The following is a 70,773-nucleotide window of genomic DNA, read 5'->3' as shown; positions in this document are numbered from 1 at the left end:
GAATATCTAAAAATTGACTAAGATGATGTACAACAAATGTAATGTCAGGTCTGGTATGAGTCAAATACAATAATCTTCCAATAAGTCTTCTGTAAGATGAAACATCATCTACTAGTTCATCAGCATCTTTAGATAATTTTGTATAAGGATCCATGGGAAATGAGACTGGTTTAGCAGCAAGTAATCCAGCATCTGAAATTAATTCCAAGCAATATTTTCTTTGAGATAAAGATATACCTTTTTTCGACCGAACTATCTCCATTCCAAGAAAGAATTTCGCAGACCCCAAATCCTTCAACTTAAACTCAGAAGCTATTGATTTTTTAACATTCTCAAGAACAGCTAAATCACTACTAGCTAAAAGGATATCATCAACATACAATAACAAGGCAACAAAAAATCCTCCTTCCTTCTTAGTAAACAAAGAATAATCAGCTTTGGACTGAGAAAAACCCACTGAAAACAACACGGATGTGAATTTTGAACTCCATTGTCTTGAAGCTTGCTTTAAACCATATAAAGATCTTTGCAATTTACATACTCTTTTGTCCCCCTTACTAAGATAGCCTGGAGGAGGCTTCATATAAACTTCCTCATCTAATTCCCCATATAGGAATGCATTCTTAATATCTAAATGATGGAGATGCCAATCATGTATTGCAACAAGTGATAAAATACACCTCACAGTAACCATCTTTGCAACAGGTGAAAAAGTCTAAAAAAAATCCAAGCCTTCCATTTGAGTATAACCTTTAGCAACAAGTCTTGCCTTATGTCTTTCTATTAAACCATCAGAATTGTATTTGATTTTATATACCCACTTACAACCTATCGGAGTTTTATTAGATGGTAATGTTGTGAGAACCCAGGTTTTATTCATTTCAAGTGCAGACAATTCTGCAAACATAGCAGCTCTCCAAGGAGCATGCTGAACAGCTTGATGATAAAAGACAGGTTCAAAATTAGAAGAAATAGCAATGGAGAATGCTTTGTGTGATTCAGATAATCTGGAGTAAGAAAGTACTTCAGAAATGCTATGTTTATTACCTGAGATATTAACAGGATCCCTGGTAGATGATTGAGACTTAGAGGTAGCTAAGTTGCAATGATAAGCTTGTAAATAACCAGGTTGTTTGTGTTGTCGAATTGATTTTCTCAAGGGTGAAAATTGATTTATATCATGGAAAGGTAAATTATTGTTAGATGGAACAACAGAAACTGGAGTAGGAAGTGCTGATGTCAATGGTTCAGAGAAAATTATATTCTCATTAGAATTTGAAACTGGATTGGGGAAAACTGTAATAGAACTTTCTGAAGGTGTGATGGACTGAAATGAATGTTCATGTGTAGAAATCATATTGAAATCAAATGAAAAAGGAAATATGGATTCATGAAATATGACATCTCTAGAAACAAAGAAAGTTTTCTGTTCCAAATCATAAAGCTTGTAGCCCTTTATACCAAATGGATAACCTATAAACATACATTTTCTTGCTCTTGGTGAAAATTTTGATCTGTGTTGAACAGGGGTTGATGCATAGCATAAACAACCAAAGACTTTTAAATGTTTATATGCTGGAGCTGAATTATACAAAACTTCATGTGGAGACTTGTTTTGCAAAATCAATGATGGAATTCTATTGATAATATATGTTGCAGTCAGTATACATTCTCCCCAAAAAATTAAAGGAATGTTTGATTGAAATTTTAAAGCTCTTGCTACATTTAATAAATGTTGATGTTTTCTTTCAACTATAGAATTTTGTTGAGGTGTTTCTACACATGAAACTTGATGCAAAGTCCTTTTGAATTAAAAAAATTTATCATTTTAAACTCTAAACCATTGTTAGATCGTATACATTTAATCTTTGTCTCAGATTGTGTTTCAACCATATTGTAAAAAACAGTAAAAAAATTTGTAACTTTAGATTTCTGCTTCATTAAGTAGGTCCATGTAAATCTGGAGTGATCATCCACAAAGGTGAGAAAGTATCTAGAACCATTATGAGTTGGAACAGAAAATGACCCCCAGATATCAGCATGAACAAGATTAAAAGGAAAATTTTTATTATATGAATGAATTTCAAAAGGAAGCTTTTTCTGTTTTGCTAAAGGACAAACTGTACAATGATTATCTAGTTTATGTGGTACAGTTTTTGAAAGAAAATTCAAACGAGACAAGGAAGGATGCCCTAATCTGCTATGCCAGATTTTGGAGTTTATGACAGAATGTACAATGGTTGATTTTGGTGAAAAACTAACAGCATGAACAGCCGATTGTTGCAAAATATATAACCCAGCAGATTTTCTAGCAATCCCAATCATCCTCCAGGGGGTAAATTCTTGAATAAAACAAACATCAGGTAAGAAAATAAAATTGCATTTTTGAGATGAAGTAAGTTTACTAACTGAAAGTAAATTATATGAAAAAGATGGTACACAAAGTACATCTTTGAGAATTAAACTTTCAGACAATTGAACTGTACCAATATGAGTGACTGGAACAGTATATCCATTTGGAAGCATGACAGTAGTGTCTAAAGATTTTGTAATAGAGGTAAACATATCAGTTGAATGAATAATATGATCTGTAGCACCAGTGTCTACGATCCAAAGATGTTGGGATGTTGATGAGGATACTGAACAACTTGAAGGAAAACTTGAAAGTATCATACCTTGGGTATTTTGTGGAAGAATGTTAGAAACAACATTAGCTGCTTGATGATTGATGGTTTCATTAGATTGTGAGTGGATTAAAGCTAACAATTTCTGACAGTCTTCTTGAGAAAAAGGCAGTTTGTTATAAGGTTCAAAATTTGCATCAATAGGATGGCTTGTGACTTGATTAACTGATGAAGACTTTCCCTTCTGTCGAGAATTGGTGAATTTATAACCTGGAGGATACCCATGTATTTTGTAACATTTATCAACAGTATGATTATTCAATCCACAATGAGTGCAAAATAATTTTGCTCTCCTCTACTGCTGCTGCTGATTTCCAGAAAAATGATTACCAGAAGTAGGTTTGTGGCCTGAAAAATTTGATTCTGGTATTTTGCTCATAAAGGCAACTGTATCAATTACACTAGATTTGTAGATCTCTCGCTGTTTCTCTTCTTGAACCATTAAAGAAAAAACTTTGTTTATTTATGGTATAGAATCCATCATCAAAATTTGTCCTCTAATATGTGAAAAACTTTCATTTAATCCCATCAAAAACTGAATGACATGTTGCTTATTTTGATATTTCAAGAATTCCCGAATAGCATCACAAGTGCATGTTCTTAGAACACCACAAGAACAAGTAGGAAATTGATTATAAGCAGTCAATTCATCCCATAAAGATTTAAATTTCATATAGTAATCTCTTACCGACATATTTTCTTGAACTAAACCGAATAAATCCTTTTGAAGTTGAAAAATCCTTGGTCCATTTCCTTGTGTAAATCTGTTCTTGAGATCTTGCCACATATCCTTGGCAGTGTGAGAACAAATAATGCTAGCCCCAATTTCTCTTGATATTGAATTAATGATCCAAGAAGATACCATATTATTACATCTTTCCCACATAGCATTCAAAGCATCTGTTGAGGATGGTCTGGCAATTGTTCCGTTTACAAACCCAATCTTGTTCTTCGCCTTCAAAGCCATCATCATGGATCTACTCCATGTGTGATAATTTTCCCCAGTGAGGACATTCGAAACCAGCATTGTGTCTGGTGAATCACCACTCTGTAAGTGGTATGGATTACTTTCTTCATTCATATTGCTCATTGAAATGGATGAAGTAGACATTGCAGTGGACCTTCTCAATCTTTCTGCTCTGATACCATGAAACAGAGTATAGCAGTAGTTAAGCAAGAAAAGAAATCTTTCTCTCTTATTCAATGTGTATTCAACGTACAGCTGAGACCTCTGATATATATATATATATATATATATATATATATATATATATATATCCAGAGGAAGAAGAAGAAAGGAAAAACAAAAGAAGAAAAACTAGAACAGAAACTAACATAACTCAACTGAAAAATAAAAACTGAAAAACTAATATGGGTAATATCGTGAATTAAATCTTTTTCATTTGTTTGATTAGGATCAGAGAATGATTTCAAAAATTATGTTAATGATTTTCAAATGTTAAATATTATATTGTTATATAAATTCATGTTAGCCACACACTGTTTTAATATATTGTTTATTCCCTTACTGAGATGTATCTCACCCGAATATAAATGTATTTTTTTTCAAGACCTCCTTGAGATTGAGCTTAGAGAGCTTGAGGTTTTTATAGCATTATTGAGGAATAGAAAGAGAAAAGGGTATACTTTTATGTTAATTTTTGGATGTATAAATTTATGTTTGAGTTTTCTAAGATAGGAATGGTTGTGAATACTGAATAATGTTTGGAGATATGTATATATTTGAATACAGGTGGATGATTAATTGATTATGATTGGTGATAGATTTAGAAAACTCTGGTATTATATAATTGGGAGATTATATTTATGTTTTTCGCTACGTATATGTTGGCTATAGATTATCAGGGATTTTATCAGGTATAACGTGCCGGACCTGGGTTTAAGGGTTCAGGGCATTACATTGTGGTATGAGAGAAATTTCCAGTCGGAAGTGTGATTAGATTCACATCGCTTGGATATAGTAATATTAAAGTATTAAGTTATGGATGATTTACAGCAGAGTATAGGATTGAGTTGTGATAAGGATAGAGATGGGTAGATTAAGATACCGTTAGAATTCTGAACTGTGTTTCGTAAGCTTGGGGGCAGAAATCTCTTGATGGTCTTCTGTGTTTTTCTGAAGAAGTAGCTAACTTTAGAAAATCATGGTAAATCCATTGATGGTGATGTTTCCTAACAGAGAAATTTGAACTTGGAATTTAAACTCGAAGATTAGGTTGGTTGATTTAGAGAGAAAAGTTTTTGAAGGAGAATAATTTAGTTGATGTGATTAAATGGTTTGTGGTCAAGTTGGATGTTTGCTATTTAAATTGGAGGGTATGGAAATGTATGGTATGAGATTGGTTAATTGATTTTAGAGATTAAGGAAATGGTTGATTAGTTAGTAAAATTTCGAGGACGAAATTTCTTAAAGGAGGGAAGAATGTAATAACTGGGCAAAAAAAATTATTATTAAAAAAAGGTTAATTAAAAATTAATTAATTAATTCATTAAAAAATTAAAATTAAGAGTAATTATTGATTAGTTAGTTAATTAAATATTATTAAATCAAATAAATAAATAAATAAAATGAATAAAAAATTAAATTAAAATTATTTATTATTAATCAATCAATTAATTAAGTATTGTTAAATTTAATTTATTGAATAACTAATATGATATATATATATATATTTATGAATATATAAGGATAAGATATATATATATATATATATATATATATATATATATATATATATATAGGTTAAGTTAAAGTAAAAAAATAGAAAAAGAAAAAGGAAAGGGATAAAGAACTTGCAGGTTCTGCAAGTTGAGTTGCAGAGAGCTCCTGCGCTCGTTGCCTTCTTCGTTTCCCACTTTGTCTCCGTCCCTCTCTTTTCTCAATTTCTTGGTGGATGTTCGGCCAATCGAGAAGCGGAAGGTACCGTTGGGTTCCTAACTCCGCCACCGACATTTCTACTAGAGCAAATTTGTTGTAAGAGGGACATAGGTACCATTCCTGGGGTAAGGCAACTTTCTTCTAATATCTTAATTTCTCGTAAAAATCTGTTGTTAAATCGACGATCAGGCACCACCACGGGGTCCTAGTCGTGATCGTCGTCATTTTGACATGAGTAAAGTTCCAATTGGGGTTTTCTAGGCCCTACTCCAAAATAAGAGTGGGATTTGGGAAATTTGGTAATTTGGCTATATTTAAGGGTATTATTATTTATTTAGAATTTATGGCCCTAGAAAATATTAAAATAATTTTTTATTTAGAGTTGATTTAATGGAACTAGGATTTTTATTTCATGGTCCGGGTGAGCGCCGCAAATATCTTTTTGGGGTCCCTGTTGACGTAGTTCAAGAAACCAGGTAAGAGGAAAAATATATATTAAATCATAATTTTTATGAATTTAATGAAAAATAAATTGTGTTATATGTAGGTGTATATGTTTCGGTATGGGTTTAAAATGCCAACTGTTTAAATTATGTTTTTTCAAGTTTAGGGCTGTTTATTAGATACGTATATGCGAAAATGAATTGAAGAAAGTGAAAGTAATTTTCTAGATAATTATGTAAGAAAAGAAATGTATTTCCAGCATATAAATGTTAAATGTGGGTTGACCTTTTTTATAGGAATGTGTATGAATTTTTACTGTTAAATTGTGTGGCATGAGATTCTATGCAAATATATGTTAAATGTATGAGATGCAGGTTAAGTAAAGTATTAAGAATAAAATATGATATGGACAATGTTGCCTGTGTATGTTAATGCAACCATGTAAACAGCTGAAAAATGTTGGGTAAATGTATGACAGCTGAAAAATATTAGGTAAAACAATTGAAAGATGCTGGGTAAAATAGCTGAAATATGCTAGGTATGAAATGAAAAGGGAAATGAAATGAAATGAAAAGGGAAATAATGAAATGGAAATGAAATGTGAAATGAAAACAATGTAAAATGGGAAAGAGTCACTTAAAGTTAAATGAAATGGAATGTTAAACTTATGAACATGAACATATGTGAATGGTTGAGAAATGACAGAAAGAGCAATGTATTATGATAGTAGAAGTATCTATGCTTGTAGAACATGTTACATTTGGGTGAAACAAACTCTTCGTCCGAAGGCTTGCTGAGGAAGGCGAGTGCCCTGGTTGTATCAGGTGTAGCAATAGGCTGCATAACATGCTAGGGTAGAGGGAAACTACTTGTATGGGCGAATAGATTTCCCTATTCTTGGGAGCCTTCGCCAGTAAACTTTTATATGAACTGTGTGAGTACGAGATTAATTTATTACTTGAGGGCTTACTGAGTATGGTGAGTGCCCTGGTATGCTTTAGTTGTGACCTTTGGGTTACCTAATGTATCAGAGTAGAGGAGTGCTACTTGTATGGGCGGGTAATCACCCCTATCCTTGGGTAATCTCGTGGATTAAATCTTTTGCATGTGTTTGATTAGGATCAAAGAATGATTTCAAAAATTATGTTAATGATTTTCAAATGTTAAATATTATATTGTTATATAAACTCATGTTAGCCACACACTATTTTAATATATTGTTTCTTCCTTTACTGAAATATGTCTCATCTGAATATAAATGTATTTTTTTTTCAGGACCTCCTTGAGATCGAACTTAGAGAGCTCGAGGTTTTTATAGCATTATTAAGGAATAGAAAAAGAAAAGGGTATACTTTTATGTTAATTTTTAGATGTATAAATTTATGTTTGAGTTTTCTAAGATAGGAATGGTTGTGAATACTGAATAATGTTTGGAAATATGTATATTTTTTAATACAAGTGGATGATTAATTTATTATAATTGGTGATATATTTAGAAAACTCTAGTATTCTATAATTGGGAGATTATATTTATGTTTTCCGCTGCGTATATGTTGACTATGAATTATCAAGGATTTTATCAGGTATAACGTGCCGGACCCAGGTTTAAGGGTTCAAGGCGTTACATAGGAGATTACAATCAGTCACATTAATAAAAGTTCTCCCAAAACCATTTATAACCTAAAATCAAAATACATTTCTATAGTTAACTATCTTACACTGTACAAGACAATGACCAAGAATCATTATTTACTTTTACTTGTCTAACTCTTTGTCCCACTGAACAAGGAAATCAGAAATTAAAAGTTCTCCCAAAACCATTTATAACCTAAAATCAAAATATATATCTATAGTTAACTATCTTATACTGTGAAAGACAATGACCAAGAATAATTTTCTGGTTTCAAACCTGGATTCAAGTTCTGGTTCGAATCAAGAGATCCGAACCTGAGCTTGGATTTGGTGAATATCAAGGAAATCGAATCCAAAGTCAAGTTTCGGGCATGGGCTTTAGCCAACCTGAGTATAGGTATAATTGAGAACCTAGACACCGGGGAGGCTACCTACATTCAGGATTAATTTGAAATGCACAGGATTTACAGAAATGATGAATAGAGGGGGGAAGTAATTGGATTTCACCTAAGGCCCTTTCTCCCTCAGGCTTCTTCTCCCCTTCATGTGCTTGCCTGGTCTGGGTTCGGGTTATTTGCTTTGAGTGCCTTGCTTCACCTTTTGCTCCTCTGCTTTCTCCATCTTCTTGCTTCTCAGCCCTCAGCTCTCTACAATCTGGTAGAGTATTGCTATCCTCTCCTCCCTTCCTAATTTCTCTCACAATTCTCTCGAGTTTGATAGAGTATTCTTGTGTTCTCCCCTCGATGTCGAGCTACAGTGAGAGACTCCAATTTATAGGGGACCTGGGGGGTCTAATTGGCGCCAAAATGCCCCTCTAATCGAATTCCCCTCCACCTGGCAGGGAATAATTCCCTTTTCTATTATATTAATTTAATTTTTGCATTTTATTTTACTTTGTGAATTTTCTTTTAACAAACTTATCCCTACTCTTGTGCGCAGGTGGCTTGGGAAGTTCCAAGTGGCAAACCGGGAGTGGAGGGCTTTGAGAGATGCTCCCAATGGCACTTGAGGATTGGAGAGCTTGGGATTTTATTTCCTATATTCTTTTTGGCTTTTGTATTTCCCTTGTATGCTGATGTACCCTAGGGTTTTTTTCCTGCAACATGTGTTTGTACCACTAACGTTTATTTCCCTGTATTTTTTGCACTTTTCACTTTCTTTTCATATTCTTTTCAACTGTAGCTTACATATGTTGACGTACCCTTATCCCCTTTTGTAGTGCAACATACATATGTACCCTTCCTTTTTATTTCTTTGTATGCTTGCGTGTATCACTCCCGCATGCGCTCGCCCTTCCTCTACATAATGAAATGTGAGCTTTTAATTCTAACCTTGAGTCCCAATTCACAGTTGACCATCCTGGTAAAAATGACTTTAAGTTTTAAGTAGAGCACCCGGTTTCAAAACTAATTGATTAAATAAGCATTAATATTAAAGACTCGTTCCAAAGCTTTGAAAGGCTCAACTTAAGATCTAAAGATTTGACTTGACATTTTAAAGGACTCAATTTTAAAATAAAAACTTAATTTTGGATTTTAGGGGAAATCAGCTAAAATTTAATAGAATTTATTTTTTAAAAAGAGAGCATAGGACTTATTTCACCAAAATCTAGCTTAATAAAATATTGATTTTGAAATATCGGGACTAAAACTAAGATTACTGGGTTTAGAATCAAAAGGGCTCGAGATTTTTCCAAATCACATCAGGACTCAAACTTGAAATAGAAGGTCTACTTTGAAATAACTAGGACTCCAAAAACAGGACTCAAACTTTGCACAAAACTTGAACGGAAAAGTAGCCGAGACTCTAATTTTGAAAAACAAAAAATTGAAATTGTTAGAGCTCGATTAATAATGAACGGTACTAGGACATGTCTTGTTTCATGATCCTTAAGAAAGGAGATTAATTTTGCAATTAAAATTTGTTCCCAAAATTTGGTTTAACGCTAAAATAAGAAGAATTTTGGACACCATGGGTTTAACGATGAAAATCACTTTTGAAAACCAAGAAACTAACCGACTGTACTTGGTACCAATACCCAATTTTTTGAACTCCAGACTCTTGGTATCGGGGTTATTCAGGGCTTAAAGTCAAATTTTACCACGCCGCGTCTTCTCAAGATTGTCCGGTTAAAATTGGGGTGTCTATAATAAGCATGTTTTAAAGCTCTATTGTACTCCTAGAAAGCCTCTTTGCAAAGGGAGGAGCCAACAACATTGGGCATTATCAAGCTCAATTCTTCCTTGTCTTCTTGGAGAAGGTGCATAACATCACACTTGATGAGATGGTAGGATCACAAGGAGCATACCTGCCTTTAAAAAATGTATATTTCACACTTTCAATACTTGGGGCGTGTTTCTTAACAAGGTGTAGACGTGTCCTAATAGAAATAAGGAATCCTGATAGTTATGGCACTTGGTATAATGAATCTCGAGGGGATATAATAGAGTTAATATACGAGCTCTGTTCATACTAATAGATTATCTATACTCACACTTGAGATATAAGCTTTTATCGTACTCGATAGATGCCCATTCATAAACAAATGAGCTCTGCTTATGCACAATGGATATCAATAGACGGGCTCTACTTATGCTTGATATATGAGTTTTGCTTATATTAATAGACAAAGACAGATAAGCTTTACTTATACTCGACAGATGAGCTCTACTCATATATAATAAATAAGCTCTAATAATATTAGTAGATGAGCTTTGCTCATGACATTTAAAGAAGAGTTTTGCTCGTACTCTGCAAATGAGTCTGTTCATATTTGATGAAAGGGGCATTTGCTCGTATTTGATAGATAAACTCGGAAGCTCGACCACAAGGAGATAGATTTCAACTAGCTCACTAAAAGGCTCATCAAGAAGAGACTTTGGCTTGGTGGAGTCAAAAAAGGTTAGCTCAATGAAATCTATGTCGATTTGATCTTGCTAGGTTTAGATGGCTTTTATTTAACTAATAATATGTTATTCCCAAATACTCTTAAGCCTGAAAATAGTTTTAAGGCTCAAGAGTGGGGGGCGGAAATAAAATAAAATCTATAATAAATGAGACCAAGAGGCATCTTGGTATCAAAAGATGTAAAGTAAGATCTAATTATCAAAGATAAACAAAGAGGGTAATTCCTAACTAAAGGAGCATAAATGAGGGGACATAACCCTCTAAGATCACTCAGGGTCCTAAGAATTGAAGACACTTGGCATTAACTATCAAAAGGAATCTCATTTATAAAAAGGATTCCAGTGAGAGGCAAAGGATCTTCAATCCAACTTTACTGTTGTTATTTCGTTCTCGCTTCCTTCATCTCTAACTTAAGCATCAGATATATTTTCTATAGTACACTCGCAATCGTGTAAGCATTTTTGCTTTTCTATGAGTAATAGAGGTTGCTGACTAATCTTTATGGATTTTGGTGGCAACAATTTTATTTTGGTATATATATATTCTTAATATATTTTGTGTTGAATTGTTCTTCGTATGTTATTGATATACGTGCTAACCATAATTTAATTTTTGAAATGTTAGATAGTAAAATAAAAGACATTGACCTACCATGAGATTTAATAAAAGGACAAGAACCTTCCTTGCGGTTTTAAAAACCCCAAAGATCTCTACTAAAATTTTTGAAATTTTATAAACCTTTCACGAGGTTTGTCAAAAAAAGACACATATCTCCCATTATATTTATATTTGGTAAAAGGATAAATATTTTGAGAGGTATAAGTGTCATAAGAACCAAATATCAGGGAAGTTTTGAAAATTTTAAAATCTCATGAGGAAGTCTGTGAAATTTTCAAACTTTAGGAGAGATCTTTGTCTTTTTACTCAAATTCATAGGAAGTCGGTATTTTTTGTCATGGATAATATTCACATGTTGAATCAAATACTAACCAAGCAAGTTTTGTACATTCTTCATTATTTTACAATACAAACGAAATAAAAATACTTTTATGAAGTACGTTTTTCATTAATGAGAAAAGGGGCACTAACCTTTCTTAAGATATGACAAAAAGATAAGGACCATCATTGAGGTTTCAAAAATCTCACGTACCTTCACTTAAATTTAAAAAATTCCACAAATCTCCCCTCACATTTGATTTTTTAAGACATTTACTATATTGATCTGAAGAATAATGGTATTTAAATAATAAAGAGGGAGGGAAATAGAAACAGAAACAGAAGGAGGCAGCAGACTTTATCGTCGAATGCTTCGCGTTCGTCGACGATGTTGCACTTTGGGATGCAATGGCCCGAGAAAATTTATCAAGTCCTCGTCGATGAACACAGGGGATTCGTTGACGAGGGTACAAGAGGGCCTCGTCGACGAGAAGATACCGAGAGGCTATTTTTCCAAACTCTGAAATTCGTTGACAAGGAGATGGTGTTCGTCGATGAACCTTTTATGTGACCTCGTCGATGAGATGACGTGGCTCGTCGACGAAGGCCAGTGTATAAATAGTGTTAAACTCGGATTTTAAGCAGAATTTTCAGTAAAAACTTTACTTTCTCTCTCTTCTTCAGTTTCTCTCCCTTCTCTCTTCGATTCTGGCCTTGTTAGTTGCCAGATCAATGATCTGAGGCCACCACAATGCTCTTGAGGAAGTTCTCTTCAAGGCTGCAAAAACAGATCGTCGGTGGGACGGAGTTGGATTTCATCCCAGATTCAAGGTAAGGTCTTTTAAGCAAAATTTGTCTTTCTAGCAGTTGTAGGAAATGCAGTAGACATAAAAATAGTGATATTTTGTTATGGGATATATGGTTTTCAGGGTGTTGAGTGGAGAACCCCGTGGGTGTAAGACCCGTCATAATAGGGGATTTTTAGTAGGAATCAGGTAAGGGAATATGCTATGCTAGGCAATTCTAGTATGTTTTCAATATAAATTATAAGTTTTTACCAGATTATTATTCACAACAGAACTTTATACAGTTTATTAATTATGAATAATATGTTTTAAATTATTGTGTGGCTTGAGAATATAGATATAGTACAGAAACATGTTTTACAATATTTTTTAGAGTTATGTTTTACAGAATATACAAACAGTGGATATGTTATATAGTAATTACAAAATACCATGATTATACAGTTTTACTGTTCATTTCAGAAATACAGTTGATACAGATTATCACAGCATCATGGTTAATAGAGTTATTACAGAATCATGGTAAAACAGATAGTTGTATATAAAAATGCATTATATAGTATCAGACCCTGATGAACCATTACAGATACAGTTTACAGAATATGGTACCGTTGCTATATACAGAATAGAGTGCAACCACCTATTTAGATAATACATGGTAAGTAGGTTAATCGTGCCCATGTGTGGACAGACTCCCCATTAAATATGTGTAAGAACCCGAAATATGAAAAATGGGTTTAAATATTAAGAGAGGGGAAAAATTGGAAATTGCCCGGGTCAAAGGGCTATAAAAGGAAATTCTCATTTCTTCCAAACTAAGCAAACTTAGATTTTCTTTCTCTCTCTCTCTCTCTCTAAACCTCTCCTTACTCCTTCTCTCTAGAATTCTTTGCCGATCATTGACGAAATTGGAAAACGAAAGCTACCACGAGGATCGTGGAAAGATTCTCTACAACTTATACGGATCGGAATCTCGTTTTGGAGATTTTCGGGTTTCGGCGTAAAATCGAGGTAAGGCTCGGTTTTCAATTATGATTCGGTAGATTTGTAGGTAATTGTCTTGTGAACATATTCTGTACTGTGATTTGTAGGTTTTAGAACTCGATTCGCTGTTTAGGGACCTTGGAGTTCAGGATTTGCTTACGGGGTTAAGGTAAGGGGAACTATGTTTATATTGTTTATTTTTGAAATCGGACTCGGTGGAACTGTGATCCACGGTCCTGTGTGTGTTTTGGCTACTCATTTGGGGGGATCTAACAAGGAAAAATATGAGTTTTTCATTATTGCAGTTTTGGGGAAAAGGGGGCAACGGGCTGAATCCCGGGTTTTGTTGAAAACCGAGTATATGTGTGATTTATACTATGATATTGGGATAACCGTGCCTTGACTTTGTTTAAACTGTATTTTTTTGGAAAACCATGATTTAGATTACCAAATGAGTGTGGTTTGTTTAGTTATATGAGCATGCATGTGTGTGTGATATGTTGAAATGCTAGTAGGAACGTGGTTCCGAAATTGTCCTAGGTACTGAGAGTGTTCGGCTCTATATCCGAGGGCATGTTATCGCCTGCCATGTAGGCAAGAGTGTCCGGCTCTATATCCGAGGGTGTGTGCCTATTCCAACAGATCAGGCCGAAGGGTGTGGATCCACCAGTTTAGCGCCAGTACGATGCCATGGGAGTCTAGGACTAGCCATGTGCCGGTGGCGCTGTGTTCGCGAGTTGGCTACGGGCCAACGCCATATGTCGTGGGCCAGCTTCGGGCTGAAGAGTGTGATGACACTGAGGATTACTGATCATGTGTATGTATTGTGACGGGGCTGCGTATAAATGACCGCTGTATGTGTGCGTATATGTACTGTGTAAATTAGTACTGAAATTCATTTAACTGCGTATATGTTGTATCATGATAACACTCAAATGCCACACACCGATACAACCTCTGTTCTTCCTTACTGAGAGGTGTCTCACTCCTACTGCACATACATTTTTACAGGCCCTTCGGGTAACCGGAACTAGCGTCCTAGTGTAGGGAGCGTAGTGGCTGGTGTACTGCGTTAGCGCTTGGGTAAGTGCTAGGACTGTAGTTTTGTTGGGTTGCCATTTTGAGTTGTATTTGGGCACCCAGTTTGTACGTTCTGTTAGAGCCATGTTCTGCTCTTGTACAGACTTTTGTATGGTACTGCATATGTTGATATATAATGACTTTTTTCGCTGTGTATATGATTATGATTGGATGTGTTTAGGGTGTCTGGGAACCCCACGGGGTCGAACCCTCATTCTTTGTACTGTATCTGTGATGATTTATATAATACAGGGACAGGTTAGATTATATTTTCACCCTCGGGTCCCATTTCCGGGTTCGGGGCGTGACAATATGGGTTGAGGAGGGTTGATCAGACTAGTGGAGTATAGTGGTTTACCTTGATAGGTCAGCCACGATAGATCCCGCCTACGGGCCGCACAACCCTATCATGAGGGGTTAAATCATGACATACAATTATCCATCTAGGGAAGTTTTCAATTATTATTATGTATGTACAATTTCACAAAAATAGGGAATATACGTATATATATTAAAAGTATTATGTATAGAAACCTAAAATTCATATATGTTAAGCAACATGGTAAAATGTGGTGGTTTATATTACTTGTACTGTATTTGCAGATTCAGTTATACATGATTATATAGAAACAAATTTTAATAGTATTGTAACTTATTTGTCATACACTAACAATAACATATTTCGTCTTACTGAGCGTTGGCTCATCCCATTACTTTAACATTTTTCAAGTGATCTAGGTAGGCGAGCAGATCAGACTCGCAGGTAGAGGGGTTTTAGTACCGCCCTGTCAGTAGAGTGAGTATTTTTGGAAGTATTTCTGTATAGCCCCAACCCAGTTGAGGGAATTTTGGGAAACAATTATATATGTATAATTTGGGAACACTGTAGCTCTCTGGTATTGTACATATTTATATATGGGTGGTGGTAATGTGATTTTAGCTTCTTGGTGCTTAGGTGGATGACTAATTTTATATAGGATGGTATAAGAGAAATGAAATTTCACAATAATTGTTGTTAAAAAAAAAAACAGATTCAGAAAATAAATAGTAGGTCATTACAGTTTAAAACTCCTAAAAAAATTATCTTTTTGCAAAATATCAGAATATGTTTGTGTTTTTTGGTAAACTTTAAGAAAAATCTATGAAAATTTTAAAATTTTAGGAAAAGGTACTTAAAATTTTTGAAATCTTAGAAGAGGCCATTGATTTGTTTTTTTACTAAATTTTGGTCGTTCTTTTTTATTTTGAATATATATATATATATATATATATATATCATTAATTAAAATATTTTTTGATAGTATTATTCATGTCAACCAAACGCAACCAAAGGTCCTTTACCAATATACCATGGCTGAACCATTTAGGACGAACCTTTTAAAACGACGTCGTTGAGACACTCGAGGGATGCTGCCGCTTTCGCTGGTGCTAGAGTGCTAGTGTAGCAGAGTGCGAAATTCGGGTCGGCAAAGGGAAGAGATTCCTTCCCCGAAGCAAAGACTGAGAAGGAAGGGAAAGAAAAGTCTTAATTTCTGGACGGCTGAGAGCCGATTCAATCCTTAGCTTTTGACTCTCAGTTTCAATTCAATCTTCCCTTCCTGGTACCCATCCCCGAATCTTCTTCAATTTGATTTGAAGAAGATGACCGAGGTAGCCAGCTCCGTCGTGCACGAAGTGCTAGGTCGAAGAGCTCAAGACGTCGACAAGCCCATTATCGACTACGTCGTCAACGTCCTCGCCGACGAGGACTTCGACTTCGGCGTCGAGGGGGAGGGCGCCGTCGACGCTATCGGCGAAATCCTTGTCAGCGCTGGCTGCGTCTCCGACGATGCCGAATGCCGCTTGGTAAATAATAAATTTTCTGTTTTTTTTTTATGTTTTGAATTTAGAGTGTTGGTTGGATTCTTCGAATGTCACAATTTTCTCGCTTAAAAGGCGCTCCTTTTTTAGGGTTTTGATTTGATCCGTTTCGCGGTGTAGAATTGTTATGCGATTGATTTCGCATTTACCCTCTATTTGGTTGTTGAGAAAACTAAAAGGAACTTCAAAGGGGCATTTTTTTTTTCTTCTCTAGATAATAATCTTTTTGCGAACTGTTGAAGCAAATGTTGCAATGCAGAGGCAGCAACAGTTAGAATACAGCTCATCACAGCAGCATATCAGTTAGCTTACAACAACTAACTGCAAGTCATCCAGTTAGCACAACAGAAGCATTTCAGTTGTAGTTTAGTTACTGTATTGTTAATTATTCTGTTATTGACTGCTGTATATATATATATATACTCTTGTAATCTTCTCCTGATATGAAATAAGACTGAAATATTTTCATTCAGTTTTAACATGGTATCAGAGCTTTTACTCTCTGTTTTTTAATTTCTAAATTCTTGATTTCAAAATTTTCGAGTATCTCAATGGCTTCCGCTACTGGTTCATTCGAAACAACTTACTTCCAGTTCATCACAATTTGTATCCAATTCAAGCACAACAATGGCAGACGAATATGCTGACAATCCTTATTTTCTTCCTGCAAATGAAAATCCAGGTTTTGTTCTTACCTCTCAACCTCTCACAGGTCCAGAAAATTATGTGAGTTGGGCCAGATCAGTATTCTTGGCTTTGAGTTTCAGAAACAAGTTTGGATTTGTAAATGGCTCAATCACATAACTAGATTCTTCTTCTCCATTATTCAATTCTTGGAATCGATGCAATACCATGATTCTTTCTTGGTTAACCAATTCTATGAGTATGGAATTGAAAGCTAGTGTGATGTATATCAACAATGCAAAGGATTTGTGGTTTGATCATAAGGATAGGCTCGCACAGAGTAATGCATGTTTGTTTGAACTTGAGAAAGAAATCTCTCATCTTTGACAAGGTTCACTCTCGGTGACTTCCTATTTTCGGTGACTTCCTATTTTACAAAATTCAAGACTTTATGGGATGAGTTTATCAGCTATCAGCCTTTTACTGTTTGTTCTTGTGCTCATACCTATGGATCCAAGGCTTCTCAATTGGATGCTCAACACAAGGAACATGTTTTAAGGTTTCTCATGGGCTTAAATGATAGTTATAGCAATCTTATTGGTCAAATCTTGTTAATAGAACCATTTCCTTCATTGAGCAAAGTTTGTTCTTTGGTTTTGCCAGAAGAAAAGAGAAGGAACATTGGTCATGGTACCATGGGTCATAATCTTGAAGCTGCTGCAATGTTTGTTAACCACAACAAAGGCCAATTTCAAAATCACAATGGTGGCAAAGGAGGAGGGTATTCTAAGAAAGAAAGGCCAATTTGTACCTATTGTGGTCTAATAGGTCATATAGCTGATAAATGCTATAAGCTTCATAGTTATCCTCCAGGATACAAACCCAAAGGGGGAAACAAAGTTATGGCTAATCAAGTGACTGGTGGTTTTAGGAATTTTGATCCTACTACTTCTTTGACCAATTCCCAAGGCACTACGTCTCAGGTTAATGGTCATTTGCCTGGTTCTTTGCCTCATCTTGGTCCTCATTCAGAGATCATGTCTGCATCAAATGTTCTTGGTGGTTCTTTGCAGTCAAATTTCTCACAGCAGCCTTCATTGGCACAATGTCCAATTACTAAGGCTCAATGTGAGCAATTGCTTACTTTTCTGAAAAATCATTCAGCATCTGAATCAGGCTACATCTGTCACGACACCCATTGCATCTTCTCAAACTACTTTCAATGCTTGTAGCACTTCTACTCCCACTTTTTCTTCCAATTTTTCAGGTAACCCCCTTTGGTTTCAACCAAATCTATCTCATTCCATTTTTTCTGCCCAATTTCTCCATACACATGACTTTAAATCAAATGATTGGATCATTGATACTTGAGCCACTGACCATATGGTCCATTCTGTCTCTCAACTGACTTCTATCACTTCCATTGCACTGTCACACACACAGGCACAGTGCAACTTTCTTCTACTCTCACTCTTATTGATTTTCTGTGTGTCCCTACCTTTAGTTTCAATTTGATTTCAGCTAGTAAGCTTACCAAAAATCTTTCTTGTTGCCTTATAATTCTTGGTAATTGTTGTTTCATTCAGGATCTTGTTTTATGGATCATGATTGGTCTGGGTAAAGAACATAATGGGCTGTATTTGCTGCAAGATTCTACTATGCACTCTTTTATCGCTGCCAATACTGTTCATGCTGGTCATTCTTCTTCAGAGTTGTGGCACACTAGGTTGGGTCATCTTTCTTATTCCAAATTTTATTTGCTTAAAGAAGCACTTGATGTAAATACTTCTAATACACCAGATTGTTGTGATGTTTGTCATTTTTCTAAGCAAAAAAGACTACTCTTTGCTTGTAGTAGTCATGTTTCAAATAAGCCTTTTGAGCTACTACATTGTGACCTATGGGGTCCTTTTACTACTTGTACTCTTGAAGGTTTTAGATATTTTTTAATAATTGTGGATGATTTCACTAGATGTATTTGGGTTTACCTTGTTAAACAAAAATCTGATACTTAGTTTCTTCTTCCTCAATTTGTTGCTATGGTTAAAACTCAATTTAATGCCATAATTCAGACCATCAGAAGTGACAATGGCACTGAATTTTTCCTTGAGGATTTCTTCCATAATAATGGCATCTTGCATTAGTTGAGTTGTGTTGATACTCCTCAATGCTATTGTTGAGAGGAAACATCAACATATCCTAAATGTTGCAAAAGCACTGTTATTTCAATCAAAGGTGTCATTGAACTACTGGGGTGATTGCATATTGACTGCTGTTTACCTACTCAATAGGATTCATTCCAAGTCTTTAGGTAATAAGAGTCCTTTTGAACTTCTTTTCAATAAATCTCCTCCTTATTCTCATTTAAAATGTTTTGGCTGTTTATGCTTTGCTTCTACTCTCTCTCACAATAGGCACAAGTTTGCACCAAGGGCTACAAAATGTGTGTTTCTAGGCTATCCTCATGGCATTAAAGGATATAAGCTTTTGGATATTCAGACTAATTCTATTTTTATATCCAGAGATGTTCAATTCTATGAGCATATTTTTTTTTTTGGGAATTCTGTTAATCCTTCTATTTCCTATCTAGATAATTTTTTTTTTCCCTCATTGCACTTCTGGTTCTCCTCATTTCCATTTTATTCCCCCTTAGTTTTCTTCCACTTATTCACATTCTGATGCTTCACAACCAAGTCCACCTTTACCTACTTCTGCAGAACATAATTCTTCTAATCATGATTCTGAAAATCCTAGTTCTCCAGCAATTGAACTTTCTAATTTTGATTCTGTAGATGCTCTCTCCCCAGTGCCTACTGCCTCCTCTCCTTCTATTCTTCGTCTTCCTTCTTGAAGAAGATCTGCTCGATCTCATCATCCTTCTTCTTACTTATCAGACTATTTTTGTAAGCTTGTTAGTACCAAACCTGCCCCTAGTTTGCCATATGATATTTTTGATGGCCTAAGCTACTCTCATCTTGGCCCTTCTTTTCGTTCTTTTGTCATGGATGTTAATTCTGCTCCCCCAGAACCTGTTTCTTTTCATCAAGCAGTTCAATATTCTGAGTGGAGAGAAGCCATGGACAAAGAGATTGCTGCTTTGGAACTCTATGACACATGGACTCTTACTATGCTGCCTCCTGGTAAATCTCCCATTGGTTGCAAATGGGTATACTGAATCAAGTATCATCTTGATGGTTCTATTAAAAGGTACAAGGCTCGTTTGGTTGCCAAGGGTTTCACTCAAAAACTTGGCTTAGATTACTTAGACACTTTTTCACCTGTTGCGCAGTCTGTTTTAGTAAGGATAGTGCTTGCTTTAGCTGTTGTGAAAGGGTGGTATTTGCATCAACTTGATGTAAGTAATGCTTTTCTTCATGGGGAGTTAGTTGAGGATGTGTGCATGTCTCTTCCACCAGGCTTTCATGGCAAGGGGGAGCATCTTGTTTGCAAATTAAATAAAAGCCTTTATGGACTTAAGCAGGCCTCCAGGCAGTGGTTTGAAAAATTCTCTACCACGATTTTGCAGATGGGATTTGTTCAATCAAGATCTGATTATTCATTATTCACTCTCACGTCTGGTTGTTCTTTCACAGTACTACTGGTTTATGTAGATGATATCTTGCTTACTGGTAATGATCCTTCTTGTGTTGACAATTTGAAGCAAGTCCTTGATGCCAAGTTTGGTTTGAAAGATCATCACTAAGATATTTTTTAGGACTTGAAGTGGCTAGAACTGATAAAGGGATTAGTTTAAACCAGAGAAAGTATGCATTAGAGATTCTAAAAGATACAGGTTTTATTGGCAGCAAACCTGTTAGATCTCCTATGGAACAAAACTTGAGGTTATCCAAGTATGAAGGTAAACCACTTGATGATCCAGTTTAGTACAGAAGGTTAATTGGTAGATTGTTATACTTAACTCTAACCAGGCCAGACATTACCTATGCTGTGCATAGGTTAAACCAATTTGTATCACAACCTAGAGAGCCTCATCAACTTGCAGCCAATAGAATACTCCAGTATCTTAAAGGTTCACCAGGTAAAGGAATTTTCTTTCCAAGCAATTCAGAGCTGCATATTAAATCCTATTGTCATGCAGACTGGGCTAGTTGCCTAGATACAAGAAGATCATTAACTGGTTATGTTGTTTACTTGGGTTCATTGATATCTTGGAAATCAAAGAAGCAAGGAGTGGTTTCAAGGTCCTCTGCTGAAGCTGAGTACAGGGCTATGTCAAGTGCAGCTTGTGAGATCACATGGGTATTACAATTGCTTAAAGACTTAAAGATTGAACATCTTAAGCCAGCCATGCTATTCTGTGGCAATCAAGCAGCTTTATACATAGCTGCAAATCCTGTATTTTGTGAGAGGACAAAGCACATTGAAGTGGATTGTCATTTAGTGAGAGACAAGATTATGGAAGGCATGATAAAAACTCTTCATATTGCAACAAACTCTCAGGTAGCTGATATATTCACCAAGGTATTAGGTTTCTCTTCATTTTCAAAGTTATCAGAAAGGCTGGGATTAAAGGGCATTTTTATTCCAAGGCAAAGCAAGATAAATTCTTCAGTGCAAGTCATAGAGATCAAGGATTGTGACTTGAGGGGGAGTGTTGAAGCAAATGTTGCAATGCAGAGGCAGCAACAGTTAGAATACAGCTTATCACAGCAGCATATCAGTTAGCTTACAACAGCTAACTGCAAGTCATTCAGTTAGCACAACAGAAGCATTTCAGTTGTAGTTTAGTACTGTATTGTTAATTTAATTCTGTTATTAACTGCTGTATATATATATATACACTCTTGTAATCTTCTCCTGATATGAAATAAGACTGAAATATTTTCATTCAGTTTTAACACTAACTTTGATAGTACTACACTGCTTCAGCAAGCAAATTAGCCAGGTTGGATTCGAATATAAAGAGGAATTTCCTTTCAAGATTGCTCCTTTGAGGATTTTTGATTTGATTCATCTCATGGTGTGTTGTGCAATCAATTTCATAATGGGTGAAGCTGAACATTGATAATCTATTTGACAGGTGTGAAAATTAAAGAACAGGAAGCCTCGCCATGGTCGTTTGTTTCGTTTCTATTTATAGTTTAGTTCATCTGCACTATTTTTTGGTAGTGTTAGCTTGTCTGACTAAGTCCACCAAACCATGTGTGGGCATAATTGATTGGAGGTTCTAGTTTAATAGAATCTCAAACTGAGAAAAAATCTAAAATTAAAATTTTTTAAATTTATCCAGTTTTTCCTGAAGACTGGTCATTCTGATATCATCAGACAATTTTTCAATTGAATTTTACTTTTCTTGTTTTACCATTCATAATTTTTTGTTTCTAAAATTTGATGGTAGGTTTGTAGCAAGCTCTCTGATAAATTTGGAAAGCATGGCTTGGTTAAAGCCAAACCAACTGTTCGAAGCCTAGCAGCACCAGTAAGAATGTTTGATGGAATGGATGATGAGGAAGTCCCAAAGAAGAAGCTCGAGGTGATGGATGGTCCTGTGCTATCAGAGCGTGACCGGGCAAAGCTTGAAAGGAAAAAGAGGAAGGATGAACGCCAACGAGAGGTAACAACTAACAACGCATTATAAGATATAACAATTATATAAATTTGCAATTATTGAATCAGTTATACACAATCAACTTCCATTGGAAAAGGTTGATGCGCTGGTAATTCTGAGTTTTGATTATAAACTCAATTTTGATATCAAACAAGGCCTTCCTTTCCCCTTAAACCTTAAATTCCATTGTTGGACAATTTTAAGATGAGATATTAGTTACATCAAGGCTGCCCCCCACGTCCCCCATGTGGGCACCTGGTGCCTGTGGATTGCTCGGTGGGGTGGGTTCTTTTTGTATTAGTATCTACTGGGCTCACCTATTATTATTGTTTTAAGGATTTTGTTTACAATGCCCAAGGATGCCAGTTAAGATGCTATTTTATGAAATACTTTCTTATATAGGTTGACTTTTAATGTGTTGATTTCAAATGCACCGATCTTCACTAGTTCCTTTGAGGCAGTTGTTAACAGGAGTTACAGGACACCTTTTGTTCTAATATTCTGATTATACAGGCACAATATCAAATGCATTTGGCAGAAATGGAAGCAGCGAAAGCAGGAATGCCTGCTGTATGTGTAAACCATGACGGCGGTGGAGGTGGACCTGCTGTTAAGGATATTCGTATGGACAATTTCAGCGTCTCTGTGGGTGGTCGTGATCTCATTGTAGATGGTTCTGTGACACTTTCCTTTGGGAGGCACTATGGTGAGCTTGCGTTTCGTTTCTTCATTGCCCCTAATTTCCTGTTCCAAAAAAATAGATCGTTAAAATAATAAATACAATGAAGTAAAGTGAACAAATTTTATATTTAATAATGAATGGATTTAAAAAAAAAAATTATTTTACAGTATTTTAGCAATTATTAAATTTCTGCATTATCTGCAGTATTGGGAGTTTCTCTGCTATTTTGCTAGTTTGAATCGCATGTAGAAAATGATAGCTCTGTTTTTCTCATGCAAATTCCTGCATAGATCTCCAAATTTGGCACTTTCTGTTATATCTATATCTAGAGTGCTTATTGAAAGGATTACTAACCATTGACTTGCTATACTGTTTCTAACATCTTTGAGGTTGCATGGTGGTCTTTCTTCTTAATGATAGTATATCTGGTTTGTGCAGGTCTTGTTGGGAGAAATGGTACAGGAAAAACGACTTTCCTCAGGCATATGGCTTTGCATGCCATTGAGGGTATTCCTAAAAACTGCCAGATATTGCACGTGGAGCAAGAAGTGGTCGGTGATGACATGACAGCCCTGCAATGTGTTCTTAACTCTGACATTGAAAGAACTCAGCTTTTGGAAGAAGAAGCTCGTCTAGTTGCATTACAGGTTGAATTTCTTCTTATTGCGGAAGATTTCTGGTTGCTTATTTTTTGTTTCCCTGTTCTTCGGTTTTTTTTAGGTTGGATTCAGCATGTATTTGCAATTTTATCAAATCTGCTAATAATGTTGTGATGATGCTGAAGAGAGAATTGGACTTTGACGACATAACTGCAAGCAAAGGGGAGTCAAATGGAGGGGTTGACAAAGATGTTATTGCACAAAAGCTTGATGAGATATATAAGAGGCTTGTGTTTATTGATGCAGATTCTGCTGAGTCACGTGCAGCTTCCATTCTTGCGGTCAGTTCAACTTATTTATTTATTTTTTTCAGTTTCATGCTTGTTTGCAGCATGAAGTGCATGGTTCATTTGAACCTCATACCAATCCTGGGCTAGTTGTTGGCATCCAATGCATATTGGTTACTTGGGGCTGGTTTTGGATTTTCTTAGTATTGGGTTTTGCATGAAAAGGATATGGAGAGAGTTGGAGTCTTGAAAATGAGAGACAGAGAGAGATTGCCATGATAATCATCAAGACCCCGCACTTCGAAATAATTTAGTTTTATTGAGGGAACTGGATTTCACTGGCTTTGTATTTATGGTGTAATGTTAAACATCCATAATCTTCCCAAAAAAAAAAATGTGTCACCACTCACCAGGACTACCCCATATAAGTGTAATTGTTAAGGCAGTCTCCCCAAGAGAAACTTTGGCCCACCAAATATGCCTAGTTTATATGATTAGAATCTAGATATAAATTACTAATCTCTATCTAATCGTATTGTGGTCCGCCCCTTCCTTGGACCCCGCATATGCAGGAGCTTTGTGCACCTGGCTGCCTTTTTTTTATCTCATCCATTGTTATAGGTGCTTAAAATGCCATAGTTTTCTGACCATTTGTGGTTTATGTGTTGCAGTTGTCAATCTTAGCTATAAATTTTGTTTATCTGGTCTAATATCTTGATGAATTATTTTTCTTTACGTTTATCACAAAAAAATGAAAATCCTTGATTGGATGTACTCTTTCTGGCCTTGAACATTTTCAGGGTCTCAGTTTCTCTCCAGAAATGCAGAAGAAGGCAACAAAAACATTTTCTGGGGGATGGCGAATGCGTATAGCTCTTGCTCGGGCACTATTCATAGAGCCTGATTTGCTACTGCTTGATGAACCAACGGTACATTATGCATAACCTGTCCCCTTTGATCTTCAGTTTTGGTTAGTATAACTGTGAAAAAATATTTGCTTATTTCTTTGTTCATCAAATTTGGCAGAATCATCTCGATCTTCATGCTGTCCTTTGGCTTGAGTCTTATCTTGTGAAATGGCCAAAAACTTTTATTGTTGTTTCCCATGCCAGAGAATTCTTGAACACGGTACTACATTCATGCTTTTTGATATTTGAATGAAGACAAGATAATATTTTTAGTAAAATCAGAATATTCATTTTTTTGGGTTCTACTTGTCATAATGTTATATGACAGGTGTTGCTAAATTTCCCCCTCTTTTTTTTTCCCCCTAGGTAGTCACAGATATAATCTATTTACGTGGGCAAAAATTGACTACTTACAAAGGGAATTATGATACATTTGAGAGGACTCAAGAGGAACAACTTAAGAACCAACAGAAAGCATTTGAGGCTAATGAAAGGACAAGAACCCATATGCAGGTCTTCTCTGATGCACCATTACTATAATTGATGCTTCAGCATTTCTTCTGTTGCTTTATTGTTTTTCCTAACAAGATTTAGGGGCTGTTTGGTATTACTATCAAAAAGTAGAGAAATGAAAGCTAGAAACGAAAACCAAAAACCAGAAACAAAAACTATAAACTAGAAACCAACAATGTGTTTGGTTAATATTTATAGAACTAATACAAATTAAAAACTTAATTGAAAAATGCTCATTTATCTTTAAATAAAATAATATTATAGAAATATGCTTAAAATAATAAAATTACAAATAATACACATTTAAAAAATTACTATAACAAAAATAAAATTTATTATAATTATTTTATTTAATTGTTCGACTTTCAAATTTTTCTTTGCAATAAAAATTTTATTGGACGTGACAATTGAAAAATAGTGAAAGTATTTTGTAATTGGCTTTATTATTATTTTTTTGAAATTTATGAATATTTTTTAATTATATTTAAATTCATATGATCATTTAATTTTGATTTTAATTTAGAAGTGTATAAAATGAATAATTTAATCCAAAAAAAAAAATTATGGATATTAAAATTTCTGGTAACAGGTTACTAAAAAAACTTAATACTATAAAATTTGGTTTTTCAGTTTTTTGGCAACAGCTTAAAACCAACAACAAAAACAAAAAATTGACAACATAAACAAACACGTTTTTACAATTTGTTTCTTCACTGTAGAGAAACAGAAACAGAAAACAAAAAACAAAAACGATGCCAAATAGACCCTTAATTAATGCCTGATGTGTTCACTTGTTCCGTCTTTGGCTCATATTTGAATGAAGGAATTTTTGGTTAATGTACATTTGTTTCTTTTGTCTGTTGCAGTCATTTATTGATAAGTTCCGGTACAATGCAAAACGGGCAGCTCTTGTTCAGTCAAGGATCAAGGTGCTTTTTATTATTTCAGTGATATCTCAAATGGCATTAAATGCAATCCTCAAAAATCAAAAACTCTATAATCTTCTCGGAATCCAGCATTGTTCCTTTGTGTTCGGGTTTTTGAATTTGCCCTTGGTATTTCAAGAACTCAAAATGTTGTTTTGGCAACTAGGGTTGCAAACGAGTTGAGCCAAGCTGAACTTTGTTATGCTCAAGCTTGTTTGTTAAAATTTTAACTGAGCTTAGACCAAGCTTTAACTTGCTTGCTCAAGCTTGTTTATTATGCAAATGAAAAAACTCACTAGCCCTTACCAAGCCGAGCAGCCAAGTTGGTTCTTTTGGAACCTCTAACTCTGAGGGGTGAGAGGCTGTAGGGTTTTGTTACACAAAAAGGTGAAAAAGGGGTGTTTACTAATGCTGCCTTGTAGTTTTTTTTGCCCCTAGCTAAGCAGTATATTGGCCTTGGGCATTGACCCTATCACTAAATTTAGGATATGGAGTTTTAGCTAACTAAGCCCATGACCCAACAGTCCCTGCTTTTAAGTTCACTACAGTCTATAGACCTCAATTCAACCTTATTAAACTAGCCTATAAATGAGTCTAATCCAAGCCTATTAGACAAGCTCAAACTGAGCCTATAGTTGAGATTCTGACGAACTGAGCCCAGTCATGTCCAGTTTTGCTTGTTTATTAAATGAGCCGCAAAAATTGGGCTTGAGAATCGCTCATTCATATAATGAACGAGCCTAAACGAGCCCTTAGAGAACCAGGCTCCTGAGTCACTCGATAGCAGGTTGGTTCATTTGCAGCCCTATCAACAACCAAGTTTTATTTTTTTAACTCATTACTGGAAGTAATTTATGTCGATCTCGTTGATTTCTTCTTCAGGCTTTGGATCGACTGGGTCATGTGGATGAAGTTGTTAGTGACCCTGAGTATGTACTGCATCCTTCAATATTTGTGCATGTGCATGCCCACAATTTCCTTCTATATTTGATCAAAATAATAGATCACAACATGTATAATTAAATGCTACCTGACATTGCTTCTCTTTCCATCATCAGATCCCATTGACTATTTTTTGTGCTATTTTTTTTGGTTTGAAGCTACAAATTTGAATTTCCAACCCCAGATGATAGACCAGGTCCCCCAATAATAAGTTTCAGGTTTGATTTGACAGCTTTTAAATTATATTTTTAACTAAGGAGTGCTTGTACTTTGATTTATCTTTCATATCCGGTTCCTTTATGACCATTTCTTATTGACTGCCTCAATGCAATGCAAGTGATATGGGATTGGTGGTTTTTATTGCCTGCTTAACTGTGGACTTGGATTGAGTGCTTATCGTAATGTGTTGATGTTTTTTAATGTGATCACAGTGACGCTTCATTTGGTTATCCTGGGGGTCCCCTATTGTTTAAGAATTTGAATTTTGGGATAGATTTGGACAGCCGTATAGCAAGTAAGGATTGTTATCCAAAATGTTTACACTCTATATATTAGTGCCATGAGGTGGTGGATGCTTGTCTGTTTCAATATTGCATTTTGCCTCATATCATCTATGCGTCTGTTGTATAGCTTGCATTTTTTAAATAGTGTCTGGACATGTTATTTTGTGGACTTGTGGGTTTGAATCATGTCCTTGGGCAGACAAAATATGCCTTTGGCTTTGTGTATGAGGATGATATTAGAGAATGATGTATCATTTCTGTGGTTATCATTTTTTCTGTTTTTTCTTTCCTCAATCTTGGTCTCCAAATTTAATTCAATTTAATTTAATTTTATTTATTTTTGGCAGTGGTTGGGCCAAATGGCATTGGCAAGTCAACCATACTCAAATTAATTGCAGGGGAGCTTCAACCAAGCTCTGGGACAGTTTTTCGTTCAGCTAAGGTATCTCTTGTTTTCTTATTAGATTACCAGAGGTCCAGAATAATAATGTATGCTCATATTAATACTTCCTACTTGTTGTTTGGGGCAAAATGGTGCAGCTGGCTCCAGCTTTCTGCAATGATGAAAGCAAACTTTGAATGGTGGTGATTTCAGATTTAAATAAACTTGCCTGCTAAGTTGTTGTAATCAAGTCTAATGTCACAGTGTATTGTTTTTCTGGTTCTCATTTGACCGAATTCTGTCGATGCATGCCAAATGAAAGGGGTCAAGTATTTTTTAATCTCTGGAAAGGGAGGTGGGTGAGGGAATTTTTAAAACTGAAAGCTTGTAATTAGGGTTATTCACATGATGGAAGTAACGTTTCACAGATTATTTGACTTTGCTTGGAACATCTTCAATGATGTAGAACCTTATGAATTCTTGGTTATCTACAAGTTTCGCTATCACTCTCTAATTAATATATTTTATTTATTATCTGTATTTGTGTCAAAATCCTTAGCAGCAGTTTTGCTTTGTTAGGATCTCTTTTGAGTTTTTCCAACTCAAATTTGGGTTTATCCTCCCAGTGTAATCTCCCAGTGCCATACGCTCTGCCACTATGTTTTTAATTGCTGTATGGCATGTACTGTGGTTGATCTTCTAGCATGGATGACCAAGAGAATTCCACTTTATGCTTTATAGTTGCCTTGTTTCCTATGGAGTTGTTTTCCTTGGTTGTCCAATATAATTTCATCTAACAACACTTAATATGCGCTTTCCCTTAGACTGGGTTGCCATAACTGAAGAAGTATGATTGGAAAGGGTGATTGGATTGCATTATGATGAGAATGCTAGTTGGCATTTGGAAAACTTGGTTTGGTCGGCTTTGGACAAAACTCAAAACACTGAACCAAACTGATTGGTTCTTAAAACTTAAGAACCATAAGGTCCATAACAAACTGAAACCAAAGTTTTGTTTAAAAAAAGAAGTCAGTTAAACTGTTCAGTCCAGTTCATTTCAGCTTTTTGAAAGCTCTGAACTAGCACATTGCTCAGGGAGCAATGGAGGGACTTTTCCTTGTTCTATGAAATGCTGTCCTTTCCATTTCTTATATTTCACCTTGCTGAATAGTAAATATGTCAATACTTCGACCCATGCATAAATAATTCATGTGCTACTGTTCCACCCCCATTCTTTGACAATTAAAATAAGACAAAAAATTTATGGAATTGATAAAAGAACTAGAAGAAATTATAAAACAAACATAAATAAAGAACATTAATAAAATAATACAAGCCAAATTTGGTTTACATGTAAAACCCAAACCGGAAACTGATTTTTGAAAGGTGAAAACCAAACATTGAAACTGAAATGTGAAATGGTTTGATTTTGGTTTGCAGTTTTTTGGTAATATTAGTAAGCCCTTATGGCAAACCATGCGGGCGTACACATACATCAGTGATGAGTGTGTGTGTGTGTGTATTGTGTGTGTGTGTATGTGTGTGTTTATGTCTATATGCTAAAAGGCCAACCCCCAACTTTGCACAAAGCTAAAAATCCAGAACTTGTGGTTTTTTAGGTATCCACGAGGCATCCTTGTGGCACTTCATGATGGGAGCATCCCATTTAATCACTTCTAGTTAATAACAACTCTAAGAAAGTTGTTCAACTAATAGCATAAGTGATTTGAGCCTTGCATACGTTATTTAATGCCCACTAATTTGTTTTCTATACAGGTTCGCATTGCTGTGTTCAGTCAACACCATGTTGATGGGCTAGATTTATCTTCAAATCCTCTTCTTTATATGATGCGGTGCTTCCCGGTGAGTTTTGAATGCTACCAAATGACTTTCCTTTTTCTGTTTTGTTATGAGAATTTTCAAGTATTCATATGGACATAGTTCTGAAGGTCATCAGTAACCCCCTCTTCTCTGTAGGGCGTAATTTTCTTTCCTCTAGGGATTTTTAGGAGTTTGATAGGTTCAGATAGAGCTATGCAGTCTGCTGACCAGTGATTTCCTATATTTTCCATCATTTAGCTTCGGCCACATGCATCTCAGATGCATTTCTCAGGATTGGTCTGGCCTAGCCTGATTAGAAAGTTCCTTTTGGGCTCCATGAAATGGTTCCCTACTCTTTTTTCACCCTTCCAACAGTTCCCTGCCACTTGGTCAATTCTCATTCATCAATAGATTGTCAAATTTCAGGGTGGTTGGTTGCATGATGTCTAGGCTATTTTTGGGTTCTGTGTGATTTATTTTTGTTTCCCATACTTGGTTCTTATAATAATGTGGGAATTATGATAAGATTGGATGGATTATGTCTTGATGCTGTAATACCCCTTATAATTCTTCTGAAAATATTGTCATCTAAGACCCAATTGCCCCCTACATACCAAGTTTTTTTGAAACTTTACCTGTTGTTTAGAAGGCATCTACAACACAGTTCAATTAGATGACCACAATTTCCTCACTTTTTCAAAAGCATCAGCCAATTAAACTGGCAATCACTGTAAAGTTGAAGCAATGTCTCAAATCTATCAAGTGTGCTAATGATTTGAAACACTGAAGCGTTGCTTCAGCTACTGTAATATGGTCGTATCTCTTTACAGCAAATTCTTGGATTTTCTGCAAGCCTTATTTCAGATAAGGAGTGTGTTTGTTTGCATAAGAAACACTAGTCCAGTAATGTTCACATAGATTAATAGGGATATCCAGTAATTTTCTTTTGGTTTTTCTGCTTTGAGGATCTGTTGTCCCTTCCTAGGATGTAATTGGTGTAATTCTGTAATTCTCTCTTTTGTCTATCTTGTCACATTTCTGCTACCAAATAAAAAAACTCTGAAACTCTTACAAGCAGTTTACATTTTCCATTTTCAATTTCTCAAGTAATTACAAAAAAGCCACCTTGTTTTTCAGGTATTACTGTTGAAAATTATGAAAACAAAAACTAAAAACCCTGAAGCAAAAATTAAAAATTGACACCTGCAACTTGTTTGGTTAATATTTATAAAATAAAACTAATACAAATTAAAAACTTAATTGAAGAAATGCTCATTTCCGTGATTCCGTCTTGAATCAAATAACAATTAAAAAAATATATTTTAAATAATAAACATACAGAAAATAAAAAACAAAAAATATTATAATAAAAATATAAATTGTTGTAATTATTTTTTTTAATTGGCATATATTTCAAAACTCACTTTTTAGTGCTACAAGAACAATCTTATTGTACATCAAAATTGAAAAATAGTAAAAAAAAATTTTAAAATTACTTTTTTTTCTTCAAAATTTTAGAAAATTTATGGATATTTTATTTAAATTATATTTTAAATTCAGTCATTTTATTTAAATTTTAATTGCCAAGTATTTATGAAATTAATGATTTAATTTGCAATAGTTAATTCTTCATATTAAAGTATTTTGGTAATAGGTTGTTAAAATAACTGAAAACCATTTTATGATTTTCTAGTTTTTTCAAGAACAGCTAAAAACCAAGCAAGAAATTGGAAGCATAAACAAATGCGTCATAATTTGTTTGTTCACTGTATAGAAACAAAAACAGAAAATGGAGACGATACAGACCTCGGTTTTGTAACATTTGTATAGACAAGGTGGAAAACAAATTAACAATAAAAATAATTTTTCATCTTTCTGTATCAATGTTGGAAAATTGGAAAGATAAAGTCATTTTTGTTATTCTTTGGAGAACCAGAAATAGAAAATAGAGCTTTTTTCCAGAACCACTTAGCAGGCCATTTAGGATCATGAAAATCCATCCCCAGGTTTTTTTGTCAATGTTGTGATGCTTCCTGTTCTTGGTGTTCCACATTCTTTTAGGTAAAGATTGTATGAAGTAGATTAAAAAATCCCCAATGTGGATGTGTTTTTTCCCCCTAAGGGGCTTTGTACATGTGACATTTTTCATGATCAATATATGTTACGCCAGAATTGTGTTTGAAAGGTTGTTGTTCAAGGCCTCAACCTAAGCTCTATCCAGCCTGCCAGATTGAGATTGTTCCAGCAATTCCTATTTCTTGTAAACTGTTTGATTGGATTGGACCAGCTCAACTCTCTGCAGTGTTGTTGAAGTCTTTGCAGCTGATGTCATTGTTTGTTATTTCACATGCATTATATGTACTTGCAATTAGCAGTAGAATTTTTTTATGTATTTATTGTATAATTAATTAATTAATTCTTTACATTTTATTTTATCATTAAACTCTTTTTCTTTGTGTATAGCATTAATTTCTATCTCACTATAAATTATTGCAAGTTGTTAGCCAAAATAAGGTCAACAAAATAATGAAATTTTATATTGAAATTAAACATTGAAAATTAAGCACCAAAGAAAGAGTTTATTTATGATCGGTTATGAGTGAGTTATAAAATGTTTGTCTTAGTTACAAGTAATCATGCGTTAATTGTGGGATACCTAATATTTTTCTATATTTCTTTAGCTTTAATATTCAATGTATGTATTACATATGTACACGCGCGCGCGCGCGCACACATATACACACACCTGCATACATATATATATATATATATGTCTTTAGGTGGGGAAAAAAAAAGTGGACACCAAAGAGGTGGAATCCTTTTTATAGACATACAAACACATTTGGACACACATGCTTCTCTAAATAATTGTGTAACAAATTCCCTTTGGAAAACCTGTGGTCCCTTGCAGGGTGTGCCTGAACAGAAACTCCGAAGTCACCTGGGTTCATTAGGTGTCTCTGGAAATCTTGCTCTTCAGCCAATGTACACATTGTCAGGTATCTTCCTTTTCTGCAAATTATTCATGCAGTTTTGTTACTGAAGACCAGAGGGTAGAGATTTAAATGACCATCTAGAGCTTAGGTTTGGAATTTAAGATGGATCTTGCAAGAGGTTGAATGAGCTACCCCAGGGAAAGCCTCAATCAAGTTTGAGAGCTCAAGCTTGAAGGCTTGCCAAAATGGGTATGGAGTGCGGATACCGGCATATAGGCTTGTTCATTGTGCCCTGAAGATTTTCCCAAATGTTAGGTAAATATATATTTTGAAATTTTCTATTTCTGTTGTATCAGGTGGTCAGAAAAGCAGAGTTGCTTTTGCAAAGATAACTTTCAAGAAACCACACATTATACTTCTCGATGAGCCGTCAAATCATCTAGTAAGTCATCTTTTTTCTTTTGTTGGTTCCTTTTTGGCGCTGGACACTGTTTTGATTTTATTTTATTTTTTATTTTTTATATTCTTGTGCCTATGGGAGTAGAATAGTTGAGTTGTTTTCAGTTTTGAGGGAAGAAAATGCTAAACCCATGGCTAATATCTCCAGTTTCACAACTCTGAATTCTTTCATGGTTGGTTAGGTAGAAATCTTTGTTGAATTATATTGTGCAAATGTTTAATTATTTAGCATATCCAAATTACATAACAATATCATACCTCATCCAAAAGAGCATTGATAAACAAGTAAAATCTTTTCCTTGACTACATTTTCTGTTGAAAAAATGGGTGGAAATTTTTTGGGTTTAGAATTCTCATTTTGTCACAACTGACTGGAGAACTGCATTTTTTTTTGGTTCTTAATTAATTTTTTTTTTTTGGGTATCCCGATGTTGTTGAAATGCAGGATTTGGATGCTGTAGAGGCACTAATTCAAGGTCTTGTTCTGTTCCAAGGAGGCGTATTAATGGTATAATTCCCCTTGTCTGATGATCCTCGCCTTCTACAAGAATAACAACACAACTTGTGTCTATGACTCAAATAACTATCTTTTTCCTCTCTACTAGTTCAAATTTTTTAAAAAGGTAAAACTATTTGAGTGAAGGCTGCACAAGTCATTCCCATTTCCAAATGCAGCCGCCACCACCACTCTTAACATCATTCTTGGTTCCTGGAAAGGAATGGGGTAGGAATGGAATGGGATGAAAATTTAAATGGAGGGTATGACGAAATTAGTGATAAATTCGATTCCATTCTACCCTATTCCATTCCATGCCTATCTACCGAATGTGCATTAATCTCTAATGATAATCACAAGACTCTGTCAAGCCATTTTTGAGGTTAATTTTTCGTTACATTCATGCGTTTGTGTGTATACCCATTTCTCTTTCAGGTAAGTCATGATGAACATCTGATATCGGGAAGTGTCGAGGAGCTGTGGGTGGTGTCTGAAGGTAGGGTGAACCCTTTCCAAGGGACATTCCAAGACTACAAGAAGATCCTTCAGTCCTCTTAGAAGCAACTTAAGCAAGCTCCACCCTGAAAGGTTTTGAAGCTTTGCTGTTTACTCAGGGTGATTTAAGAGCCCTCTTATGTTTACATTCTGGAAATTGAAGTTGGTTTCCCTCATATGCAATAGGGCATATTCATTTTTTTTTTTATAGGGTTTTAGGGTGATCTGTTTTCTTCGTATATTTACAGTCGTCCCAATATAATTATGGTAACGTTTTGTAGCCCCTGTTTGGTTAATGAGAGTTCATGTATTCATTTTTGTCGATACTATGGGCCCTTGTGGGCATTCATGGATTCTTTGTGAGCCATTTAAAATGAGCTAATGGTAAAAACAAACTTGTCACTCAGTTTGATTCATGAAATGCCTTGATAAATTAAATCAACAGCCCTATAAGTTAATTCATTTCCTTTCAGAAACTTGCTCAAATTTTGGTTAATGAGAGTTAATGTATTCATTTTTGTCGATACAATAGGCCCTTGTGGGCATCCGTGGATTCTTTGTGAGCCATTTAGAATGAGTTAATGGTAAAAACAAACTTGTCACTCGGTTTGATTCATGAAATTGCATGATAAATTAAATCAACAGCCCTATAAGTTCAATTCAATTCCTTTCAGTAACTTGTGTGATCCATTTCTTTCAATTTTGGTTAATGTATTCATTTTTGTCGATACAATAGGCCCTTGTGGCTGTGGGCATTCATGGATTCTTTGTGAACCATTTCAAATGAGCTAATGGTTAGAAAAATGAACACTTGCGCATCCGGGGAATCGAACCCCGGTCAGTACCGTGGGAGGGTACTATGATACCACTACACCAGATGCGCTTCATGTGTGTTGGCAAACAGAAATATTTTTTAATAAAGTATTCTGGTTTGATCAATAAGCCTCCCTACATTTTCCCTCAATCTGCATAAAATTCAAAATTAATACTAGAAATCTATGATCACAAACGTAATTTTAATAAGAGTATAATTAGTTTCTTATTGGTATTAAATTATTTTTGTCAAACTATAATTTGTACTCTAATCTAAAGAGTAACTTATATTTTGTATGGGACGGGTTCTAAACACACCAAAGTGACTCAAATCTAAATGTGGATGCACATTATACAAGAAATTATTTAATTAGACTGGTTAACCATGTTACATCTTACATAATCTATCAAATCTTTCAAATTTTGATGATTTTTAAATAATGATAATCTTTTCAAGTCAAACTTTTTCAAAATTATATCAGATCCAATTATTTCATTAAATATAACATATCGTGGTTAGACAGTATAACCTAAAATTTTTTAAACTAGATATGATTAGAGTGTGGCAAAGATAGTGTGGCTCTGCTACTCCTTGGTTGGGACCTTTAACTTGGGTTTGTGTGGATTTAGGTAAAACATAGAAAAAATGATATTAAGTTTCATTCAATCCACACAAATCCAAGCCAATATTCAAAATCCAAGTTGCCAAACACAACCTAAAAATATTTGTATCCACATATATAGGTTGTTGATACTTATTATAGTTATAGTTCACTATATTTAAAAGCAGTTCCAGTTTATAGTTAACAGTTACAATTACAAATTTTACAGCTATAGTTTGATGGACATAATTTTATGTAGAAATTTATAAATATTTTACAGTTTTTCAAATGCAATGAGTCCAAATGTCGATTAGGATGTGACGAAAATGATGTGGTTTTAACATCCCCTCGAAAGTTGTAGCTTGCAAGTTCTTCTAGCATAAAAAACCATTAACTTCTGACTCCTATATCACGGGCATACATGTGTGGTCCATCTCTGTGAACATCTAAGAACATCGCCCGAGATATAGGAGTTGAAAAGCCTACTAAAGCCCTTCTCACATGAAACCAACTTGTTCATTCTCCAAGCCATTGGGCCAATAGTTATTAACGATTGTGTAATTTAGGTTAAACATTTTTTATGCGATAATCATTTTTTTCATAAAGTAAAATTATTAAATTTAAAAAATAAATTGGGGAAAGTTCCTACACCCTTTTTCATGTCATTAATTTACATAATATTCGAATAAGAATTTTTTTTTCTAAAGTGACTTTTAGCTTAGTTTTAAAAATTACCAAATTCCCTTTTATCAAATTTGGATTGTCCATACAAAGAAAAGTTATAAGTCCTATAATATTTGAGTAAACTAGTTTAGTCTTATTGGGTAAACCTAAACTCAATCCCCCTTCTAACCCTAAAAAGAATTTTTTTTTTGAAAGAGGAAGATCATCTCACTCTATATAATAATGATAATAAAAATGCTTTGAGTGATCAAATAAAATAAACTTAATTAACTTCCCAGAGTACCTATGGTGGAATCTAAAATGGATCCTTTGATTCGTAGAATTGTCTGTGTTAATTTTTTTTTTAGCAAATTCTTTGAAAGGTATATTCTTTAAACGTCGCGCCCAAGAAAGATTTTCAAAAAATAATTGTCCTCGCTTGGATTATTTACCAACATTTTGACAAAGGGTAAAGTGATTTTTAGTAGGCTGCAGTTGGAAGCAAACAAGCAGTGAAAGCTTGAAAGTTCAGTCACTAAGGCTAAGAGGTTCACCATCAAGGGTGGTTAATGGGATGTTATTTCAACTATGTTTGGCAAGAGAGAAAAGAAAAAGTATAGGGGAGGAAAGAAATGGGGGGAAAGATTGCAGGAGGAAAAAAAGAAGGAAAAGAGTAATTATCACTTGGGGACAAATTCCAGTTTTGGAGTCGAGGAATGATTGGTGTTTAGAAGAGTGAAAAGCCCCACTTCTGTCCATTTCTTTTCTTTTTCAAATTTTGTATCCAAAAAATATTCCCCAATTTTCTAGCCTCCCAAACATGAGAAGGAAAAAGGAAAGCTCACACATGGGTAGCACCCTTTGTCCCTTTTCTTTCCCTTGGCTAGCTAAATTTGCAAACACCTTTTGGAACACACGCACACAGAGGCACATTTTTGTATGGATATATATATATATTGCTACTGCAAAAAATTAAAAAAACAGAGAGAAGTGAGATATAAAGAAGATAAACATGCATAGCGAATGGCGACTGACAACTTAAAATTCTAGTAAATTCTCAAGAACCCTTCTGCTCTCTGGAAAAGAATTTTAAGAATAAGAACAGAGAAGACTGAATTAGCAGAAAGCTACTGATATCTGTAAATGACAATTGAGCATATACCGCAGGAAAATGTCCCTCTTGGGCATTGTTCTCTTGTTCAAAATTTCAGAGTAACAGCACTACTAAACTGCAATGATTTAAAAGGGAAAAAAGAAAACCCAGAAAGGAAAATTGATGGATAGCCGATATCTATCCATTTTTTTTTTCTGTATGTACCCCAAAATTCACACCCCATGTAATGCAAACGCAAAGCAAAGCTAAGATTTCTGTAAAAACAAGAACAGAACAGAACAGAGCAGGAACAGGCACAGGACCAGGGACAAGAAAACTCATGTCAACTGGCTTTACCAGCAGAGCTAGCTAATCTCTACGCTCCTTCCAGCAGAGAAGCATGAGGACGCACCGCTGGATTATGTACAGCTTAGCCTTCTTCTCCTTCAAAGCCTTGGCCTTTGCTTCACTATCCTTGTCCTGCTTCTTCCGCAGGGAGAAAACAGAGAACCCCATGAATAAACTTGCTCTGTTTCTCTTCCTTTTTCTGTAGCAAACTCAGTTGGTGCATGCCATTGTCTCTATCACATTATAAGGCTTGGGGAGTGGGGGGTTACTGCTGGGTGGGCAGAGATTGGCTTCAGTTTTCTTTGAAGTCTGTGAATTGCTGGTGAAAAAAAAAAAAAGGTAGTAAAGGTCCAAAGACTGGACAAAACCATACGTATGCAGTTCAGCAGGGGGCCGGTCCCCTGCTTCCAGGTTAATTGTCCCCTGAACCAAACCAGATTAAGTGGCTCTGTTTCTTGGATTTTTATTGCCTATAAGACAACAAGGGAGGGACCATCTAGCCTTTGTAGACAGAGATGATGAGGGCAGAGGGCTCTAGCTAGGTTTCTGCTGCATTAATTTGAACTGGGTTTTCCCCTTTTTGAAAAAAAATTTGGAGAGACTGGAATTATAGGAGTAATTGGCCTTATTCAGCTTTTCAATTTAGATTTCTTAAAACTAAAAATGTTTCTTCATGACATTTGATATGGGTTCCTTTTTTATTTTTTATTTATTTTTTTGAGTGATTTGGAGTTATAGCCTTCTGTTGCAGTTTGGATGCAGAAATTTGAGATGGGTTTTTCCCCCTTTTATTTTTTTCGAAGTAAGATTTGAATTACTAGGGTTTAGCTATTCATTTTTAGTTTCATGATTCATGAGTGAAGAAAAAACCCATCTTTTTCATGTTAATTTTTTAAGCAAAAATTGTTTATTCATAAAATGTAAATTTATTTATATAAATATATATAGAGAAAGAGGTTCGAATTAAAAGGATTCAATACTTCTTTTTTCCTATTATATGCGACACATAAAAATTTAAAAACATTACAAAATTAATGGTTGCTTGCTAGTCCCCCTCTTCTCTACCATGCTCCCATGTAAAATGCCAAAGAACTCAAAACCCTTCTTCTTTCATGTCATATTTTCCCCTCCCCCCCTTCACACACCCATTTTTTCACTAAATTGATTGTTTACTTGTTAAAATTTGACATGCTTAATATTATTTTCATGAAAAAAGGCCAAATGGGTTACTCTATCCCAATCGGGAGGTTCAATGTTTTCTACTACATGTTTTAATAAAAAAATTATATTTTAAGAGGAGAGAGAGTTGATTGTAGAAGACTCTTTTAAACTTTAAACTTTACAGCAGTAGGTTTGCTGTACACATATTAGGACATGTGACAATTGAGGAATAGTGAGAAATAGAAACTTTGTCTTTATTATTGATCTCAAGAAGTGAAACTGATCTTCTCATTGAACTCAGTGAACTGAACAGAGCATCTTTCACTTTAACCCCTTTGTGGAATCCACCTTAATGGACCTTGTTTTTCTTCGGTCTTTTACTCTTCTTTGTTAAAAATCAAAATTTTGAGTTTTGAATTTAAGGTGGGTAAATTTAGTTTGATACACTAAGTGCACAATATTGACCTTAAACAATTGAGCAAAATATGCAATGAATTTGGACTCAATAAATGATGAGGTCAATAATTAAGCAGAGTAAATATGAAATCGAGTTATAAGCGAATATTGACCCGACACATTCTGGCATAACTATTATGACCGAACTTCAAAGTACCCAATTGCAAAGTAGATAAATAAACCAAATAAAAAAGATCTCGCATGAATTAAACAACAAGATTTAAAGTAAATTAAACTTAGGTACAATAAAACAGAATCAAATGAAAAATGTGTGATTTAATTTCTTTTGCTTAGTTCCTCAATTGCTCATTTGCTAGTTTAAGCATTAAAAAAGACCATATTCAAATGAGAAATTAATTGATTCCCCTGACCTAAGATGGTGACCTTATAGATTCTCGCAACATCAAAATTTGTGCATATGGAACTCATTATTGTTTTGTATTTTCTTGTTAAATGAGAAATTAATTGTAGAACAGAGACTAGTACACTGAGGGGAATACGACCTTATCCCATTAGTTGTATTTAATATTTTTATACATTCAAAATTTAATTTCAGACATTAATATGGAAAGGAGCAGCTGAGCAGTCTTCAAGAGTGCATTTGACTAGAAAGTAAAATGTGAGAAATTCTTGGAATGGTGGGATAACACATTTAAAGCAAGGAAAGCTCAGTGCAATCAATGAACCTACTCTGTTTCCCCTGCTTACAGCAACAGGGGAAGTTAATGGAGAGGTTGAGGTATGTTTGTTCTAAAATCATCACGTACTTTGTGGTAGCATAGAATATTAGGATCCGTTTGGATGACGCGAAAAAGAGAAAGGAAAATAAGAGTATTTTTTTTATATAATTTTATTTATTTATTTAATATCATAAAAATGAAAGTTTAGTTTAGAATGATTAAAAATTAAGAAAAATTAAATATTAATGATGTGTAAAATAAAAAATTTTGTTCATAAATTTGATATATTTTTTATTTTCTTTTTTACTTTTCTTGATAAACAAACATGTAGATGTGAATTTTTTAATATTTTTTTTAATTTTATTTTTATGTTTTGAATTTCAAAGGAATCTTAATACGAAGGATATACTTTAGATATTCAAGTGGTGTATTCAATTATTAGCAAAAAGTTTTATAGAGGTAAAATAACATTTTTACTAGCTTCATTTTTTCATAAGATGAAGTTTTAACTTTTAGTAGATTAGTTTTTTTCTCTTTCAATGATTATTCTCTTTTGCGATAAAATCAAACAATATAAAAGCATTATTCTTAAACATATTATGCAGTTGTAATTATGATTAAAAAAATTAATTTAATAGCAATTAATTGTAAGTATTATGATTGAGGATTAACTTGATAACATTGAATAATTCTTTAGTGGGTTTCCATGCATTTTACTTTTTTGGTTACAAATGAAAAACAAAATATGATAAACAATCATAACCTGACAAAAGTACAAGAAATTATACTGGGTACCTTCCTCTTCATGTGTCCATGTGTTTATTTTTTAAATTATACACTTATTGAAAATGAGTCCCTCTTTGATATTAATGAATGCAGGACTAATTTGTCACATGTCAACATTCAAAATACAAACACAACAACACGTGGAGGGGGAGGTCCTCTGTATAATTTCCCCAAAATTACAAAGGTAAAAAGACACTGATCTCCCTTAAGTTTTGGGAAAAAAAACCACGACCTTCATTTAGGTTTTAAAAATCTTAGGAACTTCTCTAAGATTTCAAAATTTTCACAAAGGTTTTGTCAAAAAAACGCATACCTCTCTTTACATTTGGTAAAAAGATAATTTTTTGAGGGGTATAAGTATCTCAGAAATCAAATGTCAAGGAAGGTATATGAAAGTTTCAAAATCTCAGGAAAGGTTTCTAAAATTTTAACTCCTCATAGGAGGTCCTTGTTTTTTTAACGAACCTCACTAGAGATCAGTATCATTTACCCAAATTAATCACAAGCAATTGTGTTTAATGCTACACTCATTCGTATCGAAGAGATCCAGATGTTCACTAAAATGATAACATACTAATCACCTTGTCTTAAATCTAAGTTAATGAGTTGAGTAGTGCGTGATGAAAAATAGATGGTAGCTTTTTTGTTGAATTAAAGAGATTTTTTTTTGATAAATTTGAATTGAAGTTATAAAGAAGATGATACAAGTAAAAGAAGGTAATTAATGATATACTATTTAGTAATGAAAAATGAATTTTATTTTCTTAAAAAATAACAAAAAATATTATTTTTTATTTACATGGAAAATATAAAAAATAAAGAAAAAACATTTTCAGATGACATATTTGAAATTTCATTTTATAAATTTTGAATAAAATAAATTATTTTTTACAAGTAGAAGAAGGTTATTACGGATCTATTCAATTACGGAAAATAAATTTTAGTATTTCCAAAAAAAAAACACAAAATGTTACTTTTATATTTACATAAAAAAAAAATAGTAAAAATATTTTACGGTGAGTTTTTATTTATTTATAATTTTTTATAAAATTAAAAAAAGTAAATTATTTTTAAAGCTGAATAGTCAAATTATTTACTAATTCACTGGAAATAGTATTCATTAGTTGTCATATTTGGAAAGATTAATGGTGAGAAATGTTAAAATAAAAGCTAACCTAGGATTAGGAGTAGGGCCAATGGGCAAACGCCAAGGTGGATTTTGATGTGGAGCCCGCAATCGACATGGGCGGACGGACCAAATAATCAGGTACAACGCAACAGCACAAACTGGGGTCCACCACCAGATCTATCCTAGCTGTCTTTGGACGGCTCTGATTCAGGAAAATTTCTTAGGTATGTTTGTCGGTGCATGTACCTCAACACAATACAACGGTGACTCTTAACCGTTGCCTAGTCTGTGGGACCCACCAAATGACAACACACACACACACACACACACACACACACACAACAATTTAAAAGAAAATTATGTTCAAACAATATGATAAAATCTTAGTCTTGTCATTGGCTCATGTGACAGGTGTTGAGTGGATGCAATAATATGAGACATTATGGTAAAATCTTAATGTTTTGGTTCTTTTTTTTCAAAAATACGTTAGTGCTTTGGTGTCATTGGTTAACGTGGCATGTGTTCAATGGGTATAGTAATGTGGGCCTCAATTTGTTGCACCTATTGAACACTTGTCGTATGGGTCCATATTATTATGAGTTCACGCCCTTTGATATTTTTTTGTTTAATTGGATGTCTATTTTATTATATGTCCGTATTTAAATTGTCTAATTGTAGTAGAGAATTAAAATTATTTTTTGGATAGAAAACACTTACTTTCTCTGAGTTTTGGTAAAAAAATAGGCACCTCACCGTCGATTTCATAAATTCTATTTATCTTTCTTGATGTTTTAAAAATGATAGAGATCTATCACCAGGTTTTTTAAAAAGACACATACCTACCCTTAAAAGATATGTCTTTTTGTAAAATACAAAGAAAAGTTTGTACTTTCTTGATAAATCTTAGGAGAAATTTGTGACATTTTTGAAATTTCAGGAGATAACTTTGAAATTTTTGAAACTTCAGAGAATGTTCTTATCTTTTTGCCAAACGTCAAGAGACATTAGCATCTTTTGCCTTTCATTTTTTGTATAGACGATAAAATTATATTATTGTCGGTGTAGACACCTAATGAGCCTAGTAATTTCTTGATTAATCATATTACTGTATAAATATTATTGTAAAATCTTAAGGTTATATATTTGGTTATTAAATGTGTATTTTTAGTTGGCTGGTTCAAAGAATGTGTAGTCTAATTGACCTGATTAATCTAGACCAAATGTCCATAAAACTACCTTCCAATTGGGTTAGTTGATGGATGAATTTCTTTGCAAGTTTATATGGATTGATTGCATGTTTAGTGTGAGCAAAGACCTACACTCAATGGCAAAAATGTGAAAAAAAATAATTTGTAGAATTGATGGGAGGGGTTGAATTAGGGATTGAGACCCTCGAACTCTCTTCTTATTATATTTGATTAATGAAATGTCTATTTTTAATGGCCATGCTTGAAGAACTATTCAATCTATTTAACCTGGTTAATCTGAATCAAAACTCTTCTGAAAAAAAAAAAAAAAGAGCTTTCAACAATGTTTGGACTTGTTGTTATTTTCATTTCTTTTTAAGTTTGGATTCAATTACAGGTTTGGTGTGCAACCTAACACGATATAATTTGAATGCACTTAATGAGAAAAATGTGAAAAAATAAAAATGGCGGATCAAGTAGAGGGGCAGTTGAATTAGACGTTAAAACTTTTACTAATCTCTTTTTATTTATTTACTAAATAAATTATCAATTGAATAGTTAAAAGATCATTCTTAGGAATGACAGATTATCTGTCATCTGTTATGTATTATTTGATCTGAATCGCCATTAATATGCTATTTAATTGACTTAGATATAGATTGTAATACACTCATTTAGTTATCTAATTGATCTATAAATCCTTTGATTCAATATGCTTTTCTAACGGTATGTTAAGTATTATGTACGTTCAATTGTTTTAAATATTTTCTTTATTTATAGGTTGTCAATGCAAAGTATTTATAATATAAATTAATTTGAAATTACACGAGTGTTTGTTCCCCATCAAATTATTGGTTCAAATTGAAAAGGGTAAAAAATCTAACATGCAATGGGCTGGGCCGCAAATCTAATAAACTAAATATAAGGCAATGGGCTGGGCCTGACCGCGATTCCCAATTTCCTACAGCCCACAAGGCCCACAACCTCACTTCTCTTGAATGCTAGGGCTTTCCCTTCCTCGTTGAGATCTTCAAAATTGCAGAGACTCTCACTCTCCATCGGACCAAGCTGTCTCCGACTCTCCAAGACTCCATCTCCAGCGCCGCCTCCTCCCGCTGCAAGCTCTCTCTCTCTCTCTCTCTCTCTCTCTCTCTCTCTCTCTCTCTCTCTCTCTCTTTCTTTCTCTCTCTATCTCTGAGTTAAGGAGAGAGCTCACGGAGAAGGTACCGTATCAGATCACTCCTCTGTCCTAGAGAGAGAGAGAGAGAGATAGGTTTGACGTTTCAACGCCATTTGTCCTTCAAAGCTGTTCTTTAGAAACCAGTTGTTCTGTGTCTGCTCCTTCGTGGGGTTTTTGGGGGGGGGCGGGGGGGTCTCTATGTTTTACTCTATTTTTTTTTTGGGTTTGTACCTCTTGTTGGGCGTTTGCTCCCTAAGATTTGCGGATCTAAGAAATCTTCGATGCTCGATGTTCCAAAGCTAGGGTTAGGGTTTCAATATTTTTTTTTGTTTTGATTAGAACAGTATTGGGGACCGGAAAATCTCTTGGTTTGGCTTTTTATGAAACTAAGAACAGCTCCGATGATGAATTTCTCCGATGGCTTTCTTCAGCTATCTTGTCGTCGTTCCAAATTCCGAAGCTCCATCGGATGGAGCTCATGCGGATCTGAAGAGACATTTGAGGAGCTAATTTTTTTTTCTTTTAAAAAAATTAAAATTGTTCTGTTTTGATTTTTTAATAAAATTAATTATCTCTTTACTTCTTATCTTTATTTATATTTTGATTTAATTGATTATTTTTATGCCTACTATTTTCTAAATAGATTTCCTACGAATTGTCATTTGTCATAGAATTTACTGTGTAAATAAGGTAAATTAATGGCATTTTTAATAAAATTTTAGATTTGTATAGATACAATCTTAACAAATAAACACAAATAAAAATAAGTTACTATTAGTTGGAGGTAAATTATAAATTATTCACTCATTAGATATAAAATTTCTTACTCTATTTTAAAGTAAATTATCAATTTTTTAATTTTTAATTTTTATTTATAATTTAATTAAAATATCTTATTCCCTATCCTTATACATTATATTTATGGTTAGGTAATATTTGTAAAATTCATGTTGCTGTGTGACTTAAAGGTCTGGGTAAGGGTGCATTCAGTTGGTTCGGTGAATTCAATTAACTGAAAAATTTCGATTAAAAAAGCTCATTCATTAAATTGATTGAAATTTCATATTTAACCAAACTCAAAATTTATCGAACCGAATTTCGATTAAATTCAGTTAATCAATTTTAACCAATTTAATATTTTAATATATCTAAAATATAAATAATATAAATAGTATATATAAAATTTTAGTATATATAAATACATAAAAAATAAATAAAATTTTAGTATATATTTATATATATATAACATAAAATATTTTAAAATTTTAATTTATATAATTATTTATTATTAATTTATACTATTCGGTTAATTCAATTAATCGAATTAACTGAACCTAAAAATCAAACTGAAAATCGAAAATTGAAATTCAATGAAAATGAAAACTGAACTGAACCGATCGAATTTACTCGATTAATTCGGTTTTAATCGAATAATGTTCATCCCTAGTCACGAGTTTGAAACATAGATGCAATCTTTTACAAAAAATTAAGGTAAGGATACATGCTATAAACCCATCGTGGTCTATCCTTTTTCCAAACTTCATATATGAAGGAACTTTGTGCATCGGGTTGCCCTTTACGATAAAAAAGTTGTCACTATTAGTTATGACATATCTAATATTGTTTATATTTTATTAATGGAGTATTCACTTAAGCTTGAAGATCAATAGATGAATATATGAATGGTTTGTTTGGATCAAAGATTTTACTTGCGAAAAGGAAAATAATTAAAAATAAAAACTCAATTTCTCTTATATTTCTTTTCTTTATTAAATATTATAAAAAATAAAAAATTATTTTAATATAATTAAAAATTAAGAAAACTATATATGGAAGAAGATTATTCTCGACAAAACTGTCAGGAACAGTCTATCGAACCCTTTGATAGGTCAACCAATTGTTGCGACTACCGCATTACAATGGGCAAAAATCATCTTTTTGATTGTGAAATTTATATATACCCTTTTGAGTTCAACTAATAGTAATTAAGACATTTGGCACACATAATTTTAAGCTTTATTGTTTTCTATTAGAATTGGCGTATTCCCAAGAGGGGGAGTGAATTGGAATTTAAAACTTTTTCACTTAGGTTAATTTATCTAACAACAATAAATATACAACCTAGGGTCAGTCTATACAATTTCCAAATGCGTAGATAAGTATAATGTGGAAATTAAGTCATACACATCATTCACCCATAACATACATGTGCGGTAAGTATAAACTGCAGAAATATAAACAAACACACGATATGTTATCGGGGTTCAGCCAACTATGCCTACGTCCCCGCCTCTAGCTCACAAGCCGGAGGATTCCACTAATAGCTCACTTAAGGGTGGAGCGACACCGTTTACAACCAGGTCAAATTAACACAGGACTGACCTCAACCTTAACTAGGTCAATTAGCGGGGCTGACCTCAACCTACACACCTTAACAGGACGACGCACCTAACTTTCCTATCCGGATCTAAACCAATCCGGGACTATTCGAGGGCTAGTCTCCCTTTTCAGGCCCGTGCTTGGATATACAACAAGTGTGTATATAATCAGATGGTACAATGATTGTGCTTTCGTGTAAAGCAGATATGTACCCAGATGCGTGCAATAACATACACCACAAATGATATAATATGTAAGCTCAATGTGGTCTTAAGATGTCTATTCTCAAATAGATTTACTATCGATGTAATTGGTGCGTGAGAGTGCAAACCTATATGATCTTTGTATCACTAGATATTCAATCTAAATGCTTAAGCAAAGATATTAACTACACTTTATATATTTCAATCAACAAGTTTTCTCAATACATGTATGTATATGAAGCTCAAGTAGTATATGGATTTAGTTTGCAAAATGAGATTAATCTTTTGTATTCAACTAAAGATATAAATCAATGAATATAGCAATAAAGATTTTTCTCACACAAACAAATATCTCTTTAAATATTTATCAAGATAAAACACGATAGATATTTGAAAGTATTTTGAAAATATTTTACAACTAAGAACAAATACAGTCTTCTCAAGATATCGTAATGAAGGTGCAAGTTTAGAAGATCTATCAAGGTCTTCTTAGGATAGACTTATCAAGAAAGTCCCCTAAGAATCCTTAGGTTTGGCTCTTAAGAAAATCGTGTCAACCAAATAGAACAAGAAGAGCAAACCTTTTCAAAACAAACACTCAATCGACTTACAGAGGGTTTAGACAATAGTAGCAAGTAAGTATGAGTGAATGGGGCTTAGATATGAGTATTATGGATATTTAAACTTGAGAGAGAATTTTTAATCAAGTAGGCTAATCAAGTTACTAATCTTCCCAAATGAAGGGGTATAAATAGAGCATCCCTAAAATATAACCGTTAGGGATATAATTGGGAATATTAGAAAAGATTAATGATGTTTTGAATATTTTAATCCTGATAAAAATAAGTTTAAATGTGGTAAAAATCAGGGCAACCCAAGAGGTCCGGTCGACCAGAACAAGTTCGGTCGACCAAGTCTTATATGGTTCGGTCAACCAGGGGACTTTTGAACTGAAGGTTCGGTCGACCAGGAGAGGGCGATTTCTCAATTTTTCGAGGTTCGGTCGACCAGGCCATTTTGAACTGGTTGGATCGGTCGACCAGACCGCTGGGAATTTTCCTGAGGACCCTCCGGTCGACCAGGTAGTTGGAGTACAAAAAGGGTCGGTCGACCAGATGGTCAAACTTTTGACTCAGGGAAGTTTCGGTCGACCAGGGCTTTTTGAACTACCTGGTTCGGTTGACCAGGTGGTCAAAATGTTGACCATAGAGGGTTTCGGTCGACCAAAACTTTTGAACTACTCTAGTTCGGTCGATTAGGGCCTTGGTCAACAGTTAACCCAAGTTTGGTTTGGTTGGCCAGGCCAAAAATGAACAATCTTGGCCGATCAACCGAAAGTACACCAAGTGTGCATTTCAGTCCCATTTCAAAATATACAAACCCTATTCAAGTGCCTAATGCATGCAAATGCAAAAGTGAGTGTCCTAAGGTCACTTAGGGTCCAATTTTGAAGACACTGAAAAAGTCCAGTGTCGGTCGACCAAAGGGGTATTCCCTAAGGTCTGTCTAAGGTAATTTTTATTTTGAGTTGGTTAGAGCTTACCTATTAGATCGTGCAGGTGATGCATGCAATTATTACAAGCCATAAGACTTAATTACTATTACAAACCCAATGATAAACATAATATGAATTTCAACCCAAGACAGATCTTCTGGGTCTTTAGGCTTTATTTCATGTGTTATCAATTAATTTACTGATATAAACCTGTACACAATGGCTCCTATTGTGCATACCAACTTAGAGATACCCTACAATGGCTCACAAAGGGCCTTTCTTTATAAGAAGTTGATGAGAAGTGGATGTGAATTTAAATGCTCCCTTTGAACTGAGTATCACAATAATATTCTCACACTATGTCCTCTTTTCAATGGAGTAGAAACAAAAGTAAGAGCAGCAAGAAGAGGGCAAGTGAGTGTATGAGCAAACCCTAAAATGAAAGCACAAATAAATGATCTAGATGCAAAATGAACTTTCTTAGTGTGAAGTAAATGCAATAACCCTTATTTAAATATCAAATGGGCGAGCTGGTCGCTGGAGAACCGTTGGACATTTATTGATGCAAGACAAGGGTCAAACTAGCCGTTCTACGGCATTTAATGAACCCTGCAGCCCGACATTTGTCAACAAGGTCCATACTTCGTTGACGAGTTCTTCAATCAATTCGTCGACGAAGCCCTATGTTCATTGACGAGTTGCTGGTTCTGAATTCAGATAGGTCTCGGTTTATTTTCGTCGACGAGCTCTTAAATATATTCGTCGACGAAGCCCTGTGTTCATCAACGAGATGCTGGTTCTGAATTCAGGTGCCTCTCGGTTTCTTTTCGTCGACGAGAACCCTGTGTTCGTCGACGAAGGTCTGTGTTACACTTATCGACCAAGCCCTGTGTTTGTCGACGAGTCCCTTCTTACTTCTTAGAAAATTTTCTTTTAAGTTCTAAGAAGGTCTTCGTTTGAGGGTTTCTTTAGACACTTTTAATAGCTTTACTTGTTTATGTTGTGTGTGTGTGATATGCCCATTTCTTGCTTTTAATTTTGAATCACTCCATATACAAGGGATTTACAAAATAGTCTCTCTCAATTTCACACTCATCCTTTAGACCACATGTATATTGTGTAGAGTCCATGAAATGCTTTGAGTGGCTGTGCTTTTGGTCATGTCACGAGTTGCTTCGACTGATTTGAAACTTGTTGGTTCTGGTACCGTTCTGTGCAGTTGAACATGACTTAGAGAAAAAGGTTAGTAGCCTTAAAGAACTGCTAATGGGTTGTTGTCATCAATACTCATTAAGTTAATATCAATACGAATGTCTTTCTCTATTAGGATCCTTAATTCCATGTTTGATGCTTAAGAAAGATCTAATCTTAGCGAGTGCTCGGAGACCATTGCAATTCAGTCACTCCTTGGAGGTCGGCTTAATCAAAATGAAATTTCATAGGATAAATAAGATAAACACTATTTGTACACGTAAATAAGTACATATACATAAAATAATATTTTGACTAACATAATTGGTATAATAATAATAATAATAATAATAATAATAATAATAATAATAATAATAATAATAATATAGATATCCTATAGGGGGCTCACATGACCATGTGAGGCTCATATGAGTCCCGAAACTGTGTAGGGCCCTAAGATCGTGTGAGGACTATTGGAATTACGTAAAATCCACTTAGGTTTCGAAGTGGTGTAGGTCTCACAAGACCGTGTGGGGTCCACATGCGTTCTTGAAGTTCAAACTTAATTCTTCTTTCATAAAAAATAATAAAACATAGTGTTCAAATAATAACAATGATAATAATAAAAAGACAATAATAATAAATTAAAAAAATTAATTAATTAATTAAAAATTAATTAAATAATAGTGTCAGCAAGCACTTTCATTTTCCCCACATGTACCTCCATTCCCATCACATACCTCTCATCCCAAGCCCATCCTATGCTCATTCCATGCCCATTCATTTATTTTAAAAAAATTATAATTTCACCCATCTTGTAACATCCTCAGAATTATTACCATTTTTTTTTTTTTTTGTAATAAATTACTCCAACACCTGCATGAATGGGCATCCTTATGCAGTGGAAAAACATAAATTTCATAACCACACATACATGTATATACAATACCAGAATTCAGTATTTACAACCATAACTTTATAATACATCTCTCTCCCCAGTGCCCACTACACAAAAATACAAACCCTACGCAAAACTTACCCTCTAAACCAGGGTAATCGATATACTCTCTATCCGCAAGCCTGATCTGCTCGCTAAGTTGTCTCACCTGAAAAATGGTAATGTAATAGGGTGAGTCAATGTTCAGTAAGTGGAAATACACTATTACTAGTGTGTGGCGACTGAGTCATAAACTTATAATAATAATATTTAAAATAGCATGATTTGGAAAATCTATATAAAAAACATATATAAAAGTTTAAAACATCTGTATCATCTGAGCTTTTTATCATTCATATTGCTATAATATACTATATACAATGAAAACTATAAATCTGTATACGTATGTATATATATATATATATCTCTGTGTTCTTTTTCCTGGAACTCTGTATGTCATGATAGGGTTGTGTGGCCCGTAGGCGGGACTTAACCTGGTCAGCCCTCTAGGTAAGTCATCATACTCTACACTACCTCAGCCCGGCCAAACTGCATCCACTCCTAAGTGCGGGACTGGCTGCTACCTCGTCTAACCGACCCCCTCTACCTAGTGTACTGGGGAGCTGCATCCTCTCCGAGCACGGTTAGACGGTACCCACACACTATCTGAGATATGTGGTTGCACTCTATCTGTATATAGCAACGGTACCGTGCTCTATAAACTGTATCTGTCTGTAATATTCCCACAGGGATCTGATACTATATAAGTACATCTATATATATATATATATATACCTCTGCTGTTTTCATTATGTTTCTAAAATAACCATAACGCTATAATTATGTACTGTAAATACTGAAAAATCTGAATAACTGTAGCATCTTGATGCTATAACTGTATAATCTGTCTTTATAAACTGTGTGTTATGGTATTTAAGAAAACATAGCATTATATATAAACTATGATATACTGAACTAAACAAAACCTATATAAATTTGTCTGCTAATCATCTATGAATAACTATATATACATGCTATATAACATATCATGCTGAAGTCCTGTATAAATTTTACATCAAGTAAATATCTACTCAGGCCACACAACATTAAAACATTCGTTTTGTAAAATATGCATAATAACTGGTATATATATGTATTTATAAAAACTCTGTTAATATTCTTAAAATCCTAACATAGCATATTTCTCTTACCTTAACTCTAAAAAGTCCCTATAAAATTCTGGTTCTATATCCGCATGGTTCCTAACTCAATATCCTGAAAATATAATCCAAAAAAAAAAAAAATATCAGTATTTTCTTACTTACAATATTTTTTATAACTGAGGTAAAAACAAATACTGAATAAAATGTCTTGCCTTGAGATTGGGATGAAATCCAACAAAACTTTTCCAACGATCAGCTCCGGCAGACTTGGAAAGAACTTCGCCAGGAGCATCGTGGTAGCCTCAGATCTTCGATTCGGCGAGAAACAGGCTCGGAAACGAATAGAGAAATGAGAGAGGGACGTAGAGAGAGAGAGAGAGAGAGAGAGAGAGAGAGAGAGAGAGAGAGAGAGAGAGAGAGAGAAGAGAGTGAGTAGCGTTAAAAATGGATAAAAATCCAAAATTTCACTACTTATAGGGCTAGATTCGTCAACAAGACACGTCACCTAGTTGACGAGTCATTCATTAAATTCATTTACAAAACCCTGTATTCGTTGACGAAATTTAGAGCAGCCCATTTTTCGCTCGGTAATTTCTCGTCGACGAAATTCAGAGCAGCCCATTTTTCACTCGATAATTTCTCGTCGACGAATTACAAAACCCTGTATTCGTTGACGAAATTCAGAGCAGCCCATTTTTCGCTCGGTAATTTCTCGTCGACGAAATTCAGAGCAGCCCATTTTTCACTCGATAATTTCTCGTCGACGAAACTCTGTATTCGTCGACGAATTTACTTATGCACTCGTCGACGAACCCCTGTATTCGTCGACGAGTCCTGGCAATTCCTTAAAATTATTATTATCTCCAAAATGCAAAGTCGTCGACGAAACCTACTTCCTCCTTCCGTTTCTGTTTCCATTTTTCCTCTCTCTTTAATATTTAAATATTAATATTTTCCGGGTCGTTACACATCTCCCCACATTTTTACAAATTCCATTTTTCTCCAAAATTTTCTTATAAATAGGAAGCTCTCAACCTTCATTACAAAAAATTTCTAAAGGAAGAGAAATATTAGTGAGTGAAAGAATTAGTGGTGGAAGGAGAATTTTAGAATTGTTCTTGAATTGTAATTGTGCTTACACTATATAGTAAATATCTTGTTGAGACACAAAAAAAAAAAAAAAAAGAAGAAGAGAAAATGGAAGAAGATTATTCTCGTCAAAACTGTTAGGAACAGTCTATCGAACCCTTTGATAGGTCAACCAATTGTTGCGACTATTGCATTACAATGGGCAAAAATCATCTTTTTGATTGTGAAATTTATATATGCCCTTTCGAGTTCAACGAATAGTAATTAAGACATTTGGCACACATAATTTTAAGCTTTATTGTTTTCTACTCTCATCTTTCCTTAAGAGAGAGAATCGTCAAAAACCCCTTGTGCTACTCAAATTGATATTTTTTTTTTTGAGAATTTTTGATAAATTATTAATGCTTCATTTGCAAAACCATCCTCGTGCGAATTCTTTTTGTAATCTCTTAAAATTTCTTGTAGTGTTTGATGTGTTTTTTTTTTTTTTTTTTTTCAGTGAAAAAGAAAGAAAAATTGTAAGAAGGTTTGAATTAGTATAACGTCAATAGTTGAAGCCTAGTGAGAATGGATGTATGCTTGAGAAAATTTAATCACTACAGAGAGTTTGCATTTCTCCATCCCTTAGTATCTTTTAGGCATTGTGATTTGTATTAAATTGCTAGCAACGTTACTTTATTATTGCACTTAAATTTTCAATTGTATCTAGTTCACCCTTCTCATGGGTTGCATTCGGGGGATGACAACATATTTTGGAAGACGAAAAAGTTGGTAACAAAGTGATAGAATATCCTTTATACATGTGTGAGAGATTGATGTTGGAAAAATATGTGTAAAAGTCTGTTTATTCTATATGCAATAAAATCCCGAAAATAACATGTTTGAATGAATAAAATTAAAATGGTATTGCCTTTTTACAGGTATATCTAATGCTTGTTGAGACATATACTTCTTATATAAAATTGTAAAAATTAAAATATGATTAATTTTGAGAAGTTTTGAAATTTTTTTAAAGGTTCGGACAATTGAAAGAAACATGACCGACAAATTTTGAGAAAAAACAATAAGTACTCTTTGGTATGCTTCTTTTCATATACAATGACTCTTAAAGCATCCGTTAAATTAGTAACTAAAAGCATTTAAATGACAAAGATTGTGGTAAATGAGTTGAGGTTCGTATTAAGTTGGTATGCACAACAGGAGGTAGTATATTTCGCATCCCAAAAACCTTCACCACATCTTTTTTTGTGTTCAAATATGAGATTTACAATATAAAACTCCTAAATTTTAAGCTTCGAAAGTTTACATAGGTAATAAATATTTGTAAGCAATTGTATCTTTACCTGCATTAGTTGTCTGGTTCAAGAAAATTTTGAGGATTTTCAGACAAAAGTAAGATAGAAATTTAAAATTTTCATGAGAAAGTGAATTTCTTTATGATCATGTATAAAATTTTGAGAAAACAAAATGCATGTGGATCTCATAATGATAAAATCTCTTTTATATATGTTATTGACGGGGACAAGCACACGAATCTTGAGAAAAAATAACAATAGCTCTTTTAGAAACCTTTATTGATAGTAACGAGCACATAGATCTTGAAAAAAAATAACTATAGCTCTTTTAGACACCTTCTTACCAAATACAATGACTCTCAAAGCATCCACTGAATTAGTGACAAAAAATGTTAAAGTATTTATAGGTAATAATATATTCAAGAGTATTCTTTCTATGGTTGAATTGCTTATTCGGTTCAATGAATTTTTTAGAATTCTTGGAAATATAAGTTAAAAATTCCAATACTCATGTCTGGTTCCTTTAAAGATTCTAGCCTGATTAGAATTAAGAACTTTTTAAAACTCATTGTTATATCAACAAAATATTTCTACATTGTCTTTTGTAATCCGAATTTCCAGGAAAATGACATCCTATTTTCAAGCATAGGCTTTTAGGCATATGATTTTCCGAAATAAAAGCTTACTATGAGTATAATATGGAGAGCTTGCAAATTCACAGCAAAAAAGAAAAGGAAAAAAAAAAAATGATAATGTAATGACTCCAACTTGCATTTTCCCCACTTGAGTCCCGTAGTTGTATAGGGCCCATAAGACCATGTGAGGACTATTGGAGTTATGTAAGACCCACTTGGGTCTTGATGTGGTGTAGGTTCTACAAAATCGTGTGGGGTTTACATGAGTTTTTGAAATTCGAACTTAATTCTTCTTTTATAAAAAAAAAATACTAAAACATAGTTTTTAAAAATAATAACAATGATAATAATAAAAAATAATAATAATGAATTCAAAAATAATTAATTAATTAATTAAGTAAATTAATTAAAAATTAATTAAATGGGAGTGTCGGCAAACACTTTCATTTTCCCCACATGTACCCTTATCGCCATCCCATACCTCCCATCTCAAGCCCATCTCATGCCCATTCCACGTCCATTCCTTTAATTTAAAAAAATTATAATTTCACCCCTCTCTCCATACTTTTACAAATTTCATTTTCTTTCCCAAAATTTTCCTATAAATAGGAAGCTCTCAATCTTTATTTTTCACAAAAAAATTTCAAAGGAAGAGAAAGATTAGTGAGTGAAAGAATTAGTGGTGGAGGGAAAATTTGTCATAATTAAAATTCTCACTCACCCTGTAGTAACCCGAAAAATAATAAGAATAAAATAAATAAAAAAAGAGGGAAAATGATTTGGTGTAGACCAAACCGTCGACAGTTTCATGTTACCGCAGCCGGGTAAAGGTAAAAATGAAAAACCGTCAACAGTTTTGCTCTGGGATAGAAAACTACATAAGGTTGCATGTCATTTTTTTTTGTAAACCTAGAACTGTCTCCCTCTCTCTCTCTCTCTCTCTCTCTCTCTCTCTCTCTCTCTCTCTCTCTCTCTCCTCATTTTCTCATTGCAAGAGCCTCAGATTGATGATCAGACACTGTTTTTAAGGCCTAGCGGTGATCCTTGTTAAGTTAACCAAGACAAATTCGTGTTTTGAGGATCTCAAGCACCACTCCAAATTTAGGGTAAGGGAATTGTTTTAAGTTTAATTAGTTACTTTGATTTGTGTGGACTTAGGAATACTAGGATGGTATGCATGCTGGGGTTGAGCTGACTAAATTAGGATTTATGGAATACATGGTTTTATGCAAACGCCGTAGGCGTTGATTTTGGATCCTTGCGAGTGTTTCCTTAGGAAATAGGTAAGGAGAATAACTTATGTCAAGACTTTTGGGGAAAATTAATTGATTAATTTGAGTATGATATGAAAATATTATATGTGAATTTTCTAACTTATCAGGTATATGTATATATATATATATATATATATATATATATATATATATATATATATATATAAGATATTGTAGTTTTTGAAATATCCAATGTTTTACTGGTTAAATATTATTAAAAATTTGTGTGACATGAGAAATGATTGTAAATACTGAAAAAAAAATGAATCTGTGATTATTTTATAAGATGAAATGGGGTTTATGTTGAGATATAAATAGATATGATGAAAACAGTTAAGTTGATATAAGATATGTATAGATATGTTTTAAACAGATATGATAAAATGAGATTTTATACAGACATGTTTTTATTAGTTATGTTGAACAATCATGAGTTATAGACGAGATGTGATACATACACATGGATACTCATGAGCTTGAGCATATTTATGAGAAATGAGAAATTTTAGAAATAAACTTATATGTATAACGAGTGATGGAAATGAAAACTCGGTTGGTTAATGATATGAGAGCACGGTACTGTTGCTAGTGATTCAGTTAGTGTAATCACACAGCTCGGGGAGCGTGTTGGTAATGGAAGTCGATTGGGCCTTTGGAGAGATGTTGACTGCCCCTGCGTCCAGACCAGGCTGCGGTGGGCCAATTGTACTACATACGAGGTATTTTGACTTAACTTGGTATGCCAACCATGATATAAATGGGTTTCCTCATTACAGATGTGATACACTCGTATGAAGATATTTTGACAAATGTGCTATTTTGTACACAAAAATATTTATTGAACATGATTATTTTTTCTAGAAAAATGTATGGTTGCAAATGTATATACATGTATATGGATATGAGAACTGTTTTCCATGATTCCTCAATTAAATTAATATTTTTATTAAAATGATGTGATACACTAAAACTCATTGTCACACACTGATAATAATTTATTCTCGCTTACTAAGAGGTGTCTCACCCCGTAGATCTTAACATTTTAAGAAATCCAGGACGTCAGGCGGACTAAGCTCCGAGATAGAGAAGGAGTAGATTTCTATTAGTGAGGGTATGTTTTTATTTTGGGACTGAATATATGTTTTTATAGACTTTGAGAATTTGATAATTTTTGGGCGTCAGTATGCATATTTTTGGGAGACAATAGAACTCTGGTATTGTACTTAAAGTTTAATAGGGTTATGTTTTCTGCGGTATAAATATATTATGGACATGGACAGGTGTATCCCTGGTACCTCACCTTGGGTCTGGGTGGACTGTATTATCATTATTATGGTATAAGAGGTATTTGACAATAATAATAATAATAATAAACAAGGCACTATACACCCACTCTTTCCGATCTCATTTTTCAAAGATATTCATTGTGACCATCTCAAAAGGTTAAGCAAATGTAAGTAAATTTGATTATGTTAGATTTTTTATTAAAATTTATACCCGAATTTAGTTGTAAGTAAATTTTGATTATGTTAGTTATTTTTCATAAAATTTTTTCGAGTTTATTTTTATGCATATTTAATTATACTAGTTTTATCTTTAATATACTTGCACTTATTTTTGGGTTAAGAAATGTTCTAAACTCCTCGGGCATTTTACAACATTAATTTCTATTCAAGAAAATATTTTTAACACGAAAATTGTGTTACATGAATTTATTTCTATGTTACATTATTTCACGAAAATATGAGTAAATATGACATGAATTTATTTTTACGTTGCGTATTTCATGAAAATATGAGTAAAAATGAGATTTTTATGATATTATTTTAATTTTATAAATTATATAATAAGATGTTTTCAAGCCTCCTTATGACTCAGAGGATATAGAAAATTACGAATGCTCGGTACTGCAACTTATAGTTTAAACAAATCAGAGTGAACTCACACTGTTTATATAGTGGTTTTATACAGTAATGGATTTCTCTTGAGTGTATACCTGGGTCGGATCAGGGTTTAATAGGGAAAATCTCACTCTATGATGATGTACGTTGATTTAGTTTGGCCGGCCAATAAACTAAGTCCAGTTTTCGGACCTTACAATCCAATCATGGGGGTAAACATGACTTACGATTAACAGGCCTAAGAGTAGTTTTTACAGTACATGTATGTACATATTTAATTACGTATACATAACTTTTGATGAATTGAAGGAAAAGTATATGTTTATGTGAACATGAGCATTTTTGTGCCTAAATGATGATTTAATAAAGAAATATATATGTACACATGATTGAGTATTATAATTATAGTTTTAAAGTTAAAAAGTTCAATTTAACAGTTATGGTATATGATTATAAAATTTTACTACTATAAATGATAGTAAGAGTTTTATACAAAAATTTTTAAATTTACATTTAATTAAAAGCAGTTTTGAAGTTATAGTATTAAATATTATTTTATGAAATTATAATATTATGAAAGCTCATTTTGATAACACACTAATAATAATCTTATTTACTTACTAAGCGTCGTCTTACCTTAATCATTATTTTATGTTTCAGATGATTTTGAAGAGTATACCAAAAATCTGGCGAAGCAAGTGCATGAGCAGGAGTAAAAAGAGTAGAGTAGAATAAAATTTAGCATAATACAATTTAGAATATGTTTGTGTATTTTAGAATTTTAGAAATTTTAATTTTTATATTTCTGTATTTGTAATAAAACTAATTAGTGCTCTGGTAATAAAGATAATTAAAATTTATTGTGTCCGTTGAAAAATTTATATGTAGGAACCCACTCGGCTTCGGGTCCTTACACATAAAGTACCCAAGATCAAAATACAATATGAATAATATTTATCATTCACCTAATATTTATGCAAAAATATTTTTATAAATTAAAAGTGGACACTAAAGTGATAGAATCTACTTTGTAAATGTAGTGGAAGAAAGAAACAAATTTTGGTACCATTCTTTGCACATACAAGGATTCTTAAATACAAAAATATCTTATTTTAAGACTCATAAAGTTAATTTTGTCTAAAACATTATTAATTATTCAAAAAACTTAAATATGATTGTATTCTATTAAATTTAATAATTTTTGTTAGCACAAAGGTCTGTAAGAATCCGACCCGAGATAGGAGTATTAAATAAATAAGAAAAAAAAAGAGGGAAAATTAAAAAGGGAAAAATCAGCAGGGCTCGTCGACGAGGTTTCTTTTCTTGTCGATGAAGTCTCTTGTGTAGCTCGGCGATGAGATTCGATAGTCCGTCGACGAGGAGATACCGAGAGATTTTGGGAAATCCTAAAATTTTAGGCTCGTCGATGAGTTCACCTTGACGATGACTAGTTTCCTTCTGTAGCTCGTCGACGAGGACGTCGTCTCGTCGACAAGTTTGGCCAGATCAACCAAGTTAGAAATATCTATTTCACTTGCTTAATGGTTAAAAAATCAAAATCCTCTCTCTCTCTCTCTCTCTCTCTCTCTCTCTCTCTCTCTCTCTCTCTCTCTCTCTCTCTTTTTAGGATTTCGGGCCACTTGTTGCCGGAATCAACGACCTGACGTTGCCACGTGGATCAAGAGGAGAATCTTTACGTTTATAGCGGATCAAAATTTCATTTCGAGAATTTTCGGGTTTTAACTCAAAGCCGAGGTAAGGCTCTGAATCCGTTTTTGTTTCGATAGATCTGTAGAGAATAGTATTGTAAGGAAGTATTGTTCTTCGTTGTCTAGGTTTTGGGAACTCGGTTCGTAGTTTTGGAGCCGTAGAGTTTGGGTTTTTGGTATTCGAGGAAAGGTAAGGGGATTCTATTTATAACAGTTCTTTTTGAAATCGGAATCAGTAAACATGTAGTTTACAATTGTATGTATGATTTGACTACTTATTTGGGAAAATCTATCAGGTGAAAATACGAGATTTTCGGGTTACTGTTTTGGGAAAATTTGGGGGTTTCGGGTATCATCTCTATTTTTGTTGGTAAATCGTATGTTGTATAAAACTGTGATATTGAGATGACCATACCTATTTTTATATTAAACTGTATTCTCGAATTAAAAATGATATGATTTGTTATATACCAAATAAGTGTGGAATGAACTGTTGTATGTAAAATGTTTCAGGACTGTGAAAACAGTTGTGATGGCTAAATACCATAAGGTGAGAGGTATAGAAATATGAGTTCCAAAATTGTTCCAATTTTTGTGAAATTGCCACGTCTCGGCTAATTACCGTGGGCAAAACGCCATGTCTAGGCTAAATATCATGGGCGAGTGTCCGACTCTATATCCGAGGGTGTGAAATATCGTTTGTTTGTTCCAGTTGGTCACCGATAGATGTGAGTTGACACCGTATTAGCAATGATATCTTTGTGGGGTTTCGGCTAATGATAGGTTATCGGGTGCTCTGTGTAATGCGGTTGGTTTTGGCCGAAGAGTGTGACGACACTGGCTGTATATTTTGTATCGTATGTACTGGAACTGGAGTGTGAAAATACTAGAACTGTATTGTATTATGTTTTATTTCGAAATAACAAATGTATGCTACACACTGATATAACCTATTTTCTTCCTTACTGAGAGGCGTCTCACCCCGAATATACAAATGTTTTTCAGGTCCTTTGAGTAGCTGTCACTAGCGTCCTAGCATAACAAGAGCGTGGTTGTCGGTTAACTACGTATAGTACTTGTGTAAGTACAAATTTTGTAACCGGGTTGTCATTATTGGGTTTTGTAAACACCCGGGGTATGTACTGTATTTTGGAGCGTAGACTCTAGTTATATATAGACTCTAGTATGACATGATGTATGTATAGAAGAACATTTCTGCTGCGTATGTGATGTGTATGTATGTGTATGTGAAAGTATATAAGGTATATGTGTACCCCACGGGGTCGGACCCTCATTCAGTATAGTATCATGTACGTTTTAATTTATACATAGACATGTTAGGTTACTAAATTCACACCTGGTGCCCATCCGCGGGTTCGGGGCGTGATAGGTCAGTTTAACAAGAAAGAGAAGAGGGTTTATTTTTATTTTTATAAGGAATTTTAGTGTTAGTGTGAAAATTTAAAGGGCATTTACAGTATAATGAATAGTTCAAAGGGTATAAAGGTATTTTATCCTAGCCTCGCTTTTTGTTTTTAAAAAGATTCAAACTCTCTATAGTTTTTCGACTTAACCTGCAAATTAGTGCAGTAGAATTTCACTTGACTCGTGTCTCTTAAGACACAATAGTCCGATTTGATTCATACAACTTCGACTTTCTCCAACTCTGCACGAATGGAAAAAGTCCAAAACTACACAAAAAACACTTTTTTTAAAGTTGTTAAACTTTTTGTACTCGGATGATAAGAATGAGGTAAAGAGAATCGTGTGTAAAGACTATGTATAGATCCAATGCTTTAAAGTCTGTTTATAGTTACTTTTGACCACCTAAAATTAAGGTACACTTAATATTTTAAATTTATGAAACATATCAACTAAAGACCCAATAAATAAATATCTAACTTTAAGATAAATAAATGTCTAATTCCAGGGTACATGTCCTTGATTAATAAATTTTGGTAATAATAAAATATTAAAATAAACTAACAATTTGTTTAAAATATAAAGGAAGTTTTGAAGATTCTTAAGAATGTGAATTGGAAATTCTCGCACTCACAATTGGTTGATTTAAAAATTTTGAATAAACATTTAGGCCAGTCTTGAACTTGAAAAATAATAGAGAAAATAATGAAAAGTATAAAAAGAACTAACCATTTTATGTTTGGTTATTATGAGAAGTAAGAAACAAAATAAAATATCTAATAAGTTATTAAATGAAAATTAATTTTATAGAGTATGTTTTTTCTTAATTTTGAATCATAGTAGAATAATTTTTTTTTAATAATATTCTAATAATTAAATTTTTAAAAAAATTTCTTCTTATTTTCCTTCTTTTTATTTTTCTCCAATGAATTATTGATCCAAAAGATGTGCTAAGGAATTTAGATAGCAACATCTCTCTATATTTAATTGTTTCAAATTTTCAAATGCATGTTAGAAAATGTTGGTGGAAATTTTGGATCACTCTCAAGGCTACTCTAATATCTATATACAAAAATAAAGGAGATATTCAAAATTGTAATAATTGTCGTGGAATTAAACTTATGAGTCATACGATGAAACTATGGGAAATGGTAGTTGAACAAAGATTAAGGTTAGAAACGAAGGAGTCAAAAAATCGATTTGGTTTTATGCCTGGAAGATCTACCATAGAAGTTATTTATCTTTTAAGAAGATTAATGGAAAAGTTTAGGGAAAAAAAGAGAAGTACATACGATTTTTATTGACCTTGAGAAAGCATACTATAGGATACTTAGAGAAGTTTTATGGTGGGTTTTAGAAAAAAAAGGGTGTACATAGTAGGTATGCCGATGTCATTAAGGATATGTACGATGGAATAATGACTAGTGTAAGGATTATAAATGGAAAAACTAGAGAATTTTCAATTCTCATAAGTGTGCATTAAGGATCTGCTTTGAGTCCTTATCTTTTTGCTTTAGTAATGGACCAATTGACTGAGAGTGTAACGACCTTAAAATTATATCATTTTTTTATATAAATATATAATCGTACCTAAGTAGCGAAAACATAAGTCATACATCCATATACACTATACAATACCAGAATTTAGTACATACAGACTATAGCTGTAACGACCTGCTTAATTAAATGAGTTTTTTTTTTTCCCATACTATAATATTTTACATGCTCTAATACCATACTGGGGAAAAACTCAATCATAAACCTAAGTAGCGAAAAGCATAAACTGAATAAAGTGTCCATATCATACAATATCAATACCAGAGTGCTACCATGTTTTTCCCAAAATATACACATATATCTATTTTCCCAAAAATTCCCTCAACTATACTGGGATGTACAAAGATACTCCCAAAAACATACCCACTCTCTGGCAGGGCACTACTGAAACCCCTTTATTTGCCAGCCTGGTCTGCTCGCCTACCTGGATCACCTGAAAAATATATCAACACTGGGATGAGCCAACGCTCAGTAAGGAGAAATATGCTATTTCTAGTGTGTGGAAAATGAGCTACTATATATCATGAAATCTGTTTTCATATACACATGAATAACTGAGTACAAAAGTACTGTACAAATAATAGAATACACCACCCCTTTTCCCTATTGCTTAACGTGATAGTATTATGGTTATAATTCAAATACTTCTAGTGTACATAAGTATAGTCCCTGTTATTGTAAATCCGTACGTATGTAATAGTAACTGAAACTGTTCCCTGTGGCTATCTGTGTGTCATGACTTGCCCCCCTCATGACAGGGTTGTATGGCCCATAGGCTGGATTTACCCTAACTGGCCAATTAGGAATAAATCATTGAACTCCGTCAGTCGACCTGCCCACCTCAACCCATATCTGGATAGGGAGCCTAACCTCTTCAAGGGCTTAGGTGGTCGACCTTACCACGTATTATCTAAATAGGTGGTTGCACTAAATAAGTAACATAGTATCTGTAGCAACGGTACCGTGCTCTGTAGCTGCAAGTCTAATAGGGTCTAATATCATATAATATATATATATATCTATATGATTTATCATGATTCTGAAGTACTGAAATAACCATGATGCTGCATAAATTGTAACTGTAATTCATATGTAATACTGAGAACTGAATAATCATAATATTGAAGCTGCATGATCATAATACTGAAATTCATGTAATCATGGTACTGAGATCCGTATAATCATGATACTAAAATCCATAAAATCATGATACTAAAATTCGCATAATCATAATACTGAAATTCATAAAATCATGAAACTAAATTCGTAAAACATATCCCCGTACCATATACATATTCACAAGCCACACCATACTAAATGCATAATTTTCATAATTAAATAAATTGTATCATATTTTAAGAAATGCCTAGCATAGCATATTTTCCTTACCTGACTACTGGAAAGCCCCTAGGGAATACAAGCCTAACACCCGCAGGGCCTCCTACAAAACACCCTGAAACCAACATATGCTAGAACAAAATATCAGTAATCTTCCGTCTATATCATTTCCTATAACTGTCAGAAAGCCAAAAACTAGCTAAAAGGCCTTACCCTGAATTTGGGATGAAATCCAACTCTGTTTTCCTGACGATCTGCTCCGGTAGATGTGCAAAGAACTCTGCCAGGAGTGTCGTGGTAGCTTCGGATCGTCGATCCAGCGACTGGTGGGGTCGGAATCGAAGAGAGAAGGGAGAGGGAGACGTAGAGAGAGAGAGAGGAGAGAGAGGCGCGGTGAAAATGATAAATATCCTGGGTTTCCACTATTTATAGGGCCAAGTTCGTCGACGAGACACGTCACCTCGTCGACGAGCCCTTCGTAAAATTCGTCGACGAGGCCCTATATTCGTCGACGAAATTCAGAGCAGCCTGAACCATCTCTCGTTATTTTCTCGTCGACGAAGCCCTGTGTTCGTCGACGAAATTCTGAAGACCTTCGTCGACGAGACGCTGTGTTCGTCGACGAACTCTACGACCTCCTTCTGTTTCAGTTTCTATTTTCTCTCCCTCTTTCTTTAAATTCCATTATTTTACGGGTTACTACAATAGCCATAAAACATTTCCCTCCAGTATCATCTATTCCACAAATATAAAACTCTGTCACAAACTCACCCTACAACCAGGGTAATCTAGAAATCTCTATCTGCGAGCCTGATTTGCTCGCCTAACTGGTTCACCTGAAAAATGTTAGAATAATAAGGTGAGACGACGCTCAATAAGTGGAAATATGCTATTACTAGAGTGTGGTAACTAAGCTACATATACTTTAAATAACATCTGAGTTGTAATAAAGAGTAAATCTGTAAAACATATCTTACATTTTTCGCAGTTTAAAAACATAACTGTATCAACTAAGTTTTCTACTTTTCATACTGCTAATATCATACTATATTTATCAAATACTGTAAAACTGTTTACATATACATAACTGTGCTTTTATCCCTGGAACTCTGTATGTCATGATTTGACCCCTCATGATAGGGTTGTGCGGCCTGTTGGCGGGACTTAACTTGATCGACCCTCTAGGTAAGTCACTATACTCTACTCTACCTCTGTTCGTCCAAATTGCATCCACTTCTAGGTTCAAGACTGGCCGCTACCTCGTCAAACTAGCTCCCTCAACCTAGCGAACTGGGGAGCTGCATACTCTCCGAGCATAGTTGACGGTACCAACACACTATCTGAGATATGTAGTTGCACTCTATCTGTATTAGCAACGGTATCGTGCTCTATATTTTGTATTTGTATCTATCTGTAATCTTTTCACAGGGATCTGATACTATATATATACATATATACTCTTTTACTGTTTTCATTATGTTTCCAAAATAACCGTAACACTATAATTCTGTACTGTAAATACTGTAATATTTGTAGCATCTTGATGCTAAAGTTGTATCATCTGTCTGTATACTTTGTCTGTACAATCTATCTGTATACTCTGAGTGTTATGGCATTTAGGAAAACATAACTTTCTATATACTGATCTGAATAAACATCTGTATACTGCTATATATATATCTGTCTGTGTAATCATTTGAATAAAACTGTATATGTATATGTATTCTGTCTGTATAAAATCTGTAAATATCTAACTGGTATACAAATAATATCTACTTAGGCCACACATACTTTAAAAACTCATATTCTGTATAATAATTGGTATACATGAATATATATATATATATATATATATATATATATATATAAAAGATTTCTATTGTAAATAATAATTTGGTAAAAGCGTATAATTTATGCTGAAAACTTACTAGAATTGCCTAGTATAACATATTTTCCTTACCTAGTTTCTGAAAAATTTTCACTGAACTCTAGCCTTATACCTGTAGGGTTCTCCACTCAACACCCTGAAAATGACATCTCTCAGAATAAAACATTAGTATTTTCCTGCAAACAACATTTCTTAGAACTGCAGGAAAAGCAGATTCTGAATAAAACACCTTACCCTAAATTTGGGATGAATTTTAATCCAACTTCTCCCACGATCAGATCCAGCAGACTTGCAGAGAACTTCGTCAGGAGCATCGTGGTGGTCTCAGATCTTTAATCCGGTGAGAAATGGAGCCGGAATCGAAGAGAGAAGGAGTGGGAGACGTTTTAGAGAGAGAGAGAAAAAGTTTGCGCCAGTTTTCTGCTGAAAAATCTGGGTTTTCACTATTTATAGCCCCGGATTCGTCGACGAGACACGTCATCTCGTTGACGAGTCCTTAAGGAATTTTGTCGACGAACTTCCCCCCTCATCGATGAATTTCAGATTGCCCCAAAAATCTCTCGTTATTTTCTCGTTGACGAAACCTGTCCTCGATGACGAAACCTATCCTCGTCGACGAACTCCTCTTATATCCTCGTCGACAAATCCCCTGTGTTTGTCGACGAGATGCTGAAAAATTCCTCGAGTTATTACGAAGAGTATTTAAAAAGAGGTTCCATGGTGTATGTTGTTTGCAGATGATATTGTATTAATTGATGAAACTAGGGACGAAGTAGATACCGAGTTAAAATTTTGGAGAGAAGCTTTAGAATTTTGAGACTTTAAGATAAGTAGAAATAAGACAGAATATATGAAATGTAATTTTAGTAATGATAGGAGGAATATTGGGGACAAAGTTAAACTTGATGTTGAAGAAATAAATAGTACTTGTAGATTTCGATACCTTGGATCTATTATGCATGCTGAAGGAGAAATTGAAGATGATGTAATGCATAGAGTTAAAGCATGTTGGGTAAAATGGAGAAGTGCTTCAAGTGTGCTTTGTGATCGTAGAATATTCTTAAAATTGAAAGGAAAATTTTATAGGATATAAGACCAGCAATGTTATATAGATTAGAATGTTGGGCGACGAAAAAACATAATATCCAAAAAGTAAAAGTTGTTGAGATGAGAATACTTAGATCGATGAGTGATATAACATTGAAAGATAAATTAAGGAATGAAGATATTCATGTTAAGTTAGGTTTAGCTCCTATAGAAGATAAGATAAGGAAGGGACGAATCAGATGGTATAAACAATTGCAACATATGCCATATAGTGCACCTGTGAGGAAGAGTGACTTAGTTACTGTGGGGAGCAATAGAAGGGGTAGGGGTAGACTAAAATAACTTGAGAGGAGATAGTAAGTAAAGATTTAATATCCTTGAATCTATTAAAAGAAATGGTCCATGATCGCATAAATTGACGGAAAATGATTCATATTGCCGACCTCACCTAGTGGAATTAAGACTTGGTTTTGTTGTTGTTGTTGTTGTTCTCAAGGCTACTCTAGAGTGAAGAAAACACACTAGAGTTGGATAATGCACAAATGTAAGAAAGGTGGCGATTAGGGAATGTCAAGAGTAGTAGCTACAAAATTACTTTTTTAATCTTTATTTGTAGTGATTAGCTCTCATTGGATTATTTACAGTCTTGATAAATAATTTATTTTTTTAAATATATTGAATTGGTTATATGTCAAAATTTTAATTTTTTTAGGCTTTGTTTGGAACAAATTTAAAAAAAATTTGCATTTTCATGTTTGATTATTATTAAGGAAAATAAGAAAGAAAATAAAAAAAATAAAAAAACAAAAATTTAACTTTATACATCAATAGTATTTAGTTTTTCTTAATTTTTAATTATATTAAATAATTTTTTATTTTTAAAATTTAATATAAAAAGAAAGTATAAGAAAAAATGAGTTTCTTCATTAGTTTCTCTCTTTTCTTTCACCCATTATAATTAATTGAATTATTATTATTATTTTTGAATTATCATGAAAACTCCAGCCATTGACGCCGCTCTTCGGACCCCGCCAAACTCATGGGTCGCGGCCTTTCCCCCTTATTTGTTACAGTTTATTTAATTATTATTTTTTAGCTGTATCGTATGAATATAATGTATCCGTATCTTTATCCGTATTGGACACCAGTATTAGCGTTTTTTTTTTTAAAAAAATTCTTACTTTTGCCGGCTCTTTTGGCAGTGTCTCTGTTCAATCTTTTCATGACAGAATCAGAATTCTTCCTCTCTCGACTTTTTATTCTTCTTCTTCAGCTTTCTTCTTCGTCTTCTATCTCTTCTTTTTCATTGTTTGCTTTTTCAGATTCATTCTGCTTATAAAACCATGAATCAGCTTCGATCATCCTCGCCTTGTCTTCAGCCTCATCCAAAACGTCCAATCGCCTCCATTAATTGCGGCTTTTTGCTCCCCCAACCCTAAATTCTCCTCTCTCTATCTCGCCTTCATCTTCTTTCCTTTACTCTTAAATCCCATGTCCGCTTCTGAAACCCCATCGCAATGCAATCCTCCCGATTCCGGCCCCGTAAAACCCTCTACCCCACTCGTCACCTTCCTCCAACGCGTCCAGAAAACCGCACTCAACACCTTCGGCTCCTCCGGTTTCGATCCAAAACGGTACGTCGACTTGTCCCTGAAATTCGACCTATCGACGACCGAGAAAGCCTTCAACAGCTTGCCCAGATCCAAAAACGGGTCAGTTCCCGTTGAAGCTTTGCAGGATTACTTGGGGAAATACTTCCACGAAGCAGGGGATGATCTGGTGTACTTTTTGCCGGCGAATTTTGTACCGACGCCGGAGGGGTTCTTGCCGGCCGTGAAGCATCCGAATGTGAGGGCGTGGGCGTTGGAGGTGCATTCACTTTGGAAAAACTTGAGCCGGAGAGTCTCGGATGACGTCCGGAAGCAGCCGGACTTTCATACTCTGCTTCCTCTGCCGGCGCCGGTCGTGATTCCAGGGTCCCGGTTTTTGGAGGTTTATTATTGGGATTCTTACTGGGTAATCAGGTTAGTATCGAACCCTTTTTTGAAAAATTTAATGAACGAGGACATCCCCTAATTCATCGACATTCAATCATGAGAAAGAAGAGATTGAGAGGCCTCCATGACCTTTCCAATGCTCAAGCTAATTTGCATTACTAAAATTCCACCATTACATAAATCTACTCATTCCTAAATTCAATTTAGTTTTAATTGTTTACCTAGTTTTTGGAGAATACAATATAGAATTTTTATGGATTTGAACAAAAGAACAACAACAAGCCTTAACTCTCATTAATTGGGGTTGACTGTATGAATCCTTTCGGAAAATTCATGCAATCATGGACAATTTTCTCAACTTACTTAAGAGCTATTGGATCCTTTTTCATAGCTCATTCTAGGTTATTTTAAGTCTAGGTCTACTCCTACTACCGTTAATAATAATTTACTCACTCCTTCTAGGGGTGCACTACTTGACCTATGATTCTAATACTCAAGTCATCTAAGTTGCCCCTTTCTTGTCTTATGTTCTACTAGTGTTATGTCTATCATATTGATAATGTGTTTGTTTTTTAATTTATCCTTTAAAGTTATATCACTCATCCACTTTAACATTCACATATCTACAATTTTTACTTTTTGATGTGTTGCTTTTTAGTTGTTTAACATTCTGATCAACATAGCATGCTTGATCTTATGGTTATCTTATAAAACTTTCCTTCTAATTTTAAGAGTATTCTATAATCACACAATACGTCTAAAGCACTCCTTCATTTTACTTAACCTACTTTAACTCTGTAATCACATCCTCTTCAATCTCTTCCTTTGCTTGCATGATACATCGAAGGTATCAAAATCTACTAATGCTATTAACTTTCGAACATATCCATGCAAATCCAAATCAAATTCCATTCTTCCAAACAATCTTAAGAGTTTTCCTTCTCTAGGTGTTGTAGGGTTAGACAATTATGTTTCTCTTTCACGGTCTTTTTGTGTATCACAACATGGGTGATGCAACACTATTAGAAATTAAAAATGTTGAAAAAAATTAAAGTTCAAATTTGACAGACTTTAGAAATCTTGGAGATCAATTTCCTGAGTTATATATTTTGAAAAAGAAAAAAAGAAAAAGAAAAAAGTAAGGATGTTGATTAGGGGGGGAAATGGGGTGGGGGTTGGGTTCGAAAGTTTGCTTATGCCATAAGGTTATATTTTTTGTTTTATAAAATGCAACATCTTATATATAAAAAATAACTTCTTAACTTTTAATGCAGGGGTTTGCTAGCAAGTCAAATGTATGATACTGCAAAAGCAATTGTGACTAATCTTCTTTTCCTCATAGATCAATATACTTATGTCCTCAATGGTGCCAGGACCTATTACACCAATAGAAGGTAATGCTACTCTTTTCAGTGCTTGGCTCTTGTTTGATGTAATTAAAAAGATAAATTAAATAATAAATTAATAAAATAAAGCAGATCCAGAATTTGAAGTTTAAGGGGGCTTATTGTAAGGGATTGCTATGGAAAGAAGGTTGATTTGTGAAAACCCAATATAATATTTTTAAATATTCTTCTTCTTCTTCTTCTTCTTCTTCTTTTTCTTAAGGCTCTAGTTTTCCATCTTTCAAAAATAGTTGCAGTATGCTGATTGGCCTTCTAAGTTTTGTTTTGCCCTCTTGACATTATGAATCTTGAATCATATTTTTAAAAGCACCCAGTTCCACTGTCTTCTCCTTTTTGTATAGGTGAAATTTAACTTATTCGTCTTCTTATTCTTAA

General features: G+C 34.0%; 2 protein-coding genes and 1 non-coding gene across 4 annotated transcripts in view; 2 read left to right on the top strand and 1 right to left on the bottom strand.

The window, feature by feature from the left end:
* Positions 1-15,738: 15,738 nt before the first annotated feature.
* Positions 15,739-34,790, top strand: LOC131157468 (ABC transporter F family member 3). Its single transcript, XM_058111650.1, has 18 exons — positions 15,739-16,217; positions 22,216-22,431; positions 22,939-23,131; positions 23,546-23,754; positions 23,892-24,047; positions 24,794-24,922; positions 25,020-25,121; positions 25,268-25,414; positions 26,281-26,343; positions 27,223-27,269; positions 27,441-27,500; positions 27,714-27,796; positions 28,133-28,227; positions 29,944-30,030; positions 32,900-32,987; positions 33,281-33,366; positions 33,829-33,891; positions 34,315-34,790. The coding sequence occupies exons 1-18, from the start codon at positions 16,014-16,016 to the stop codon at positions 34,435-34,437; spliced, it is 2,151 nt and encodes a 716-aa protein (XP_057967633.1). The 5' UTR covers positions 15,739-16,013; the 3' UTR covers positions 34,438-34,790.
* A 396-nt stretch (positions 34,791-35,186) lies between these two features.
* On the bottom strand, positions 35,187-35,257 carry TRNAG-CCC (transfer RNA glycine (anticodon CCC)). Its single transcript has one exon. It is a non-coding gene; the product is annotated as a tRNA-Gly (tRNA).
* Positions 35,258-68,191: 32,934 nt separating this feature from the next.
* The window catches only part of LOC131157680 (probable trehalase), a 5,232-nt gene continuing 2,650 nt past the window's right edge, over positions 68,192-70,773 (top strand). The window contains exons 1-2 of one of the 2 annotated variants that reach the window (XM_058112013.1): positions 68,192-69,019; positions 70,267-70,386. In XM_058112013.1, the coding sequence (XP_057967996.1) occupies positions 68,487-69,019; positions 70,267-70,386 (653 nt within the window). In that variant the 5' untranslated portion in view covers positions 68,192-68,486. The remainder of the gene's footprint in view (positions 69,020-70,266; positions 70,387-70,773) is intronic. The other variant, XM_058112014.1, reaches the window with a different exon arrangement.

Source organism: Malania oleifera, chromosome 6, assembly GCF_029873635.1.
Source record: "Malania oleifera isolate guangnan ecotype guangnan chromosome 6, ASM2987363v1, whole genome shotgun sequence".
Classification (NCBI taxonomy): Eukaryota; Viridiplantae; Streptophyta; class Magnoliopsida; order Santalales; family Ximeniaceae; genus Malania; species Malania oleifera.
The sequence above is the reverse complement of the archived record's forward strand: the minus strand, read 5'-3'. Positions and strand labels throughout refer to the sequence as shown.

Bases quoted from the DNA above. Each gene is read 5' to 3' on its own strand.
- LOC131157468 (XM_058111650.1), top strand. From the start codon at position 16,014: ATGACCGAGGTAGCCAGCTCCGTCGTGCACGAAGTGCTAGGTCGAAGA. The intron at 27,797-28,132 runs GTAAGGATTGTT...TATTTTTGGCAG, and splicing joins TTTGGACAGCCGTATAGCAA to TGGTTGGGCCAAATGGCATT. The intron at 33,367-33,828 runs GTAAGTCATCTT...GTTGAAATGCAG, and splicing joins ATGAGCCGTCAAATCATCTA to GATTTGGATGCTGTAGAGGC.